The sequence below is a fragment of the Momordica charantia genome (assembly GCF_013281855.1).
Source record: "Momordica charantia cultivar OHB3-1 chromosome 8 unlocalized genomic scaffold, Mcharantia_2.0 BLBB01000008.1, whole genome shotgun sequence".
In the NCBI taxonomy this organism is placed as follows: domain Eukaryota; kingdom Viridiplantae; phylum Streptophyta; class Magnoliopsida; order Cucurbitales; family Cucurbitaceae; genus Momordica; species Momordica charantia.
Genome location: NW_028275166.1, coordinates 17639131 through 17711219, shown reverse-complemented (window position 1 = coordinate 17711219; position 72089 = coordinate 17639131). Strand labels below are relative to the sequence as shown.

Genomic DNA, 72089 nt, shown 5'->3' with positions numbered 1-72089 from the left:
AATAGCCTTGACGATGCAAGCTCATTTGGGGAAGGACCAGTCAAAATAATATCGTCAACATAGACCAATAAAGCAATAAAAGCATAACCATGCCCACGAGTAAAAAGTGAGTAATCTGCCTTGGACTGTTGAAAACCACTGGAAATAGAAGCATGAGAAAACTTCGTAAACCACTGACGAGATGCCTGTTTTAAACCATAAATCGACCGGTTCAACTTATAAGAAAGAGACTCCCCCTGACGAATAGAAGGTTTATAATCAAGTGGTAAGGACATATAAACATCCTCAAATAAAGCTCCATTGAGAAAGGCATTGTTGACATCCATTTGGACCAGAGGCCAATTAAAAGAAGCAAATAAGGTCAACAAAACTTTAACAGTTACAATTTTGGCAACTGGAGAAAAAGTATTTATAAAGTGTATACCTTCTTGTTGGTTATAACCTTTAGCCACAAGACGTGCCTTGTAACGATCCACCGTGCCATAACCTTATATTGAACCCGATACACCTATTTGCAGCCAATAGCATGTTGTCCAAAAGGAAGCGGAACAAGAGACCAAGTGTTGGTTCGTTCCAGGGCAGCAAGTTCGTCATCCATAGCCTTCCGCCACTGTGGGTACTGAACAGCCTAATGAAAATAAACTGGTTCAAATTCATAGAGACGTTAAGAATAAACCGACAATGATCAAGAGACAAATAAGCATAGGAGAGAGAATTCGTAAAAAAAAGGTGCAGAGGACGAAGCATATGTTTATGCAAGGATATGCACAACAATGTATTTCCGATTGCAGCTCGAACTCGGCCCCCGGACCGATCTGAATACTTGGGCGGACCTGCACAAAAAGGTGAGCACTCCGACGATCAAGTCAGTACAGGTCGGATTCTTAGTTTAGTTCGAGGTCAGAAATCATCGTACCTGATCGTGGAGTGAGGTCCTCTACTTATGGGTGGTAGTCCCGCTAATCTCGCGACGGTTACACCCGGTAATCTCGGGACCGTCGGTTACACCCGATAATCTCGGGACCGTTGGTTACACCCGATAATCACGCCGCTGACAGCAGCTCACATCGGCCCCTACCGAGCTTCCCGGTAGGTCGGACCTTGGCCAGGTTCACCTCGGCCCTCAACTTTGCATCCATCAACGCTAACGGTGGTGATCTCGGCAGTCCGAGCTGGGCATGACTCATAAGTCATCTTGGAGAACCAATAGGGGTCCTCCACGTGTCCAGGGTATTCTTTCCCCAAACAGCATAAATATCTTGTAAGAGATTGCAATTATAATCTCTCAAGTAAGAAGGAGGGTGTTGGGATCGCTGAAGTCGAGAAGGCATAGCAACATGAACAGCCGATACAACAGCATGTATAATAGCAGAATCTGGTGTAATATTAGATAGAGTTGGATCAACATTAGGCACGACTGGGTCAGTAACAGGAACAGGTGGTACAATTCAGTAGGGACAGTTGTAGCAAGATTAGAATCTGAAACAACAATGGTACGAGACTCACAGCCAACAACATCAGCAACAATGGGAGCAGGCGTAACATCAAAAGGTTCAGTAATAGTAGGAGTGGGCAAAGTAGCATATGAAGGATGAATAGAAGGCACTTCGGATATAACAGTAGGCAGTACAAATTCAGCCAAAAAATCAGCAATAGAAGTACTATAAATTTGAACCACAGTATGAAAATGGAACAAATCTTCAAAAAATAGGACATCACGTGAAACAAAAAATTGTTTCCTGGTAATATCATAAAGTCTATACCCTTTAATACCAGCTGGATATCCCATAAAAAAAAGGGGCGAGCTCTCGGATCAAATTTCGTGCGGTGTAATGGCAAAGTGGAAAAATAAGCAAGACATCCAAATGTGCGTAAAGAAGCATAATCAAAGTCTTTTTTAATCAAAACATTATAATGTGATGCATTGGAGAGCAATGACATAGGTGTACGATTAATCAATTAAGTAGCAGTAAGAACACAATCACCCCAAAAATGGAAAGGGACCCGAGATTGAAAAAAGAGAGCCCAAGCAACATTAAACAGATGTTGGTGTTTCCGTTCGACAACCGAGTTCCGCTGAGGCCAATCAACACAAGAAAATTGATGTAACGTCTCTTTAGAAGCAAAGAAATCAGTGAATCGAAGCTCAAGAGCATTGTCAGAACGAGATATCTTGATAACCTTAGAAAATTGTGTCTCAATCATCTTAAAAAATCGAGCGACTATTGTTAATGCATCATATTTACGCCGCATGAGATACACCCAAGTAAAACGAGAGCAATCATCCACAAATGTTAAAAATATGTATAACCATCCGAAGTAGGAGTATTAAAATGACCCCAAATCACAATGTAATATATCAAAAACAGAATCAGTAACATGGTTATTTGCAGAAAAAGAAAATCGACGTTGCTTAGCCAATGGACATATATGGCAAACAGAAGAAGAACAACCACCAGTAACAGGTAGAGATTGTTTTAACAAAGCAAGTCGAGGAGGAAAGGGATGTCCCAACCGTTTATGCCAAGTATCTATAGAAGCATGACAAGCAAAAATTGAAACATCCTTATGAGCAGAAATTGAAAGCAAAGGAAGCGAAAGAGTGTTAAGTCCATCCACGCAATCAACCTTGCCAATCGTTTTCAATAGTGACTTGTCATGAATAAAACAAGAAGCACCAGAGAATTCAATCGAAATACCATCATGTCGAAGCAGGGCACTTGCAGACAGAAGATTATAAGTGAATTGAGGAACAAATAGCACGTTATTGAGGATAAAGTCGCCTGATAACTGAACAAGTCCAATAAGTTCCACAAAAATTCGAGATAATGTAGGCAAGACAACAGTAATATTAGTAGCAAGGCGCAGATCCAGAAAAATAGACCTGTAATGCCCCAAGTTTTCGAGTTAGTTTTATCTTAAGGTTTAAATTCGGCCTTTGGATTTTTCCCTAAACTGGTAACTAAATCTTTAGATTTCTAAGTTGGAGTTCTAATTTTGGGTAAATTAGAATTAGGTTTAATTTCGTTGGATTAAGATAAATTAAGTTTTCGAATTTCGAACGAGATTTTTAATTAAATCTTAAGTCCAAGGTTTTTGGAAATTTAATTTTTCTTTACTCTTGGGTTTTATTATTGGATTTTAAAATTAAGTTATTCTTCCCAAGTCGTTTTAAGAACGAGATTTCTTTTAACAAAAAGGATTAGAATCTATTTCTCTTATTTTAGGTCTTTAACCATTTACTTTTGTTTATTTGGATTTATTTTGTTAGAAAAAAGGGGAAAAAGAAAAAGGAAAAGGAAAAAGAAATCAAATAAAACCCTAGCCCCCTTCTTCATCTTCCTCCCTTCTCCCTCTTGTGTAGCAGCCACCCACCCTCCCCCCCTCCCCCCCTTCTTCTTCGTCTCTGGTAGCTCTCACCGGTAACACCACTGATGACCTGAACCAGCGGCAGTCAGCGACCTTGACAGCAGCAACGACGCCCAACATTCACGTTACCAAATTTGCGCGTGGCTCAGTACGATTTTGTCCTTACAGCAGCGGGCTTTGTCCTTTCTAGCCCAGATCCGGCGAGTCTCTAGCATTCCACGACGGCCCGAGCTCAGATCCACGACGACCACGACCTAAGACGACTTTCAGTAGCGGCGGCCCATCAGTTCGAGTGTTCCGGTGGCGTACAACACTAATTTGTGTCAGTTAGGGTGTTTCCGGTGCGTTTTGTTGCTGTAAAAACGCAAAAACAGCATAGTTCTTGGTGTTCAGCAATTACCCACTTCCGTTCGAGGCCCTATCCGGGCTATGTCTTTTCGAACTAGATCTAAATTACCCACACATAAACGAAGTTGATTTTGAGGTAACGAGCCCTTTTAACCCCCTTAGGATTGATTGTGGAGGCTGGAACGTTTAATTAACTTGCTGTTTTTATGTCTTTAATGCTTATGTGTGGAATCAATGCAAGAATTAGGAGTGTAGTTGTGAGTAAGTAGCACCAAGGGGCGGGTGCGTGCGTTATTAACTGTTATTGGAATGGTTTCGTGCTGAATTTTATTATGTTAATGTATCTCATGCATTTAGAAATGGTTAGGTGTGGTTTTTGAACTACTACTAGATATTGTTGGGTTGCATATTGTTGTTCTTTTTGATATACATTATGAAAATGTATCGCTTTTGATTGTTGGATATGACTGTAAAGTTTTTGATTAGTATAGTTGGAAGTGATTAATCTATGACGTTTGAAACCATGTTTGAGATGAAATGCATGTGTTAGCTTTTATGTTTGCTTAGTTGGAAGTTGTTGGGTTATCGCTTTTGTTCTGTACGATGAAAAGCTGGAAAATTGTGTGGTGATTAGAAGTGTGAATGGCTTGTAGATGCCTTGGAGAGATTAATTGGAGTTGTCTGAAGTGGTGGAACGGACTAGTTGTTTGTTATTCTGTGATTTGTTTGATGTGAAAATGCAGACTAGTTGTTTGGTTATTCGTAGTCTTTACTGTGGGTGACTTGGGAATTATGTGATAGAATCCTAGCACAGTCCTATGATTCGAATGTGTGGTCTGTCGTGTAATAAAAAGTTGATAGACAAGTTTCATTGTCTCATGGGCAATGGTCGAGGCGGTTACTTCACTACTAGGTGTCGAGGCTCCGAGAGCAAAAGGTCGGAGGTCGGCAGACCAGTCTTGGTAGAGATGAGTGTCGAGGCTCCGGGTACAAAAGGTCAGAGGTCGGCATGATGAGTCTTTTTGATGATGAGTATTGAGTCTTGACGTGGTGACGGTCAATGACCAATACGCTGAGTAATCATCGAGACCTTGGGGATAAATGGCAAGGTCGAACACCGAGCTTCTGTATATGAGTGTTGGGGTCTTGGGGATAAATTTCAAGGACCGATACGATTCGAAGAGTTAGGCTTGAGGAGTTAGAGTTCAACGGGCCTTGTGGCTGATGTTACGTGAGTCTTGATATTTTGGAAACAAGTCTGCGGTAGTTCAAAACTGAATTGGCACAATATCGCAAAGTGACCGCCTTTGCTCAATTTGGGTCAGACCTTGATGTTGCGCACTAGTCTTCGGCCGAAGGGGTTTATTGCACAAAAACGCGGAGGAAAATCACTTTGATCTCTTTTTACAGAGAAATAAGTGGCTCACGAGGTCTCGAAAGAAATATATTCTATTTGATCTCGAAATCCTCATATAGCACTTCTTCCAATCCGGGATGGGGGATCGCTTGTAGGAATGACATAATGCTAATCCATGTTCTACGCGACCAAGGAAGCATCGTTTTTTAATCTCAATGCTTGTGTATGTTTTGATATGACCTAGCGATGCATGATTTCTAGTTATCGCATTTTGATGATTCGTGTGATTACGAGCATGCTGTTTTGTGTATAGTTAGTGAGGGCTACTAGCGGGCCTTGTGGTCGGGGTTACTTTGATTGGATGTGTGGATTAATGGGTGTTCAGATTAATTGATGTATGAATGCCAGTTTAATACTTTGTAACGCATGTCGTGTGCTGAGTGTGTTGTTTGTGTGTAGTTAGAGAGGGCTACTTACGGATTATTCTTAGTACTCACCCCCTCTGTAATTATTGTTTTAGATCAAAATCAGGTTCATGTGATGGTGATGGTGATGGTGCAGAGGAGACTCGAGAATAAGGACCATAGCTAGCTTTTGTTTAGTTTTAACTTGTCTAAAATATGTTTGTGAGGAGTTCTTGTTGAATTAGTTTATGTCCTCTGATTTGAGCATTGTCTTGTGTAAACTTCAGGGAGTTATTAGAATGTTTTAGATGACTTTTCATTTAAGTCTGGACTCTTGTAAATATTATGTCTTTGGTTTCATTGAGAAGCTTAGGGAGTATGTTAATATTATTGGATTTGCTAAGTTGGATATCAGCCTCATCATCGGGCCCGAGGCCTAAAGGTCGGCCCAGGCCCAGCCCAAGCCCGATCCAAGCTCGATCCAAGGTCAACTTTTGACTGGCCCGACCCAATCCAACCCTTTTATTAATTGGATTGGATATGGATATTCATTTTTTAATTTGGGCCAGCCCGTTTGAGCCGTATTTGGATTGGCCCGTAGGGCCGGCCGAAAAGCCCAATCCAATATTTATTAATATTTATATTATATAATATTAATATATTCTTTTATTATTTATTTATTATAAAAAATAAATTATATATGGTAGGCTATAGGATCTTTTGTTTCCCCTTACTAAATAGGTACATACGACTCTACCACTTCCCAATATCTCATTTAAATCATTGTTTTGAAACATATTACGAGGAAACTCTCCAACTTCCCAAATTCAAAATTTAAAATTATTTTAAATATATCTAATATTAGGTTGTAATTTTTAAAATTTTTTAATACAAAATTTTCTTATAAATATCAACCTTCTTTTCTTTTTCTTCACTCAAATTCTAACTATAATTCTCAATCTCAAATCCTCTCAAGTTCCAATTCAGAGTGTTTAAATTTTCAATTAAATAAGACAACTTGAATTTATAAAATATGACATAATAAAATTTATTAGTAAGATTATAAAAATAACAAAAAAATGTACCAAAAATTATATAAAAACACATATTCTATAATTTAAAAATAAAAGACTTAGTTTGGAAATTATTTAAATTTTAAAATTTAATAATTAAAAATATATTAATATATGGGCCGATCTAAGCCCGATCCAAGGGGCCGATCCAAGCCCAATCCAACTTTGGCTCATCACCTTAGGCCCATGGATTGGGCTATGAGCCTAGATTTGAATGCTTGGATCGGCCCAAGCCCGACCCAAACAATAGTTGAGGCCCGTAGGGCTTGGGCTTGGGCCAAGCTTGGACCATTACTTCTTTGGGCTGGACCGGCCCAGCCCAGCCCAATGATGAGGCTGAGTTGGATAGATTGAAGCATGGATTAACTGTTTTGGGTTTGGTGTTATTATCAGAGTAGCGCAGTGGAAGTGTGGTGATTTTTATTTGCTTAGTTGGTTCGTTATTATCTTGTAGGGTTATGTTCCTGTCGAGTAGGTTGTTTGTCTATCGTCGTTTACTTGATTTGACTTGCTTGACTTAAACAAGAGAGTTAGGTGTCACTTGTCCATGGAGGACAAGTTGTTTCGTCCATTTGACAAGTGAGGTGTTTAGAGGTTTGGGTTGAGGAAATGAAAAGCTGGATTATCTAGGTTTGTTTAGTTGCCTTTATGCCTTGAGAGGAAGTTTGGAGCACGTACGTTTAGTAATGTTCGTCGTGTAAGTTATCAAAATTCGGGGGTGTTACAGTTGGTATCAGAGTAGAGTTGGTCATCTAGAGCGTACCTAGAGCGTAGGTCATCTAGGGTTATGGTTTTTCTTGGTCTCCTCTCCATCACTAGGTACGTGGACTTGTTACCTTGTATTCATTGACTCATTGACTCATGGACCTAGTATCCTCTTATGTTGAATTTATCTGCGTATGTTTGACATATTTGTTTTATGTTAGAATACTTAGGTTTCTACCTCTGATTAAGAGCTAGTATTTTTAGTCCTCAGTGGTTAGTTGCTTAGTTAAGTAATCCTAGTATACTTCTTCCAGTCGATGACATGTCATAGAGTTAAGAATCGATCAAGCACGCAAGTTATTCCTGAAGATGATGGTAGAGCACCATGTGTAGCTTTCTATTCGTTCAAGCATACCTCAAGGGTCGATCTCAGTGAAAGGTTTACTAGCATCGATCGCTATGACACGTCCAGGCGACACTCAGGCTCGAGTCGATAGTCAATCTTTCGCTCTCTACTTCAATCAACGTTTTAACAAGGAAGCATGACAGTGACACAATATGAAAGGAAATTTGCTGAATTTTCAAACTTTGTTCCGGACTTGGTTGGGAATGAAGCTAAAAGGATAAAACGTTTCATCAAAGGTCTTCATGGGGAGATTAGAGGACTAGTTACAGTTATAGAACCAATCACTTACACTGCAGCTCTCGGGAGTACCTTAGTTCTGAATGAGAGTATTCTAAGGGATAACCAAGTTTACTAAGGGATAGGCACATCGCGTGAAGTTAAAAAAAAAAGTTCTCACTATCTTCTTCAAACCAAACTTTGGGGCCCCTCAACAGCAGATACAGACACGAGACACTCCTTCATTGTGTTCCCTCTGTCATACACTTCATACTGCGCTATGTTGGAAGAAGAAGAGGATCTGCTTTGAATGCAAGAAGGCGAGCCATTATGTCAGAGAATGCCCGATGACTGGAGTAAGTACCTGTTAAGAAACCCTTGATAGTTGGATCTAAGAACCTTGTTAACGAACAAGACCCATAGAACATAATCCCAAAAACCCCGAAACCGATTAAGGAATCAACCCAAGGAAAGTAAAAACCGGATTACCTTGATGATCAAATATCTTAAGGCAAGAAAACTCGCTCCTTGTTTGAGATCTGAATCACTCCACAAGAGGTATGATCAACACCGCTTGAATGATCCTAACATGCAAATTCTAAAGGCGCAAGAAATTGCACAAGAAATGGGAGATAAAGCTCTCAACCAAGCTAATGAAAAAACTCACTTTTCATTAAACTTCAAATTGTGTTACAACAAGATATCTCAACGCTATATATAGTCATCCTAGCAAGCCATATGAAAAGTCTTAAGCAAATGAAAAGACTTGAACTTACAAGAAATGAAAAGACTTGTAAATGAAAAGACATAACTTACAAGAAATGAAAAGACAAGCAAATGAAAAGGTTAAGAACATGGAAAGCCAACCAAAATAATTGCAATCCTGTCCATAATGAGGGTTGTGAGTGTTTGACCTGGTTTTTGAATTGAATGAGTTGACTTTGACTTGTCTTGATGGAGTTGACTTTGACCTTGACCAAGTGGACTTTAACTTGCCTTAAAAACACTTAAAAATGCATAACTTGCACCAAATTGAAGTGAATTGTTCCAACATCTTGCACATCTTCCTTTTAATTTTCGTGTCGAGTTCACGAACGCTTGGACACGAAGTAGTAAGGCTTGTTGAAGTTTCCGAGCTCTTGTTCTTGTAATTGGTCCATGAGGCATGACAAAGGGAGCTCCTTGGATCATATCAGTACCCCAAAGGATAACCAAGAAGGCAACACTATCTCATAAAAGACTTTGATGTTGTTGCTACAGGTACTTGTTTCGACCTTATTCTCGTTTGTTTTGCTCTCTCTTAGTAGTGATAATATTGAAATTATCATAGCTTTGAGTATTCTTGAGTTCGTGATTTATTTATTGATACTCTCTACTTTTGTGTGTTAAGTGAGCTTTAAGTTGGAACCATTGGGTTGTTCGTTGTAGGTCCTCACACCGACAGGCTCGGTGTTAGTTGTCATTTAATTAGTGAAGTGGGGGAACGCTCTCTATAAATGCAGTTTATCAAGAGTCAAGCAACTCTTTTAAAGGCAAAAGAGGAGCAAGGCAACTAGTTAGCTTAGGAAGGTAAAAACTCTACTACCTAGAGAGAGACCGGTGAAGATCTTGGTTAGAGAAACTAAAATCTTAAGGAGGCAAGAAATTTTCCTTAGTAAAGTTGTTGCAAGGAAGCAACTAAGCAGTCTAAGAAGATTTTGGACAAGCACCAAGGATCACTAACTAGTGAACTTTCAAGGACGAAAGTTCTTAAGGTGGGTAGTCTGTAACACCCCAGTGTTTAGTGTGGTGCGACCAGACGACTTTTGAGGACGAAAGTATTTTTAAGTTGGGTAGTCTGTAACGCCCCAAGTTTTTGAGTTATTTTTATCTTAACATTTAAATTCGACCTTTGGATTTTTCCCCTAAGTTGGTAATTAAATTTTTAGATTTCTAAGTTGGAGTTCTAATTTTTGGTAAATTAGAATTAGGTTTAATTTTGTCGGATTAAGATAAATTAAGTTTTCGAATTTCGAACGAGATTTTTAATTAAATCTTAAATCAAAGGTTTTTCGAAATTTAATTTTCTTTACTCTTGAGTTTTATTCTTGGGTTTTAAAATTAAGTTATTCTTCCCAAATCCTTTTAAGAACGAAATTTCTTTTAACAAAAAGGATTATAATCTATTCCTCTTATTTAGGTCTTTAACCATTTGTTTTTGTTTATTTGGATTTATTTTGTTAGAAAAAAGGGGAAAAAGGAAAAGAAAAGGGAAAAACAAAACAAACAAAACCCTAGCCCCTTTATTCATCTTCCTCCCTTCTCCTTCTTGTGTAGCAGCCCCCCTCCCCCCCCCCCCCCCCTCCTTCTTCGTCTCCGGCAGCCAGTGGTGTGGCTCAACACGATTTTGTCCTTACAACAGCGGGCTTTGTCCTTTTTAGCCCAGATCCGGCAAGTCTCTGGCATTCCACGGTGGCCCGAGCTCGGATCCACGACGACCACGACCTAAGACGACTTTCAGTAGCGGCGGCCCATCAGTTCGGGTGTTTCGGTGGCGTACAACACTAATTTGTGTCAGTTAGGGTGTTTTCAGTGCGTTTTGTTGTTGTAAAAATGCAAAAACAACATAGTTCTTGGTGTTCAGCAATTACCCACTTCCGTTCGAGGCCCTATCCGGGCTACGTCTTTTCGAACTAGATCTAAATTACCCACACATAAACGAAGTTGATTTTGAGGTAACGAGCCCTTTAACCCCCTTAGAATTGATTGTGGAGGCTGGAGCGTTTAATTAACTTGCTGTTTTTATGTCTTTCATGCTTATGTGTGGAATCGATGCAAGAATTAGGAGTGTAGTTGTGAGTAAGTAGCACCAAGGGACGGGTGCGTGCGTTATTAAGTGTTATCGGAATGGTTTCGTGCTGAATTTTATTATGTTAATGTATCTCAGGCATTTAGAAATCGTTAGGTGTGGTTTTTGAACTACTACTGGATATTGTTGGGTTGCATATTGTTGTTCTTTTTGATATACATTATGAAAATGTATCGCTTTTGATTGTTGGATATGACTGTAAAGTTTTTGATTAGTATAGTTGGAAGTGATTAATCTTTGACGTTTGAATCCATGTTTGAGATGAAATGCATGTGTTAGTTTTATGTTTGCTTAGTTGGAAGTTTTTGGGTTATTGCTTTTGTTCTGTACGATGAAAAGTATGCTGGAAAATTGTGTTGTCATTAGAAGTGTGAATGGCTTGTAGATGCCTTGGAGAGATTAGTTGGAATTGTCTGAAGTGGTGGAACGGACTAGTTGTTTTTTATTCTGTGATTTGTCTGAAGTGAAAATACAGACTAGTTGTTTGGTTATTCCTCCTTACTGTGGGTGACTTGGGAATTATGTGATAGAATCCTAGCAGAAGGCTATGATTTGAATGTGTGGTCTATCATGTAATAAAAAGTGGATAGACAAGTTTCATTGCCTCATGTGCAATGGTCGAGGCGGTTACGTCACTACTGGGTGTCGAGGCTCCGGGAGCAAAAGGTCGGGGGGTCGGCAGACCAGTCTTGGTAGAGATGAGTGTCGAGGCTCCAGGTAAAAGAGGTCGGGGTCGGCATGATGAGTCTTTTTATGATGAGTATTTGGTCTTGACGTAGTGGCGGTCAAGGACCAATACGCTGAGTAGTCGTCGAGACCTTGGGGATAAATGTCAATGGTCGATGCATAGTTCAAGGCCTTACGGGTAAATGGCAAGGTCGAACACCAAGCTTCTGTAGATGAGTGTCGAGGTCTTGGGGATAAATGTCAAGGGCCGATAAGATTCGAAGAGTTAGACTTGGAGGACTAACAGGGTGCTGGGTTAGAAGTTACAGTTCAAGGCCTTAGGGATAAATGGCAAGGTCGAACACCAAGCTTCTGCAGAGGAGTGTGGTCGGGGTTACTTTGATTGCATGTGTGGATTAATGGGTGTTATGATTAATTGATGTATGGATGCCAGTTTAATACTTTGTAACGCATGTCGTGTGCTGAGTATGTTGTTTGTGTGTAGTTAGAGAGTGCTACTTACGGAGTATTCTTAATTATTGTTTTAGGTCAAAATCAGGTTCATGGTGATGGTGATGGTGCGGAGGAGACTCGAGAAGAAGGACCATAGCTAGCTTCCATTTAGTTTTAACTTGTCTTAAATAGGTTGTGAGGAGTTCTTGTTGAATTAGTTTATGTCCTCTGTTTTGAGCATTGTCTTGTGTAAAGTTCAGGGAGTTATTAGAATGTTTTAGATGACTTTTCTTTTAAGTTTGGACTCTTGTAAATATTATGTCTTTGGTTTCATTGAGAAGCTTAGGGAGTATGTTAATATTATTGGATTTGCTAACTTTGATAGAATGAAGCATGGATTAACTGTTTTGGGTTTGGTGTTATTATCAGAGTGGTGCAGTGGAAGTGTGGTGGTTTTTTATTTGCTTAGTTGGTTCATTATTATCTTGTAGGGTTATGTTTCTATCAAGTAGGTTGTTTGTCTATCGTCGTTTACTTGATTTGACTTGCTCGACTTAAACAGGAGAGTTAGGTGTTGCTTGTCCATGGAGGACAAGTTGTTTCGTTCATTTGACAAGTGAGGTGTTCAGAGGTTTGAGTTGAGTACATGAAAAGCTGGATTATCTAGGTTCGTTTAGTGGCTTTTACGCCTTGAGAGGAAGTTTGGAGCATGTACGTTTAGTAATGTTCCCCGTGTAAGTTATCAATATTCGGGGGCGTTACAAGACTTTTGATGGCAAATATGACTAGAAGCCACCGAATCAATTATCCAAGAATTGGAGCCAATATAAGCAATTGAAGATAACACCGAAAAAGATGTACCTACAACGTGAGACATATTTGGCGGTGCAGTCTCTGGTTTTGATACCGTAAGATGAGATTGCAGCATCTCCATCAATTGAGAGCACTGATTAGTACTCAAGCTAGCAAAAAATGCTGGCTGAATATTAGATGAAGGAGAATTTTAGGAGGATGGGGCAACAAAATTTTCGCTGGAGCTTGATTAAACATGCTTGTAGCAGCAGGATTAGAATATGTTGTATTCGACCGAGCAGCACTGAAATTATTGCGGTATCCAGGTGGATATCCATGTAATTTGTAGCATTTATCTATTACATGGCCCCGAAGTCCACAGTGTGTGCAATAAGAACGATTATCCCTTTTTCAAAATTGATTAGTGTTATTCTTGTTTGAAACTTCGGCAGCAGCCACGGCCATGGATTCAAGAGAAAAATTACTCGTGCCAACATTATGTTGACGTTCTTCTTGAATAAGTAAGGAAAATACCTTGTTTATCGGAGGAATGGGATCCATGAGGAGAATTTGAGCCCGAACAGTGGCATATGATTCGTTAAGGCCCATGAGAAAGATCATGACGTACTCTGAACGAAGAAACCCTAATAGTGACTTGGATCCGTCACATTGGCAGTCAAGTGATGGTCGATACTCCATGAGTTCTTGCTAGATCGTCTTCAATTTTGTGTAGTAAAGCTCAATCGACATCGTACCTTGTACGGTGGTAACCAATTCCTTACGAAGTTGAAAGATCTGTGGGCCATTGCTTTGCTGAAATCGCTCCTTGAGTTCATCCCAAATGTCTTTGGCAGAACTAGTGTATACGATGCTTGCGGCTATTTCTTTGGAAACGGAATTTATAATCCATGATGTCACAATATCATTGTTACATTTCCATGCTACAAGTAGATTTCCTTCGGATTTCTTGATGGTGCCATCAACAAAACCTACTTTGTTCTTTCCAGAAAACGCAATGAACATAGATCTGCGCCAGAAATTGTAATTACTTGCCCCTATCAGTTGTTGAATGACCAAGACAGTGGTAGGTGCAGTGAATGATGAATTAGATAGGGATTAAGCTGAGATTCTATAAGTTGTTGAGAAAAATCTATGACCTGTATCTGTTCCAACTGCACTTGTTTCCTTTGCCATAGCAAAAATAAAAGAAAATGTATGTACTATTATCTTCTCACAGATTAACAAATAAAATTGATCAAGAAAAGAAAATTGTAATCATGAGCGATTAAACGGAGAAGAAGCAATTGTGCGAGAGTTTTGCCTTGATACCATATTACACGATACAGGCAATAGAGAGAAGGATTGTATTATTGAATAATTAAAATATACAGTTGTACAATGTGTTAATACTGCTATGTATATAAGTCATGATTAGTTTGTTAATAACAAACTACCTAACTACCAAAATTACAGTAACAAATTAGATTACACTAACAAATTATAGTTAGTTGTAATAATCGATTTTTCAAGAGGACTCTTACTTTTTTCACGGCAATTTTGAAATTTCAGTGTACGCAACAAATTTTTATCTTAAACAACAATTTCCGCGTTTTCTTTTGATAGCCTATTTTAGAAAAGGCTATATCAAAAAGCTATAAAAAGTGGTATTTCCTCTAATGATAAGTTATTCCCAAGAAAAATTTTCAAATCTATCATCAAACTAATAAGGGATTTACTTACCCATGCCCATTCCCACCCAATAAAACCCCCAACCAAATGACCCCTTTAGGTTATTACTAGAACATTATATACATGTATATCGAATATATACTGTATATATATACACTGTATAACAAATATATATACTGTATATTAAATATATACTGTATATATGTTATATACGAAACCAATTACATTACATAACCTCGAATGTTAGTTTATTGAATCTGGGTTCATACAATTCTAAAACATACATTAATAACAACTTTAGGGCATAAAACCCAACAGCAAGCTCGTCCCGGGTCAAGGTTGCTTATTTTTTGTTTTCCAATGGTTCGTGGTTGACCTTGGGCAGTTGGTCTCTGAGATTTCATTCGTGCAAGTTTTTCTTGGGAGAGTTGATGTGCCCATTTTGATTCTGGTTTCTCGGGTCCCTTCTTGGTGTCGAGTGCATGAGGTGTGTTGCGGCCGACCCAACCTTCTGTTCCTTAGTTCTTTTTGGTTTGGTTTGGTGAGATTATTCCAAAGCATTCTTTTATTGCTTGGTTGATGATGTGTGATCGGCTTGCTACGAGAGATCACTTATGTCGTTGGGACTCTTCCATTCCTGCTTCCTGTGTGTTTTGTGCTGGCATGGAGTCCCGGGATCATCTATTCTCTCAGGGCCCCATTAGTTGTGAGGTTTGGTCTGACATGATTGCTTAGGCTGGTTTTTCTCACTTGGTTTCATATTGGTCACCCGAGCTTGCTTGAGTTCGTCACATTAAAGTTGGGAAGTCTGTTCGTCGTCGTGTGTGACGCTTGGCGTAGACTTTGGCTATTTCTTTTATCTAGAGGAAGAGTAATGATATAGTTCATGCAGGTGGGGTGGATCGGTCGCCTTTTGCCTTCTTGCGTGCCTTGAAAGCTGAGGTCTATTATTGTTGTACCACCTGACCTAGGAGCTGCTATTTGACTTATGATCCTATGGTTATCTCGGCCTGACATTTGTTTTATTAATTTACTTTTCTTTCTTTTTGTCTTGTGTTTGCCCTTTGGATGTTGTGCCTTGATTTCGGGCTGTGAGATCCTCATTTTTTTGTTTAATATATTTAACTTTGTAAAAAAAAAAAAAACCCATCATCTACAAACTTTTCTCGACTATAGTTTCATTCAACGCAATTGTAACACAAGAGAATGTCTCATTCAGCACAATTGTGACACAAAAGAATGTCAGAGTTAATAGGTGCATGATGGCTATAAAATGTGATTTATCAAAATTTTATTGAATTCTAAAAATTATCAATACATAATTTTTCAGGTTGGTTATAATCTATCGTTATTAAAATTTGTTTGACCTACGTTTATAAAGTATCACTATAAAATTTTTGTGACCGTTATACACTGTTGTTATCAAATTTTTTTTCCTTATGGATGTACAAAATTTTCTATTGTTGTTAACAATTATAAACTCAAAAACTCATTTTATGAAATTGTTTAACCATTATTATTAACATATTAATGACAGTTTTTTTTTGTTAACTTTCATGTTTGCTCGTTTATTGAGGAGCGATGATTGTTAAAATCTATTACAAATTCTTTTTCCACTTGTTTTTTTAGTATAAATATGGAGGTGGAGATCGAACTTACAACCTCTTGATTTGACATATATGTTAATTACCGTTGAACTATGTTTACTTCGAGAATATCAACGACTCTCGTTTTTCAACAACCTATCGGTTCTTGTATTCAAATTTCCTTCAACCAAAATGGAGTAAAGAAAAGGTACGTTCCCCAAGAATTTCCTCATTTCAGCCCTTCCAAATTTCAAACAGTTGTTTTTTTCTTTTTAATAATATATTTTTTTTCTATTGGACAATGTTTAGGAAAATGCATAAAAGGAGAGAAAAAGACTAACAATTAAAGTAATATACTTGCCCACGGAAAAACAAATGCCTCATTTCCAAGAAACTTCTTTCATTTGGAAATTTCTGTGTTAGTGCCAAAAGCGACAGATTCCCACCAAAAACTAACTTTATCATCCAATTCTTACGATTATTAATTAAAATTTTTTAACACTTCCCTGTGCCCCATTAATTCCCTACAAACTAAGAAACTCTATAAAGTTCAATGATTGAATTGTTCATCTAATTAAACTATTCAAATTATTTTGTTAATTACTTAATTTAAGAAATCTGACTCCTTTATTTTATTTTAGCAAATTTGACTAAGTCTCCCATTATTTAAATCGAATCAAAATACGTGATTCACATTTTGTGTCTTTCGTGTCTCAAAGTCTTACTACAATGATAAAAATATTAAAATTTGTAATTAAAATCTCTAATATTTTGCACATGAAGTCCCTAAGGAAAAGAAAGTTAATTTTGTATACCGAATAATACATACCTCATTCTTAGATCTATCTTTTCTCTTTTTTTTTCACAGCTCTTTTTTTTTCTTGGAAAAAGAAAGAGAAAAAATCTATCTTTTCTCTCTCCCTCTCTCTTTCTTAATTCGTCTCTTATACTCGTTAGAAACATAACACATGAAATTATAGAAAGTAAGTGTGTAAGACGAGTTTTAAAAAAATAAAAAGATGTAGCCCTGGAATTAACAAATCAAGCAGCAAAGTCATCTAGTTAAACATTGACTCCAACTCTATTGAATGTTCCATGTGAACTAACATTCTTATCCCACCTTAGTTGGTAACCCAAATAAGAAGAAATCCAAAAAAAAAAAAAAAAAAAAGGGCTAAGTGGGACCCACTTCCTTTTTTTTTTCTTTAAGAAAAATGTAGTGAAGTTTCCTTACAACATCTTCTCACGTTGAACATTATTCTACCTTAAGTGCACATCTTCTCTGCATTGCCCACTTGCTTCCCATATAAAATCATCTTCCATTCTCCAATTTCTCTTCTCAAAAACAAGTAACAACAATCTTTATCCATGTTCTTTAGCTTAGAGTACCCAATTACAATGGAGAAGATCAGGCCGCTAACCGGCATTAGTGTGGCGCAGCTCCTCTTCCCGACCCTCGTCTTCGCCGACTCGTTATCGTCCTGCCCCATCTTACTCGGTTTCGCAGCCCAAATACGTAGCCTCATTGCCATGCCTCTCTCACTCTTCCAACCACGCCCTAACAAAAAGCCTTCCCCACAGACAACTCTCTTGAGCAGAGAAGATATCAGAACAGTGATGGAAAAATTTGAGTTATTTTGCAGCCAAGAGGGAGAGGAAGAAGAAGTTGGTGAGCTGAGTGCCTTGTTTGAGGAGATTGAGCCAAGCTTGGAAGAGCTCAAAGAAACATTCAATGTGTTTGATAAGAACAAAGATGGGTTCATTGATGTTGAGGAATTGCAGAGAGTGCTGCTTTTGATTGGGTTATGGGATAAAGGGAAATTAGGCATTGAGGAATGCACCCAAATGATTGCTACATTTGATCACAACAAAGATGGCAAAATTGATTTCATTGAGTTTGTAAAGTTAATGGAAATTGCCTTGTGCTGAAACTTATCATTTTTCTTTTGTTTCTACAAAGCTTAGTCCTAAGAGTTGTTTGTCACAATTTTTTCTCGGAATGGGAGATTTTTAAATGGGAAATTTTACTCGATAGCATAAAATTAATTTGTAATTTAAAAATTTAAACGTTTTTCAAATATAGCATAATTTTTACTTTTCTTACTATATTTAAATTTGACTTTAATTGAAATATCCTGTTTTTGTAAAATTTCAAATGTTATATTTGAAAATACATATTTATTTTATGGTACTTATCTCATTGCCTCGATTTTAAATTACTTGTAATCAAATTGGAGAAATATTTGTAATCAATGGATGGTTTTTTCTTTTTTCTAAATCTAAAAAAAAAAATACTCCTAAACTTTGTTGTTTGTTTAAAAAATACTCCTTACTTTTCAAATTTTTCAATATAACATGGACTTTTTATAAACCTTTCAAAAAATACCATTAAAGTAAATATGCGTCACTATTTTGAATGAAATGTTAATGTAGTAGAATCTAAAACTAAATGACAATTAATGAAAAGCTTATTTGCAATAAATTTAATATTTAACTGTACCAACAAATGAAAGTGTGACATGTAACTATGTTGGAAAATAAAAAATAAGAAAAAAAAGATGAAAATAACAAATAATCAAAATACGCCAATGTCCCTCCTAACGCACGCGCGCGCACATGTGGTACTTCGCACGAGTTTCTAGCGTTTTCTAGCTTCACGTGTCAGTTTCGTTTCTCGGCCATTCCAGTTTTTCATTCATTTTTTTTTTTTACCTTTTTTTGTTTCCTTATTTCTCCTTTAATTCCCACACCCTTCATTCCCAAAAAACGAAGATCTATTAATAAATTTAAATTCGATTCAAACTCTATTTTAAGAAATTTATTCTTCTTTTGTTTAGTCATATTCTTCCCCAAAAATACATATACTCCATTGCTAAAATTCTCTCCTAAGCCTCCCCCATTACAATCCTTTCCTAAGCTCGATTTTGATCTATTTTTCACGAGAGGGAAAATCATATTTTGAATGATTCGACTTTGTTTTAGTGCAAAAATTGTAATTTTACTCCTAGGAGGGTTAGTTTACTTCGTGGGAATTTATTTTACATTTTTGAGACCATTTTGTATTATGGTGTAGGAGCACCTAAGTATTGAGTGATTGATTTAGTCATGAACCAAAAGAATGATTTCTAATGGTTTAATCTTTAATTAGTGAAAATGATCGGTATAGGCGGGATCCTTGAACTTTCAAAAGGCTCCGTAGAGGGTGTTGATGCATAACTTAGGCCTATTGGAATATCAAATTTGTACCAATCTTCAATAGTAAAAGATATCTCACGAAATCTGTAAAATAGAAAAATTACACACAAGTGTGGTGTTAGACACACACTGCTTAAGTCAGAATCCAAATTTTATACTTAAGTTAGAATCTGATTATTCAATCTTCTCCTAAATATAAAGAAAATCATAAAAAACATCAAGATATCTTTTCCTAAATATAAGGGAGATCCTAAGGTTATGAGGATATCTTTTCCATTTGAATTGGTTTGATAAAATGAAATCATATTAGAGAAAATAGGGTTTTTCCTTCGCTAAACAAAGGTCCACACTCACAAATTAGAAGATAATGAGTTGGCATAAATCTATTGTTTGAATTGTCTCGAAAAAATGTGTCGCTTGCTAATCGGTCATTCATGGTCGGCTGTTCTTGGTTGATCATTCTTGGTTCGCGTTCATTGTCAGTCGTATTTGGTCAGCCAATTCCGGTCCGCCATTCTTCCTTCTCCATCATCTGTCCACCATTATTGGCTCGCCATTTTTGGTTTGACATTATTGGTCCATTATCCATTGTCAGTCATTATTGTCGGTCTTTTTGCTCGTTGATCTTGATTGGCCTTTTAGCTTACGGATCTTGATTGGCCTTATGACTCATTGATCTTGATCGACCTTATGACTCGTTTATCTTGATTAGTCTACTAGGTCATTGATCTTGATCGGCTTTATGGCTTCTTGACTCGTTTCATCTTGATTGGTCTTATGGTTCGTTGATTTTCACTCGATCTCCTGGCTCGTTGATCTTACTCGTCCTTCTAGCTCATTGATATTGATAAATTTTCTGGCTTGTTGATCTTGATTAACCTTCTAGTTTGTTGACTTTAATTTACTTTGCCTTTAACGATGACCTCTACTCTTTTGATGAAATTTTGTTGAGTTGAATGTAGTCACGTGGCAATCAATTTCTATCTTAAAAGTAGTAAGATTTTGTGCTAGGTCTAGTATGGAATCAACGATATGTTCAATTTGGTGGAATTTTTCGTAGTTAGAATGATGTCTCGTTTAATTCAACGTTTGGGTAGAGGTTAGAATGATGACTAATATCATAGATCCACTATGTAAAAGAAGTGCTGACGAAGAAATGCATATGCTTGGATTTTGCAATGTATGAGATCATTATTACCATTTGGGTAGAGGCGGTAATATTTAGACCTACCGATTTGTCCTAAGATAAAGACTCTATTAGTAAGTTAGTTTTTGCTCTATTTATTCAGGGAAGACCAAAAGAGCAAATTTATTAATCTCATTTATTGCAGAGAGATGAGAAGGAACTCGATGTTATGTTGTTTGACTATGTATGTCGAATTTGCTTGCCCACCTCTTATCGCCTTTAGAAGGAGGCAATTATCTTCGAAGTATATGTTTTCCTCTTTGAAGGAACCATATAAATAAGTCAACTTTTTAACTTGTTGATTTGCGGAGGAGAAAAAAAATTGACTATTCATTCTAAGTGACGGTAGATTGCAACGGTTGCTCTGATTGGTTCTCCTGAATCACTGCAGGTCTATAAAATTTTCTGGTCCTAGGTTGGACCGGTATGGTAACCCTAGAATGGTTGAATATGGTTTAATTAAAGTTTTTAGTACAGTGAATCCAATTTAAACAATTAGGTAAACTTTTTACAAATAAATAATTATAAAACAAAATTAATCAATAAATTAGAAATAACATTTCAAGCGCCATTAGCAATTAATTTCATGCAATTTATGATAATATAAAATTAATTGCAAAAATTAAATAGAAGAGAGTTAGAGAAAACAGCACCGAAATTTTATAATGGTTCAGCAACACCGACCTACTCCACCTCCGAAGTTGCTCTTTGATGTTCGATTAAGAAACTTGACTATTTTCACGGTAGGAGTCAAACCAGTACAAAACCTTCTTTTTTCAGAGCAAAAAGAAACCAGATCCTTTCCACGGTTAAGGATCAAACCATTACAATGCTCTTTTTTGAGCTGAAGAGTAACCCTTACAAGATTTGGAAATTTGACGAATAATGTTACAACAATCTCAAATGGTGGATGTACAAATTTACGCTAACAAATTTGTAAGAGAAATTCTTACAAATAAAAGCCCTCAAGTGACTAAGGAAGATCAAAATTATATGCTCGAGAATCTCTTAAGATAAAATCTGTCTCACAAAAAATTAGAACAAAAATTAAAGTTTTGAAGAGAGATGAACAATGGAGCTTGGGAGAGAAAAATGTTGTAAATAAATACGAGGGGGAAGAAGTTTGAAATTAGTTTGAAATCAAATTTAATTTGGATATATGGTAGAATAAGATGAACGGTTGAGATTAATTGAAAAAATTAATAATAATAATAATATATAAATTTAAAAAAATAATACAAATTACAGCACATGTCGCTTTCTCAATAGTCCACTCCAATGACTTAGCCGTTTTGTCATCCACTTTATGTATTTTTCCTTTGAGCTTGTTTTGTCAATAATTTCTTCATTTGAGCTCCAGTTTGGGTAATTCAAAGGACGTTGGAATCATTGTCTCGAGTTGTACGCTATGAACATTTCAAAACACTAAAATTATCAATAAACAATAAAATTAGGTTTGTTATAATCAAAACATTAATTAATTAAGTACTTTATTTATTTGAGATTAAGGACCAAGAGTCGACTGTCCTTATTATGTTTACTTGTTCAGCTTGATCTGCAAGACTCTAGCTGGACTAAGCGACTATTTGGTGTTGAATTTTGTGAGAATCTTTCTTAACTTAGTTCTCGTTCTTTGTTCTCAACCTCAGGCTCACTTTCAACTTCATATTTGTTCTCAGTCAGTATCTAGATTGTTTTCTCGGATCTGAGTTCATTCTTTGCCTCAGGTTCATTTCGGGCATTCGAGCTCGTTCTTGACATTGGTATTGTTCTCCCACTCTTGATTTTGTGGCTTTTAAATATGTAGTTGGTTCAATTGAGCTTTTAGGAGTTTGTTAACCATCTTGGCTTTTGCCTGCTTTCAGTTTTAATACTCTTGAAGTTCTTTAATTGACACGACTGGCTTTTAATCAAGTCTCTTAGATTTATTTACTAGCTGGATTCACTCACCTACTTTCAGTTTTACTACCCTTGGGTTTTAATTGGTTGGTTTCGTTCTTTTGCCTTTAGTTTTAATACCTTTGAATTTCATAAATCGGTTGGGCTCATTTGCCTATTTTTGGTTTTTTTCGTTTACTAATTGGTTTGACTTGTTTGACTGCTTTTGGTTTTATACTTTATCTAGTTTCTTGATTAGCATTGTTGAAACTTGTTGACTTACTTGACCCCCACTTGAGGAGGTCTTTTTGGGGGGGGGGGGGGGGGGGGGGTGGTGGGTGGGTGTGTCAAACAAAAATTTACTCAAGTATGCAACATAGAAAACAATTTATTCAAATCTAAATATTACTTACACTGGTCACTTTGCTACTTTGAGAACTGCTAGCGCCTGGAACAAAATGGTTTGTCGTACGAAAAAAGGGGGTGGGCCCCATAATAAGAGTGATCACTCACTCTTTTGAGGAGAACCGCATCGAGACAAAATAAATGTTTCGGCTTGCAGGAGAGGCATCTTACTTTCCTACTGACTGAATCACTTGAATCAGTTGAAGGAGGTTTCTACAGGAAGAGTTGCGACTCCACGTCGAGGCGGACAGGGGTTCATGACGAGTGGGCATGCGGAAGTAGCATATCTTTCAAGAAAAAAATTATATTACTTACAAGCATGGTATTCGCCCCCCTGAATAAAATAAAAGCTATATTGAATAAAAGAAGGGTCCCCTTCCGGGGGGCCCGAGCCATCAGTGAGATACCACTCTAGAAGAGCTGGTTTCAACTGTAGAAAATGTTTTGTATTTGGAGAGCAACCTTATTCAATCATCTACTATTGTTAAACCGTCCTACAATGTCAAGTTTTTCAGTAACTAATATATCTTCTTATTTAATATTAAATTTTCAAGTGAAGAATTTAAAAAAGTAAAAAAAAAGAAACATAAGATAATCTGGTGCTTATTTCAAGGAAAATAAAGTGCTTCCTTAAAGTTATATGTTTTAAATGATTTTATTTACTGAAGACATGTTTGATAACCATTATCTTTTTCATTTCATGTTTTTGAAAATGAAGTTTCTAAACCGTTCAGCCGATTTTGTAACTACTTTTTAAAAACGTTTTTTTATTGCATGCCTCATTTGTGACGTCACAAATGTCAAAACATCCATAAATCTCCACTTTTTCCATAAAATAATGACCATAACTATTTGTGGTATTTTTAAAGTGTCATGCAATCCCAAAATGGTTTGCCTGTAGATATTATTAATGTTTGAAAAAAATCCCTAAAACTTCATTTTTTTACACCAAAAATAAATCAATAACTATTTTTGACATTTTTTAAGTGTCATGGAATCCCAAATTTTGTTGAATTTTTCCGACGTTAAAAAAAAAAAACCATCATAAATAACAAAAATATCTGTAAATTTTTATTTTTTCTGCCAAAATTGTACGTCCAAAATTTTATTACATTTTTTAACTATCATTGAATCCAAATATTTATTGACTTTTTGCAACGTTTAAAAACTATCATAAATAATGAAAATAATTTGTAGATCACCATTTTTTCATGTCAAAATCGCACCTCCAACCTTTTATGATATTTTTTTACTGTCGTTGAATCCCAATATTTATTGACTTTTCTTGAGATTTAGAAAATGTCATAAATAATGAAAAAATATGTAAATCTCCACTTTTTCTTGCCAAAATCGTGACTCCAATTTTTTAGGACATTTTATAATTGTGACTGAATCAATATTTTTTCCACTTTTTGTGCAAGTTTTTAAATACCATAACTTTATATAAATTCTAAAACCACTGTTGCTGGTCAAATTCAGAATTGACACGTGTACACATCAATTCAGTTTGGAGTCACCAGAAGGCATAAAACGGACCCTCCATACCTGACCTAATCCATACCGAGTTGAGACGAAGAAACAATACTAGAAAACTGGTCTTCCATGACAGTTATGAACAGTAAAACATATTGGGAAAAAAAATTGTCACAAATTGTGGGGGAACGTTTTCGACGGGAAAAATGCTGATTTTCGGATTTTTATGAAAATTGTCACAAAACTGATTTTTTTTTTGTTTGGATTCAATGACAGTCAATAACTATCACCAAAGGGTTGAAGCGCGATTTTGAAAAAAAAAACGGTTATTTACGAATTTTTATATATTTTATGACATTTCATAAATGTTACGAAAAATTAATAAAAAATAGTATTACAGTTAATTTGACCATTTTAAGAAGTTATGACAATTAAAAAATGTTCAGAAACGGTTCCAAACATTTTTTTTGTGTGTGATTATTTATTTGTGTTTTTTAGTGGAAAAAGAAAACTTCAATTTATTTTGGGTAAAAAAAAAATTGTCATAAAAGGGTAAAGTGCGCGTTTTTTTGTGATAAAAAACGAAGTTTTCTAGATTTTTTGGCAGGAAAAAAATATTAGTTCCGGCTATATCCCACTTTTGTCAAAACCGCACGGAGACTTCCACAATCACAAGGTTTTTTTTACATATTTTTTATTTTTCAAATTCTCTATTTGTTTATTTAGTTTGAATTTTGTGACTTTTTTTGAGTTTTTCTTGTCTTGTTTTGTTATTATGATAACAACCGTAACCGTCGGTCGGAGCGACTCCAATGACCTTGTCTCCCACACCTGTCTATAAAAGGGACACTCCACCTCACGAATTAGCTACGTAATTTTGTTCAATAATAACTTATTACAGCTTGAGCTCACTTTAACTTGGACGTCAAAGTGTTTGTTCCCTATGTAGGTTTCTCTATCATGTGGGGTCGCACATGGGCCGCTCGCTCCAGTTAGCATGTGACCGACTTGTAGAGTTCCGAGAAAAATTGCATCAACAACTACCTTTCTTTTTCCTCTAAAATCGCACCTCCGATAACTTGGGAAAGTTTTTTCTTCTCTTGTCAACATTTTTTTATTGTTCGTAACAATCATAAGCCCATACTAAAGTTAGTTTTTATTGTTTAAATTTTACTAGGAGTCCAACTGTGTTTTTTTAAGGGCTCTAAAAAAAATTGTGAACAAACAATCCTAATTAAAAAAAAAACGATAAAAAGAAGACACCTGCAAATGAAGTAGTCACCGAATAGTGCCCTAAATCATCGTGGAAATTTACATAAGTGGTCAAAGTAGTTTTTATCATTTTAGAGATTATACTGAACTCATTGCCTTAGTATAGTATAACGGTTCTCCTTTTGCTTTCTCAATCGTCTATAAGTACTCAGTATGATATGTACTGTATAATATATAGGTAATTTTTAAATAAATATATTAATAAATTGTCTCAAATGTCTTTTCAATCTACAAGTACTCGATGGTATTATTATATGACATAGTTAAGTTCTATTAATATCTATTAAATTTATTAATTATTAATATAAAACTAATGTGTCATCGTCGTTCCAACCTAAATATTCCATGAATATGATATCAATTATCTTCTTTAAAATTGAAGGTTGGACCATCACCCATAATTATTTAACTAAATAGAAGAAGAAAAAGAAAGAACTAATATACCTAAAAAAACATGGATCTTTTAGAGGGACGAGTTGAGTTTCATGAGTTAACTTTCAAACATGCGTGTCAATATGCAAATATAAATAAGTTTAGGCATGAGAGAGAAGCTAATGATTTTGGTATAAATAAGTTTGGGCACATAACTAGCAAGCTGAGTAGACAACTTGATAAAATCTTTATTTTTTTTGTTTATCTTTATCTTTATTATTATTTCTTTTTTATCAAAGGATCGGCTCCTAAATTTTGCTAGGAAAGAGAAAAACCCAAATATTATTTGACTAGGACCAGTAATGTTCGTTTAATCTATAAGAATTTTGATAATTTTTTGTTTCATGTTTCTCAATTTTAAGAAAGGTTTTAAAGTTGTCTAGAAATTTTGAAAAATAATAAAATAAAAGTTCTTTTTTTCATGTCAATTTTTTCCCAAACATAATAAAAATATTATTTTCTTGTTCTTAATTTATAAAATATATAATAAATAGTTTAAAAAATAAATATAACATAACAAAAAAACCTTGAAAATTTAATTTGAAAATTTATTTTTCATATAAAGTTTACACTCGCTTTTATGTAAAATTTTGAAAAACAAAAAACAAAAATGTTTGTTAAAGCCGCTTGTGATTCTTTTCCAATAGAAAACAAAGAACAAAAAAATAGGAAAAGTAACACACTTATCTTTTTCTTTATTAAATAACAAGAAACGAGAAACAACCAACAAGAAACCAAAATTTTAGGACCTGTTTGGTCCCGTTCCAAGTTTCTTGTTTATATTTTCATAATTTTTAATAAACAAAAATCCCACTCATAAATTCCACTATAATGAAATAATATTTATATATATATATATATATATATATATATATATATGTTCGACGAGAAATTCAACAAGAGAACACTCGAATTAATGAACTTGTATTTGTATTTATGTATGTGACTGTTACGATCTCTAATGTATAATCCTCTGATTAATTCTCTCTGACGTAAACTTGCTTCGAGGGTTAATGAACTTGTTCTCGAATCAAGGAGGTTGTCACTTTCAGTCTCGAGCGTATTGAAGAATCTTTACAATCTTCGGCTGTGAAACTGGATGTTTGATGAAATCTTCGGCTTTGCAGCTTGTGAGGTGCTTCTGCTTTGCAACTTGTTGAAGTTCTCCGGCCAATTTGATGAAGACTTTGCAGTTTGATGGAGTCTTCAAGTGCTCTGAATCTCCAATTCTTCTATGTCCCCCTTCAATGAGAGTGATCCCCTCTATTTATAGAGTCTTGGTGAGTCTTATATGGGCCATGGGCTTAATGGGCCATGGACTTGGGTCCAGTCTCTTTATGAGTTTTGATCCAATTAGTTGATTTCATCGGACAACCATAAGAGAGACACGTGACATAATTAGATTCGTCGATATTAAAATTAATTTAGGACACGTGTAATTTTATCATTGGTCCTAAATGTAATTTTAATTTTGTGACGTGGCGTTTAGTGATTAGCCGAAATTTCTCTTTCAACAAATGCCCCTTTTCGAGATTTATGCATGTATATGTGTGGATCTCGAAAAAGAGTAATAGGTGACATCTCACCAAAATATGAAGTATGGTTCATAATTTTGATTTAACGTGCATATCAATTTTGGCATCAAATTTTGATTTTGATTTTGATTTTGATTTTGATTTTTTTTTTCACTCTGGTGCCCTTTTTTTTTTGACAATTTTTTATTCTCAACCAAATTTCTACTCGCCTTTCAAATTTTGGATTAGAGAATTCTAATAAGGTGTGATATTTAGAATTTGAAATATGTCATCCTTATTTAACTTGTACTGTCTACGGCGTCTCTCATCATTTAGAGAATTTTTATCTCTGATAAGGATTTTGGGAGGCGTTAAGATTCGATACTTACTTAATTTGGACCCTCCATAAATATTATAACCAAATGTTCAACTTGGATAAATTTAGAGGCATCCAAATTTGATTTGTTCCATTTCATCTGGACTCTTCATCAATATTTATGCCAAAATTTCTTTCTCATTTGGATTGAATTTGGCATAATGCATATTTCATGATTACAGAAACATTTAATTTTGATTGAGCACCTTGATTGATTTGGTCCAATTTACCAACGTCATTGCGTGGCCAAAATTTTGGCTTCAATTTAGCCCACAATGTATCCAAACTCGAAATTACCACAAAATTTGGCAAGCTTTCAATTTGGGAGATATTCTGATTTTGGAGTAAATCTTTCAAATTTAATTTTGAACCAAACTCATATCGTCTACCAAAATATTTTCTTCCACAAACATATTTGATTCTAATCAATTGTATTTATTTTCCCTCCCACAGACATTCTCTACTCCAAACTCTATAAATATGTGTAATGTAAAGCTCGAGTAGAATATGTAGAATTTTTGTGGGTGTGACGAGTCTTCGCAGATTGAGGCGCTCGCTGAGGAGGAGACGACACCGGTCTGGGATTGAGGCGTCACTTGGCAGAAGAAGAAGCGTGATGGCATGGGTACTGTTTATGCAAAGATGTGCACAACAGTGTGTTCCTGATTGTAGCTCGAACTCGGCCTCCGTACCGACTTGAACCTTTGGGCGGACCTGCACAAAAGGTGAGCACTCCGACGATCAAGTCAGTATAGGTCGGATTCCAAGTTTAGTTCGAAGCCAGAAATCATCGTACCTGATCGGGGAGTGAGGTCCTCTACTTATGGGTGGTAGTCCCGCTAATCTCGCGATGGTTACACCCGGTAATCTCGAGACAGTCGGTTACACCCGGTAATCTCGGGACCAACGGTTACACCCGGTAATCACGCCGCAGACAGTTGCTCACATCGGCCCCTACCGAGCTCCCTGGTAGGTCAGACCTGGGCCAGGTTCACCTCGGCCCTCATACTTAGCTTTCGCCGGCGTTGGTGGCAGCCATCTCGGCTATCCGAGCTGGGCATGACTCATGGGCCATCTTGGAGCACCAATAGGGGTCCTCCATGTGTCCAGGGTATTTTCATCCCCAAACATTGGCCCCCTCTCTGTCTGGTCCGATCTCGACCTGGCAGAGAAGTTCATTCGACTTGCTTTGGACACGTGGCGACTTCCTATTCGTGGGAAAATACAACCGTCGCGGAAGATTTATCGTCGGAATATTCAAATATTCCGACGCTTCAGATCTCAGAGAGGATCCTAGCCGCTCGCTGATTACACGTGTACGGTGGAGAAATTCTTCCGACGGACTATAAATGCCCCCAATCCTTCAGTTCATACCTTACGTTCCTTGAATTCTTGGAGTTCGATCTGAAGGCAGCTCGAACCCTTGGTAGGTCGGTCTCTTCCCTCTCTCTTTCGAACGTAATTGCCATGTCGTCCTCTATTAGCAGCAACCTAGGATCCGATTTAGCTCGTAGGCTAGAGTCCGAGCTCGAGGAGATAGAAAACTTTAGAATCTCCGATGACGGGGAGGATAGTGACGCCTCCACTTCAGGTCAGGGCTTGGAATACCCTTCTAGGATACCTGACCACTACCTCGGATCCTTTCGCAGGGGGTTCGCTATCCCTGAGAACATCCTCCTCAGGCTTCCGGAGGAGGGGGAGAGAGCTGACAATCCTCCAGAGGGATGAGTCACTCTCTACTTCAAAATGTTTGAGTACGGCCTCAGACTTCCCCTTCACCCTTTTGTCCAAGAATTTCTCTTCCGGACTGGGTTGGCACCGGCTCAAGTGGCCCCCAATGGGTGGGGTGTCATTTTCGCTTTGGCCATCCTCTTTTGGCTACGAGCTCGGGATAGTGAGGAGGCCGAGATGTTGGACGTAGACCAGCTCCTCGCGTGCTTCGAGGCGAAGAGGATAGCTAAGAAGCCTGGTCGGTTCTATATGTGCGCAAGGAAAGGCGCAGGCGGTATAGTTAAGGGGCCGACCTCCATCAGGGATGGGTGAGGAAGTGGTTCTACGCTTCCGGGGATGGCTCGCAAAGGACGAGTCAGGTCGTTCCTTCTTTGACGTCCCCACTAGTTTGGGAACCTAGGTACGGAATAGTTCTTATTTTCGTAATTTTCTTGTCATTCAGGTCTAACTCGGATCTTGTCCTCGTGCAGTTTCAATCCGACCAGTTTCTGAGCTTACGTAAGCCCCTTCGATCGCTGATGAAATACTACAAGGAGCGCTTTCCGAGGGGTAGGAAGGTCGGAACCCTGGTGACTGACGAACTGCTGCTTGAGTCCGGGCTGCTAGATTACAACCCTGCAGTTCGTCCATTGAATCCTCAAGGCCGAACTCGAACTTGGTATGCCGAGCTTGCCTCCCCTCTTTTTTTCTCTAACCTTGTGTTGACCCTTGGTTTTATTTCGCAGCCATGGTTTCCGGATTTGCAAGCGGCGTGAAGCGCAAGTCTAAGGGCCGAGCCCATGCTTGAGGCTGCCCAGAGTTCGAAAAACCTGCCACCCCTGCCGTGGTAGGGCCTGCTCGAAAGATCCAGCCCTGGTGATCGAGCTGGAGTCTTCTGGGGTCCTCGAGGGAAGCGCGCCCCAGGGATCAGACCGAGGCGGTGGACGCCCAGACCCAGGCGGCGGACGTCCCGCCTTTGGGCGAGGAGGCAAGGGAGGAAGCCCCTCCGAAGCGCAGGAAGAAGAAGAAGGCGATCTCCTCCTCGGAGGTCGGAGCTTGCAGGGTCTTGCCTGCAGGTTTTGCAGATCGGGTGGACGATCCTACGACCAGGATGGGCGGGACGTCCGACGTGACGGCACGGTTCAGAATTGAGCCGTCAAGTTCCGGGGTGAGGGACCAGGTGTCCCGCATCTCAGCTGCAAGTTTGGACCGCTGCCTGAGGAGGGCGTCCAAATTTGTGAGCGCCCCGGGTCCGTTCTGCAGAGGAACATCGACTACGCCGCCGAGGTCAGACTAGTGCCCCATTTTGCTTGATTTCGCCCAACAGGCATTCGATCTAACTTTTCCTTTGTACCCATTTCGCAGGCGTTCGTGCTTCCATTCAATCGCTCTGGCTGTCAAGGCCGAGCTGGATGGTTGGGAAGTTCTGGCAGCGAGGAGAAGAGAAAGAGGAGTTCTCCGCTGCCTTGGAGGCTGCTTCTTCCACCATGAAGGATGAGCTGCTGAAGGCTCACTCTGAGGTGGAGACTTTGAAGGCCGAGGTGGAGTCTCAGGCCGAGCTGCTGAAGAAGAGGAAGAGGACAGGCGCAAGGCCCAACTCCGAGCTGCCAACGCTATTACCAGGGGCCTGGAGAGGGAGAAGTTCAGCTCCTGAAGGAAAAGGACGACATGCTCCAGGCGCTCGAAGTGAAAGATAAGGAGCTGGAGCATGCGACTGCCGAGCTGGAGACGGCGAAGGAGCGCCTCAGCAATGGAGTCCTACTGGAGGAATCGTTTAGGCAACATCCTGACTTCGATGGATTTGCCAAAGATTTTTTCGACGCGGGCTTCAAGTTCTCATGAGGGCATTGCTTCCGACATGCCCGACCTTCAGATCGATCTCAGCGGTCTGAAAAGGAGGTATGCTGAGAAGTGGGCGTCTGGTCCTGGCGGCACCCCTGGCCCCCAAGCATTGGTGGATCAATATGTCAGGGATCTGGACTCTGACTACTCCGATCCCGAAGAGGACCAGGTCGGCTCTCCTCAGGAGGGCGCTCCCCCAGCAGGCTCTAGGCGACCACCCTTTTCTTTTGTTTGTAAGTGTTAGGGCAGAGCTGCAAGGTCTATACGCCTTGGCTCTGCTCTTTATTCAATAAAGAGACTCCCATTTGCTTCCACTTTGTTGTTGGCAACCACTTTTCTTTGCTTCTTCTTTGAACTGCAGCTAACGTCACCTCGCACTCCTACTTCCTTTAACTAACATAATTTGGAAAGTTTTGAGTTGAATCTCTTAATGTTCAATACATTGCACCACTCTGGATTTTTAACATTTCACCCCTAATTTAAAAAGGTAAAAAGGCTAAAATCCTAAGTTCGTAGCTATTCTTCAGTGGTTTTGGCATCGCACCTCGTACCCTTAGGCTTCGAAGGATTGAATTTGAACCAACTGCTGGAATGCGATCGCGTGGGAGTCCGTGTCCCCATTTAATTTCTTGTCGAACTCGGAAGCATGAAATTAAATCATCACATTTATTCCGATCATAACTCCTTTGGAACAGCCTTTACAGGTGCATTGAAAATCCTTTTGTCATGTCAAGGATAATAACGCTTCAGGTGCTCCACGTTCCACGGGTGCGCGAGGACGTCTCCTTTCAGATCGGCCAATATGTACGTCCCAGGTCGGACTATGCCCTTGATCTCAAACCGGCCCTCCCAGGCCGGGTCAAGGGCACCCACATGCGTTTTGACCCTCCTTAAGACCAGATGTCCGACCTGAAAGGCCCGAGGTCGGACACGGGCATTGTAATGTCTGGCCATTCTGCCCTGATATTCCGCCAGGCGTAGCTGGGCCATTGCTCTTCTTTCTTCCAACAAGTCGAGGTTGAGGAGCAGCCCATCCTCATTCGTCGTAGGCTCGTAATGCTCTACTCTGTCAGATGGCATGCCGACCTCAACCGGGACTACAGCTTCGGAGCCGAAGGCCAGGGAGAACGGGGTCTCACCCGTCGACTCTCGTTGGGTGGTCCAGTACGACCATAGAACCTCTGGTAGCTCCTCGGCCCACCTGCCTTTCTTGGAGTCCAGTCTAAGTTTGATGCCTCGCTTGATGATCTTGTTGACCGCCTTCACCTGTCCATTTGCTTGCGGATGTGCGGGGGACGAGCTGAGATGACTTATGCCAAGTTTGCTGCAAAAGTCTTTGAACTTGGCGTTGTCAAACTGCTTCCCATTGTCTGTCACTATGGCCTGCGGTATACCAAAGCGACATATGATATTCGTCCACACGAAGGACGTGACCCTGGATTCCGTTATGTGGGAGAGCACCTCGCCTCGGCCCACTTGGTGAAGTAATCCACAGCAACCACAGCGAACTTGGTCTGGCCCTTGCCCAAAGGGAAAGGACCAATGATATCTACCCCCCACTGCGCGAATGGCCATGGGGCCGAGATGGGGGTGAGCAGCTCGGGAGGTTGGTGGATTAAGGCCCCGTAGCGTTGGCAATTGTCGCAAGTTCTAACGAACTTCTTGGCGTCCTAGCTGAGGGTCGGCCAATAGTATCCTTGTCGGATCACTTTGGCTGACAGCGACCGGGCGCCTGAGTGATTGCCGCACACTCCTTCGTGATCTCTCTGAGGACGTACAGGCCCTCTTCAGGGTTAGGCATTTCAACAGAGGCAGGGAAAAGCCGCGTCGGTACAATGCACATCTCGGACCACGAACCGAGCTGCCCGCCTTGCCAACTTTCTTCTGCGCTCCTTGGGATCTTGTGGGGAGTTACCCCTAATGAAGTCCATGATCGGGTCCATCCATGAGGATTCTGGAGCGCCGATCTCCATCAGATCTGGCTCTAAGATCGAGGGATTATCTAGGATCTCGACGGGGACCGACCTGGCGAGGTCGGTCTCGTACGCCGATGCTAACTTGGCCAAGGCGTCAGCATTAGAATTTTTTCTCGCGGAATCCGGCTTACCTCGTAAGTTCGAAACTGGGCGAAGTATGATCTGACCTTGCCCAAATACTTCTCCATTCGGGTGTCTTTGGCTTGGTACTCATCCTTGATCTGGCTCACAACCAGCTGGGAGCCACTGAAGACCTTAACACAAGAGGCCCCCAATGCTCGAGCGATTCGCAGGCCGGCAATAAATGCTTCATACTCTGCCTCGTTGTTAGAAGTCCGGAAGCTGAACCGCAAGGTATACTCAAATCGCTCACCCCCTGGTCCGAGCAAGAGGATCCCGGCTCCGCACCCCTTCTCATTGGAGGATCCGTCGACATATACTGTCCACGGTAGGTCGGACTTGCTCAGCTCGGAAGGTGGTGTGAGCTCGGCTATGAAATCTGCCGCTGCTTGTCCTTTCAACGCAGTTCTGGGTTCGAACTGGATGTCGTACTCACTTAGCTCCATTGCCCACTTCATTAGGCGACCAGAAGCTTCTGGCTTATGGAAGATGCTTTTTAGGGGCAAGTTAGTGAGCACCACCACCGTATGGGCTTGGAAGTATGGTCTAAGTCGTCGGGCCGAGGTGACCAAAGCGAGAGCCAACTTCTCCATCTGAGGGTATCTAGTCTCGGATTCGGTCATAGCCTTGCTTGTGTAGTAGACCGGGTTTTGCCGCGCTTCCTCTTGCCTGATTAGGGCCGAGCTGACGGCACTGTCAGACACTGTTAGGTACAATTGGAGCTTGTCCCCCGGCATGGGCTTGGTAAGCAAGGGTGCCGAACAGAGGTAGCTTTTCAATTGCTGAAACGCTTGCTCGCACTCCGCTGTCCATTCAAACGACCCTTTCTTTCGTAAGACCTTGAAGAAAGGGAGGCACTTATCTGTCGACCTTGAAACAAACCGGTTCAGGGCCGCAATCCTGCCATTGAGGCACTGAAGCTGCTTCAGCGTTTTAGGTGCCTCCATCTTGATCACGGCTTTAATCTTTTCGGGGTTGGCCTCGATTCCCCGGTTGTTTACCATGAAGCCAAGGAATTTTCCCGAGGTGACTCCAAAGGCACATTTAGCAGGGTTGAGCTTCATTTGATACGCCCTCAGAACCTCGAAGGCTTCGACCAGGTCGGAGAGATGCGACTTAGACTGCTTGCTCTTGACAAGCATGTCGTCCACATACACTTCCATATTCCGGCCGATCTGCTTGGCGAACATTTTGTTCACCATTCTCTGGTAGGTCGCTCCTGCGTTCTTTAACCCGAAGGGCATGACCTTGTAGCAGTACAGACCTTGGTCTGTTATGAAAGCGGTATGACCCTCATCCGGGACATGCATCTTGATTTGGTTGTACCCAGAGTAGGCGTCCATGAAGATGAGCAGTTCGTGCCCGGTTGTGGCGTCCACGAGCTGATCAATCCTCGGCAGTGGGAAGCAATCTTTCGGACATGCCTTATTTAAGTTCGTAAAATCTACGCACATTCTCCACTTGCCGTTAGATTTTTTAACTAATACAACATTGGAGAGCCACTCGGGATACGCAATTTCTCTTATGTATTCAGCTTTCAAAAGTTTGTTAACTTCCTCAACAATTACATCACTTCTCTCCTTGTTTATAGGTCTTGTCCTTTGTTTCACAGGTCGGAATGATGGATCTATGCTGAGGCGATGCGTCATAATTCGCGGGTCAATGCCAGGCATGTCCTCATGGGACCACGCAAAGACGTCCGAGTTGGATCTGAGGAAGTGGATTAGCTCCTCTCTGTTGGTGGCCCCCAGCTTGGTTCCTATGCTTACCTGCTTCTCTTCTCGGGACTAAGCAGAGGAACAAGCTCGAGCTCCTCAGTGGTGCGGCAAACTCCTTCCTCGGCAGGTCGGCCTCGAACTCGAGCGTCCTGTCCCTGAGAGTTTCGAGGGCGCAGACCGATGAGCCTTTGAGTGCGGCGGCATAGCACTCCCTCGAAGCGGTCTGTTCTCCTCGGACCGTGCCCACGCCATTGGGGGTGGAATACTTCAAAACTTGATGAAGTGTTGAGGGGATGGCCCGAAATGAGTGGATGATGGGTCTCCCAAAGATGGCGTTATAGGTCGATCTACCGTCAACTACCACGAACTCGGCCATTTGAGTGACCCGAGTTTGGTCCTGCCCCAGCGTGACCGGCAAGTCGATGCAACCCTCTGGGATGACCGAATCTCCAGAGAACCCAACCAGCGGCGTCGGGCTTCTCTTCAATTGCGACCTCGTCCAGCCCAAGGCGAGGTAGGTCGGTAAGGACAGGATGTTAGCGGATGTGCCCCCGTCTACCAGCACTCTCCTGACCACCACATGATCAATCAAGGGAGCAATCACAAGGGCATCATTGTGGGGCAGGTGGACCTCCTCCAAGTTTGCACCGTCGAAGGTGATTGGGCGTCGGCCCCTGCTCCCTGATGATGCACACCTCGCGCCTGGCTGCACGGGCTAACTCCTTCTTTTATGTCCGGATTGACCTCCGCTTGGCCCTCCAAAAATGGTATTGATGACCGCAGGTCGGTCGGCGCGCCTGGGTGGCATCCTTGAACGCTTCCGCTCTTCCTTTTTTCTGCTGAGCTGGTCCTGGGCTTTCCCACGAACTTCATGAAGTAGCCGTCTTGAATTAGATCCTCAATTTGGCGCTTCAATTCCCAGCAGTCCGACGTGTTGTGGCCGTGCTCCCGATGGAAGCGGCAATACCTGCCCTTGCTGCTCCTCTCCGGGGCTCCCCGAAGTTTCTTCGGACGCTTGAGTAGTTTTTCCATTCCAGAATCCTCGATGTTCGTTAGGATCTCGGAAATTGGAATCGTGGTTGGGGTGAAGCGCTCGTAAGGTCGGCTCCTGCTAGGTCCGTTCTCCACCCTTCGATACTCAGGTCGGCCACTGGAGAAGGATCCCTTGTCCTTGGACTTGGGATCTGTCCTTTCATCTTTTCCACTTCTGCCCCGGCCGATCTTTCGTTCAGGTCGGCCGGTTTTGGTTCGGAGGAGCTCCCGTCCGTCGATGACTTTCTTCGCCTTCTGGAGTACCTCGGCGAAGGTGGCCGGGGCCTCTTCTCCAAGCTTCACCGTGAGGGCTTCGTCGGCTAGACCGGTGAGGAAATAGCACATGGCCGAATCATCGGAGCAGTGTGCAACCTTCAACTGTTCCTCCTGGAATCTGGTGACATACTCCCGCAGCGTCTCACCCTCATTCTGCCTGATGGTGGCGAGATGGGTCGCTGTCTTTTTGTCATAGTGCCGAGAAGAGAACTGGGCGAGGAACTCCCTTCTCAGCTGAGAGTAGGTCGAGATCGACCTGGCTGGCAGTCTCCGGTACCACAATCGCGCGCTGCCAGTAAGCGCAATCTGGAAGGCGCGGCGCTTGATTGCGTCTGACGCCGCTTGGAAGTCCATGAGGCCTTCAAAGACCTCAACATAGTCCTTGGGATCCTTCGTCACGTCATAAGACTTCACGGTAGGAGCTTTGAACTTCGGAGGGATTGGTGCTTCCAAAACGTCCGAGGTGAAAGGAGATTCTCCGAAGTCGCCGTCGTTCAGTGAATCGTCTTTCTGCTCACATTTGGCCTTTAAGGCCTCCACCTGAGCATCGAGCTCCCCCCTCAGCTGGTCGAACTCCTCCCTTGTGATTATCTCTGCGGGATTGTGAGAGGATTCAGCCTGCTGGTTGGAGCTCCTGTGGGAGCGGGATGGTGACTGCCCTTTTCTGAGAGACAAGCCTCTCTTTCTGTTGAGATGCTCACGGAGGTCTCCCCTCTGGCGAGTGTACCCCTTACTCTCGTTGTCTTCGGGACGTTCCTCCCTCCTCGCTGGGCGAGGTGGGAACCCCTTTGCTCGCGTACGTCCATGCGCGTCACTCGATTTTCAGATCGGGACCCTACGCCTGCAGCCAGCACCATTTCGTTATACATTGCCTCCATGGAGCGCATTTGTGTGCGCATTGCCTCCATCTCTCTCTGGAGCGCGTCAAAGTTCTCGCTTGTTGGAGCCGGGGCTGGACCCCGGGCGCCCTTCTTAGAGGTCCCACCTCGGCCACGGGTGGTCCTGGACGTCTTCGGGTGCGCAGGCGGTAGGGTAGGCGCGGTGATCCGTGCCGACCTGCGGAGATGTTCCGTTGCTAGGCCGTCGTGACCTTGCCTCTCTAACCGCGCTGCTCCCGACCTCCCTCTGGTGGGCATCGCTGGCAGCTAGAGTCCTTCGATCCGCCGTATTGGTCGAATTCGCTGGTTGAACCATGTTCACTCGCGTGTTGTTTAAAGGAATTGGGATGACGTAGATTGTCAGTCGTTCCCACAGACGGCGCCAAATGTTTATGCAAAGATGTGGCACAACAGTGTGTTCCTGATTGTAGCTCGAACTCGGCCTCCGTACCGACCTGAACCTTTGGGCGGACCTGCCACAAAGGTGAGCACTCCGACGATCAAGTCAGTATAGGTCGGATTCCAAGTTTAGTTCGAAGCCAGAAATCATCGTACCTGATCGGGGAGTGAGGTCCTCTACTTATGGGTGGTAGTCCCCTAATCTCGCGATGGTTACACCCGGTAATCTCGGGACCGTCGGTTACACCCGGTAATCTTGGGACCAACAGTTACACCCGGTAATCACGCCGCAGACAGTTGCTCACATCGGCCCCTACCGAGCTCCCTGGTAGGTCAGACCTGGGCCAGGTTCACCTCGGTCCTCATACTTAGCTTTCGCCGGCGTTGGTGGCAGCATCCGAGCTGGGCATGACTCATGGGCCATCTTGGAGCACCAATAGGGGTCCTCCACGTGTCCAGGGTATTTTCATCCCCAAACAGGTACCGACCGTTCGTTGCCCAAGAAAGAGACATGATGGGTCTGGTTGCCGGTGTGCGGGGATCGTGATAAACAGTGAGCCGACGAGATCTATTTGGCAGAAGCCATAGAAGTCTTCCATTGAAGAGTGTGAACACGACGAAGACTTTCGCCCGCGGAATCAGTTTGTATTCGCAGCGATCGATCCATCGGAGCTTTGTAGAATCATCGATGATCAAAGCAATATATATTATATAGTTTCAGATCTGGAATCATGAAGGATTTGTTGGGGAAGAAGAAAATGGGGGAGAGAAGCAACTTCTCTCCTCTTCTTTTGTTATTTTCATTTTTTTTTCATTATTTGGATGGCAGCTGTCGCGTCATGCGACAGCCTTAACCTTTTTTTTTTTTTTTTTACATTTTTTAGTTGCCAGCAATTTTTTCCCTTTTTTTTTACTCTTTATTTATTTATTTTGTTTTTTTTATGCTGGTCTTTTTTTTTCCTACTTTGACCCTCCATTTTTTTTTTCAATTTTTACTTTTTCTTTAACTTTTTTTTTTAAATGTACTACAATTTTTATAATCTATTGTCATAATTTCTTCTCTTGATTTTATCTCTCCAACAACATTTTTTTCCACTTGCAGCGGTCGATTATCTTCGAGACCCACCATATTGCTGTAGCATCTTTGCGAAACACCATTCGACTCTAATATCTTCGTCAACTACCAAGGCAGTTGGGTTCATCTCTTTGCTGAGTAGGTTAACACTTCTTCCACTGATTGAGGTGTTCCTACGTCAGTAGTGATCACCTTTCTTGCAGTGATTTCATTGTTGAGTAGGTTAGCATCTCTTCTGCTGGTTGAAGCGTTCCTAGGTCAGTAGTGGTCATCTTTCCTACAGTGATTTTTTCATTGCTGTGTAGGTTAACGCCTCTTCCGCTAGTTGAGGTGTTCCTAGGTCAGCGGTGGTCACCTTCCATACAGTGATTTCATTGCTGAGTAGGTTAACGCTTCTTCCACTGGTTGAGGTGTTCCTAGGTCAGCGATGGTCACCTCCTATCTGCCCTGCAGTGACTTCATTGCTGAGTAGGTTAACGCCTCTTCCGCTGGTTGAGGTGTTTCTAGGTCAGTGGTGGTCACCTTTCTTGCAGTGATTTCATTGTTGAGTAGATTAGCATCTCTTCCGCTGGTTGAGGTGTTCCTAGGTCAGCGGTGGTCACCTCCTATCTGCCCTGCAGTGACTTCATTGCTGAGTAGGTTAACGCCTCTTCCGCTGGTTGAGGTGTTCCTAGGTCAGTGGTGGTCACCTCCTGTCTGCCTTTGCAGTGACTTTATTGCCAACGATCGAGCGGGTGAAACTTTTTCGCCAACGATCGAGCGACTGCAGCTTCTTCGCCGACGATCCAATGGGTGCAGCTTCTTTCCCAACGATCGAGCGAGTGCGACCTCTTCACCAATGATCGAGCGAGTGCAACTTTTTCGCCAACGATCGAGCGCAAGGTCTTTGCCAACGATCCAGCGAGTGCAACTTCTTCGCCAACGATCGAGCGGGTGCAACTTCTTCGCCAACGATCGAGCGGGTGCAGTGTCTTCGCCAACGATCAAGCGGGTGCAGCTTTTTCGCCAAAGATCGAGCAGGTACAACTTCTTCGCCAACGATCAAGCGGGTGCAACTTCTTCGCCAAGGATCGAGCGAGTGCATCTTCCTTACCAAGGAACAAGTGAATGAAACGTCTTCGCTAACGATCGAGCGAGTGCAATTTCTTCGCCAAGGATCAAGCGAGTGCAACTTCTTCGCCAAGGATCGAGCGAGTGCATCTTCTTTACCAAGGAACAAGTGAATGCAACGTCTTCGCCAACGATCGAGCGAGTGCAATTTCTTCGCCAAGGATCAAGCGAGTGCAACTTCTTCGCCAATGATCGAGCAAGTGCAACGTCTTCGCCAATGATCCAGCGGGTGCAACTTCTTCGCCAAGGATCGAGCGAGTGCATCTTCTTTACCAAGGAACAAGTGAATGCAACGTGTTCGCCAACGATCGAGCGAGTGCAATTTCTTTGCCAAGGATCAAGCGAGTGCAACTTCTTCGCCAATGATCGAGCAAGTGCAACGTCTTCGCCAATGATCCAACGGGTGCAGCGCCAACGATCAAACGGGTGCAACTTTTTCGCCAACGTTTGAGCGAGTGCAACGTCTTCGCCAACGATCCAGCAGGTGCAGTGCCAACGATCGAACGGGTGCAACTTCTTCGCCAATGATCGAGCGGGTGTAACTTCTTCGCCAAGGATCGAGCGAGTACAACTTCTTCGCCAATGATCAAGGAGGTTCAAGTTTGCGGGATGATACCTATCATGAGGAGCAAAAACTACTTTGATGGTGTATGCCCTCAGTGATCATTCTTCATTCTACTACAAAACTAGCCTACAATAGAGCTGAATACCGTATTTGTCCTGTAGCGTCACTGTAGCGTCGCCCTTTTTTTTTAGAACGTAAATTTTTTTTTAATGAACTTGGACTGAACTTAGAATTTTCTTTAAGTTGCCTACGTACCCTTTTAAAGAGAGGGATCAAGTCATAACGTAGTTCATTTGCAAATTTTTTTTTTTGACCGTTCACCTTTTAAACTCATGTGGGCTAGGAGTATCGTGCAGTTTAGGCTCTTGCGATAAGGAGCGTTACATTTCAAATGTCATGATTTTGACCATATCCTTCATTTGTAGGATTGACTGAAATGACAAGACTTTGCTTCACCTTCAAGCAACTTTCCGTACTTATGACGAGATAATTTTCTCTTCATACGTGAAAGAACAAGGCTGTGAATCCTTTTGCCATCAAATTTTTTCGTCTCCAAGATCTTCATCCTTCCTTTGTTTCGATCATTTGCCCCCACTTTAAGACGATCCAAAGTATATGTTGAAGCTTGATTTTTTCTTGATGTGGAGACACTTAACCTTTGGAAGACTGAAGGTCGAGTCAAACATTGATTTTCTTCTTTCATCGCGGCCATACTCATTCTTTGGAAGACTGAAACTCGAGTAGTTGAAGGCTTGATGCGATCAAAGATAGAAGTCTTTTGTTTGATTTCTTTTGAATCATTGACTTCTTTCACATTTATGTAATGTGTAGTTGCAAATTCTTCCACATTTTGACCATGAAATGACTTTGAGCATATTTGATTGCATGTGTTTGTCGCTACTCCAATATGATTTGCTTGAGCTAATTCATCAATGTCCAGCTCGATTTTTCCTTCTTGAGCTAACTTTAGAATTAGTTCCTTTAAGACGAAGCATTTCCCCACTGGATGGCCAACAACTCTATGGTATTTGCAGTAGTTTGGATCGTTTACTTTTCCCGTGTCTTCTGGTCGTTTGCATTCAGGGAGTTCGATCAATTGCATTTTTAGTAGTTGTTCTAACATGTCAGAGATGTCAGAATCAGGAAAAGGATAAACTTTTTCTTGTCTATCCTTTAGAGTTAGACGACGCCTTTCATTCTCTTGTTGTTTTCCGACCTTCTTATCCTTTCTTTTTGAATAAGACTCGAGAGAAGTTGTGTTGATAACCATTGATTCTTCAAGAGTCGTCTCAGAATTCTTGTTTATTCTCTTTAAGTTAGGGACTAAAAGATCTTTATCTCCTCGATTAGCAATACTTAGCTCCATGTCGTGGGCGCGGCTTGCTAATTCTTCAAACGTGCGGGGTTTTATTCCTTGAAGGATGTAGAGAAGTCCCAATGCATACCTTGAATGCACGACTCGATAGCAGATAATTCCATTAGTTGATCTTTGCAGTCGACACTCAAAGCTCTCCACCGGTTGATGTAATCAACAACAGATTCATCTTTTTGTTGCTTAGTGTTGGTGAGTTCCATCATGCTTACGGTTCGCCTTGTGCTGTAGAAGCGATTTAAGAACTCTCCTTCCAATTGCTCCCAACCGTTGATGGATTCAGGCTCTAGATCTGTGTACCAGTCAAAAGCATTGCCCTTTAGTGTTCGGACGAATTGTTTGACGAGTAGATCTCCTCGAGTGCCAGCATTTTCACATGTCTCAACGAAATGAGCAATATGTTGCTTAGGATTGCCCTTTCCGTCAAATTGTTGGAACTTTGGAGGCTGATATCCCATAGGCATTATCAAGTTATCGATCCTCTTGGTATACGGTTTGGAGTACGTGAGGGAGTTTTGAGAAGGTCAGCCATATTGAGCTCTGATCGAATTTGTGATCATATCTTGGAGCTGCTGGACAGATAGTGAAGTAACTGAAACAGAGTGTTCATGTTGTTTTTTCTTGCATGATGTTCTTTCTTTTGTCGCTGACTTTCACAGCGTGATTTTGGCTTGACTCAGCGACATTTGCAACATCTTGAATTTCGATCTGGTTCATAAGGGAAGCAATCTTATGGTCCCTCTCTTCGACCATTTTTGTCAGCATGTCAAGTTTCTTCTCCATTTCTACCAACTTTTCTTCCATGGTGGATGGAGCTTCCTTGGATGCTATTACTTTGGTTTGAGAGAAAGAGATGAGAGGTAGAGAGGTCCCACTGGGCGTGCCAATTTGTTCGACGAGAAATTCAACAAGAGAACACTCGAATTAATGAACTTGTATTTGTATTTATGTATGTGACTGTTACGATCTTTAATGTATAATCCTCTGATTAATTCTCTCTGACGTAAACTTGCTTCAAGGGTTAATGAACTTGTTCTCGAATCAAGGAGGTTGTCACTTTCAGTCTTGAGCGTATTGAAGAATCTTTACAATCTTCGGCTGTGAAACTGGATGTTTGATGAAATCTTCGGCTTTGCAACTTGTGAGGTGCTTCGGCTTTGCAGCTTGTTGAAGTTCTCCGGCCAATTTGATGAAGACTTTGCAGTTTGATGGAGTCTTCAAGTATTGTTGCTTGGGAAGATAATATCCAATGTTCTTGAAGTCTCGTACTCTTCAAGTCTCCAATTCTTCAAGTCTTGTTGGCTTTGGATGCTTCACTTGACTATGAACGATTGTAGATAATTCTAAGTGCTCTGAATCTCCAATTCTTCTATCTCCCCCCTCAATGAGGGTGATCCCCTCTATTTATAGAGTCTTGGTGAGTTTTATATGGGCCATGGGCTTAATGGGCCATGGACTTGGGCCCAGTCTCTTTATGAGTTTTGATCCAATTAGTTGATTTCATCGGACAGCCATAAGAGAGACACGTGGCATAATTAGATTCGTCAATATTAAAATTAATTTAGGACACGTGTAATTTTATCATTGGTCCTAAATGTATTTTGTGACGTGACGTTTAGTGATTAGCCGGAATTTCTCTTTCAACAATATATATATATATATAACAAATTGGAAATAGGAACCATGAAACAAGAAACTTGTTTTGGTCCTAAAATTTTGAGAATGTTTCAAAGAATGAGAAACAAGAAAACATAATTCATAGCAGAATACTCAAGTTTCTTTATAAAATTTGAAATGAGAAACAAATAAACGTAAATGTTACCCAACAGACATTTAACATAAATAATCAAATAAATAAATAAATAAATATATATATATATGGAATCTGTAATCAAACAAGGAAAGTAATATATAGAAAATAAAATCAGTACTCTTATCTCAATATGGAAATTAGAGATTTGACAAATGATCATGGATATGAAATCTTGGAAGTTATTGAGCGGAGTAGTAGTTGCGATACAAATGGAATGAAATTACAGAGAGAAATGAGGAAACAAATAAAATTGAAATTAAAATATACAAATTAGAAAGGCTAAAGAGAGATGAGACCTTCATTGACAAGAAGACCAAAAATGAGAACCAGAAGACCCACTGTGATGCACTCTGTTGGAGAAATCCATGTCTGAGAATAAGCAGATAACGTGATGGCTGCACCCACCAGCCCTATCAGGAGAGAGCTCAAGTTCCGATTCATTTTCTGATCTCTCTCTTTTTCTTCTTCTTCTCTCTCGAATTGGGAGGATTCAATTGAAATGAAGACTTTTATGGAATCATTACCACCCACTTGCTTGTCTCTTCACAACTTCAAAATCCAAAAGTCAACTTTCTAGAGAGATTAGTTGCACTCTAGGAATATATTTTTATATTATTAATTGGACGGCTGGATTTTTATGTAAATTTGTCAAAGAAAGTGATCATTTGAATTTAAAAAATGATGGAAGACCAGAGAGTAATTACAAATTTAATATCGGAAAATTAAATTTGTAACTATTATTAAACTTGAATAGTTTTGACTATTTTATTCTGAAACCGGTGTATTTATTCTCTGTTGTGAATGTTATTTTATTTATGTCTGGAACCACTGTATTCATGATTGTTACCGTTTAACGATTTTTTATATGTTGTCTTTGAACCGGTTAAAGCAATTACATTTACAGTGTAATTGTTGACATTAACGGTCCTCTCTATAATTTATCCTTCCACAAAAATATCCAAACACAACAAAAAATATACAAATGGAAGAAAACTATAAAAGCACAAGAATAACGATACAATAAATTATACAAGTTCACTACTAAGGGTTACGTCCAGTCTTCCACTCAGATGTGGGTAATTCACTAATAATTGTTTAAGGATTGGATACAAAACTTTCCGAAAAAATATCCCATAGAGGTCTCAACAAAACCCCTAACTTCTAAGTATTTTACACAAATAATACTTAGGTACAAGAATGAAAAACTCACAAGAATCAAGATTTAATTACCACAAATATGTTGATCTTGATTAGCCCCAATGTCTCTGTCAAGACCCGAGCCGCTGCCACTAATATGCTGCAAAAACCCTCTCAAAGTCGGCTGCAAATAACCCTTCTTTCGATAGGAAAACCCTAAAACCCGAGTGTAGTATTTATAATCATTCAAATAGCACCATGACGCTGTCCCCAGCACCATGGTGCTACGAATGCAAAAGCGCCCACGCGCGCGCATGGCAGGACAACGCTGCGGTGCTGCCTCCTCGGCCTCTATGGCTTGCAGCACCCCGGAACCATCTACAGTATAACACCGAGAGTTTTCAGGATATTTTTATTTTAAGGTTTAAATCGAGCCTTTAGATTTTCCCTTAAGCTGTTAATTTAAATTCTTCGATCTTCTAATTTTGAAGTCCTATTTTTGGGTAAATTAGAATTTAAGTTTAATTCCAGAAAAATTAACTTTTCAAATTTTGGGAAGAGATTTTTTTTTAATCCAAAATTTTGGAAATTTAATTCTCTCTTTTGGATTTTTTTTATTGGATTTTAAAATCAAGTTAATCTCTCAATAAATTCCAAAATATTTTTAAAATGAGTTTCATTTTAATAAAAGGATTAGGAGAAGAAAATCGTATTCATTGGATCATAAAATCTTTTGGTGACATCATATTTAGTTCTAGTAAAAAAAAAGGAGAGTTAACGAAAAGGAAAACAAACAAATAACCCTAGCCCCATCTTCTTCTTCTTCCCCTTCCTTTGTTCCCCTAGCTGCCACTCCCTTCTTTGAGATTTCTTCTCCGGTGATCACGACAGTAGCAACAACGGCGGTTCGATTTTTTGGCAACACCCACGAAGATCCAGTAGCAAGCAGCGACGTGTGCCACGACTTCCAGCGAGGCAGCGGAGGCGTCTCCTTGAACCAGTAGCGGCGGTGCATATTCCACCTCCTCCGATGTTCCTTCAACGACCCTTGGTGCTGTTCTCACTGCAGCTTGGGCGGTAGCGGGCGGTGAACGACAGACCTGTAGCAAGAATCGAGCAGACCTGACGCTCCCACGACATTTCAGTGGCTGCGCTTTCCTCTGGTGGCTGTTCTGCGATGATAAGCGTGCGTCTGCAGTGTTTCCGATTATTGTCGACGTGATTCTGACAAGTTCTACAGCAACCCACGACCAGCAGCAATTAAATAGGATTTCGGCAAGTTTTGACACTTACCCACTCCTACTCGAAGCTCAATTCATGATACCCACCATCTTTGTCATTGGTTCGGCGTTTACCCACCACAAATCTGACCCAAACCAGCATTACCCATCGCTTTTTGACATCGGAACAGCAAACTTAAGGCCATTCGAAGTCGATGTTGGGAGCCCGAACCTACTCGGCGTCTACACACTCCTAACCTAAGTTGTTGTAGTGTGAGTTACTAGGTAACAACTCACCTAAACTTGGTTTGAATTATATTTAAATGTTTCTAATTGGCTACTAACCTCGAGATCGTACTCTCTTTCTTTTAGGAACTGTTCAACAAGCTTAGGAGCTTTAGGACATTTGTTTGTAAGTAGTTCTTACTTGTGGGGATGTTTTTTGTTTGAATATGCATGAATTGTTTGGCGTGTTCTGTGTGTTTTATTATCCAATAATATGTATGTTGATTATCTACTTGTGAATGTTAGTGATTATGAGTATTTTGGACGAAATCATGTTGGTACTGATTGGATGTGATTGATTAACTTTGTGTTGTTGGTCTCAATGCTTAATTGTAGTTATAAAAGCATACTGAAATAATTTTAGAGAAATTTGTTGAACATATCGTTTAGTTATTAGCTTGTTGTTTTTGGTTATGGAAGCATACTGAACTTGGCTGTGAGTTGAATGTTGCATGGGTCATGGCTTAGTAAGCAAGTAGTAGGACTCTAATGAAAGTGTTTCGTTATGATAAGAAAACAATAGCCAATTGGATCTAAGAACCCTTATGGTTATGCAAACCCCTATATCACAAATGCTAAAACCCCCAAATCAAGATGATGTCAACCCAAGGAAGAAGTTAGAACGGATTTATCTTAATGATCAATATCAAGAGTAGAGAAAACTTGTTTCTAAACTCAAGATTCGAACCACTCCACAAAATAGCTTGATCAAGGCTACTTGAATGATTCTAGTATGCAAATCTAACACTCAAGAATTGCAAAGAAAAACAAGCTCTAGGCTTTTTGAAGCAAAATCGCAACTTTCATTCCATCATCAAAATCTGTATTTCAAAGGAAACAAACTAGGCTATTTATAGCCTCCAAAACAACCCTAAAAGTAACCTAAAGGCATTTGAAAGGTTGTAAAACTCCCAATTACATGATGGCCATAACATCCACTAGCTAAAGTGTAACTTAAAACACATAAATGAAATGTTGAAAACTGAAAATATAATAAAAATAGGTTTAAATCCGAGAATTGAAGTCTTGGTCACCCTTCAAAGTCTTTGTAACCTCCAAATTGTAAATGAAGCTTCACTTGAAGTAGTTTGAAGTGTAGTTCCATTAATTGATGTATGACTTGCAATAAATGAAGCTTGAGATGTACTTAAGTTCATTGGATGCATCTTGAGGTCACTTTGACTTCCATGAATGCAACTTGAGTTGGCCATAAATGAAACTAGAGTGCATTTAATGCAACTCCGATTTGTTGTCAACTTGGACATAGGATTCTCCAACATCTTCCTTTAAATCCTTGAGCACTAAGATACTTTGGTTCATATCATCCTCCCCTTCTTCAAAAGGATTCGTCCTCGAATCAAAAGGATCTCCTACATCAAATGGACGGAAATCAGCAGCATTGAATATGTAATCTTCATCAAACTCGCCGTCTAGAGCACTCTTAAAATCATCAAAAGTCAAATGTATATCTCTACATGTTGACTGTAGTGTCTCCAAACCCAATTACAAGCGATCCTTCCAAAAGAAAAGCGATCCTTCCAATAGTGTCTCCAAATCCAATCACCCGGCTTGAACATTGTATACTTCCTTCAATGAATGAATTTAGAAGCAAATTGGGACTTTTGCTTCTCACGAGATGCTTCAGCCTTGTAAACCACATATTGACTGTCATTTTGTACTTTGGAAGCAATCTTTGGTTCAATCTTCTCAATGAGTGTTCTATCCTCCTGTAAAAACTCAAGGGAAACACTAGACCAACATGGTTTAAGCTCTCCCGTTAGATAACAAACGCCTTTGTACAAAAGATCAAGAATGTTTTGTTTGGAAAATAAAACATAGTTGACATCACAAACTTTTTCAAACAAGCTTACATTCTTGGCTTTTCTCTCATTTTTCTCTTTAGGCCATAGACTAATCTCATGCTTTTCTCTCACACAAGATTCTTTTTCAAACAATTCACATGCTTTTGTCTTGACCTTATGCGCCTTTTTCCCTAACTCACACACAACATCATATACGTCTTGAGGAGTAGGTGTTACAATAGTAGAAGTGTTACAATCAAACAATTCATTGCAATCTAGTTGCCTACTAAATAAAACACTATCAGCATGTGGCACTAGGTCACAAACTATGTTGATACGAATCCATTTGTGACCAATTACATATATCAAAGGAGCAATTATTACAAGAAAGGCAAGGAAGATTCAAGAGGCTTTCACACTGCACCTTCAAAAGCTTGTTAATGCACAAGAACCAACAAAGTGTTTTGAGCCCGAATTTATTCATAATGTTACTTCAATGAGTCAAGAAGAGAATGGAGCAAAGATGGCACGGGAAAAGTTGTCTATTTTGAGAGATGGCACGGAGGACAAAAAAAGTGTGCAGATTCGTGAACAGGTGCCTTTGCAGATTGCACCTCTTTGGAGTTTGTGAAGTCAAAAGTTGTCAAACCATATCCAAATGTGAAGCGCCTCTTACAGCACATAGATAAGACCATTTGAAGCATGACTACGTTTTCTGATTCGCATTTAAGTGTCTAGAATGATGTGCAATCAAGTTTTAATTTGCATGTCTTATTTTCTACAATTTCATTAAGTAGTATTTTGAAAAACTTTTGGTGTTATTATGTTGAACGACCATTTGGCCTATTTAAAGGCTTGTAATGCTCTTGTTATGGATAACTTAAGATTAAAACATATTGAAATTCAAGAACTTTTGTTCCTTAACACTTTTGGTGTTGCTTCTTTCAAATCTTGCTTTAGGTTTGATGTTAAACCGATTCATTGGATTAGTCTCGATCAAGCTAATTCTGGAGTGAGTCGTCTTAGGATCTAGGAGTGACCATCGTAGATTCTAAGTCCGATCTAAGAGTGATTCATCTTCTAACCTTACTCTTGGTTGGAATCATTCGGTAAGTTAGTCGTTTTTGTGAATGTTTGCAAGGATCCTAGAAGGACCTCTAGCTTTGTAAACACGAGCAACCTTGGCGCTTATCATATGTCTTCTTGAATTTGATCACATTCTACCTCAACAATAGGCTTAATGTTAGTTGGTAAACTAAAATTCTCTAAAGATAAATGAATCTTAGAAAATGGTTTAGGTTTAGTATACCTTGTAGACTTCCTTTGGAGATGTTTCACAATCTTTATGGCTATTTGCACCATCCCTTCTAAATCCTCATAAAATTGAAGATCAAGTCGTTCGGCAATTTCCTTCTTGAGTCCTCTTAAGAAACGAGCCGTTGTAACTTCCTCATCCTCATAAAGATCAAGCTCCTCAAGCAACATTTGCATCTCCATGTAGTAAGCCTCCACGCTATTGCTACCTTGTCTGAAAGATCTCAACTTATAGAAACATTTGGGAACAAAATTGATAAGAATCATGGTGTTCCGCACTTCTCCACTGGACCTATTACACGAGCCAAGGCCAAGAAGCTTTAACAAGCATTTTTTATTCACGTACAAAATTGGATAGGCTCAGTTCAACCTTTATTTCAGATGCTGCAAAATAATCCAAGAGAGGACGATGTTGTGAAGGTCAACGTTTGCAAGATTGACGTTGTGCCAACATTTTAAAGATTCATTTGTTGTTTCTAAGTCATCAAATTTTGCTTGTAATTTTTGAGTTTTTGGTCTTCCAAATTATGGTTTCAACTTTAGAGTTCAATTCTAGGAAGTTATTAAGTAGACCAATTGTGGTCATTACTACTTATGGGTTTTATTTTGGAAAGTGAAGGGTTGGGGGTTTCACTCATATAATGGCTATAAAAAGCCCCATCCAAGCTATGTAAAAGGGAGATTTTAGAGGAATGAAATTTGATCTCTCAAGGACATTTTCTTTAGAAATCCCATTGCCAGTTCTAAGGTTTCTTGCAATTCTTGTGATAGATTGCATTTTGAGCCATTCAATCCAGCCTTGATCAAGTTTGATTGTGGAATGACTCATTCTAGAACAAGATTTCCATTCTTGCTTCTAAATCTTTGATCATAGAGGTAATCAATTTCTAGCCTTTCTCTTGGTTGATTCTAACTTGTTTAAGGAGGTGTTAATTTCTTTAATTCAAGGGTTCTCTTGCTCAACAAAAGCTTGGATCATTGGGCTGAGAATTAGGATTGCCTTATCAAAAATGCTCTCTCATTAAATGCTTGAGAACATACCATGAGTTTATTGGACGCTCAAGGTTCCTCCGCCTATTCAAAATTAATTTATCCCACCAAGTCATTGCATAATCTCGAAGTTGAGCAACAATGAGTTTTACCTTTCTTTCATCACTTAAAGGATAATAATCAAAGACACGTTCAACTTGCCTTTCCCATTGAATTTATTCCTCCGGGTTTGTCCTACCATAGAACATAGGAAGTTTAGGCTTGATGCTTTCTGATACGAATCCATTTGTGACCAATTACATATATCAAAGGAGCAATTATTACAAGAAAGGCAAGGAAGATTAAAGAGGCGTTCACACTGCACCTTCAAAAGCTTGTTAATGCACAAGAACCAACAAAGAGTTTTGAGCCCGAATTTATTCATAATGTTACTTCAATGAGTCAAGAAGAGAATGGAGCAAAGATGGCACGGGAAAAGTTGTCTATTTTGAGAGATGGCACGGAGGACAAAAAAAGTGTGCAGATTCGTGAACAGGTGCCTTTGCAGATTGCACCTCTTTGGAGTTTGTGAAGTCAAAAGTTGTCAAACCATATCCAAATGTGAAGCGCCTCCTACAGCACATAGATAAGACCATTGAAGCATGACTACGTTTTCTGATCCGCATTTAAGTGTCTAGAATGATGTGCAATCAAGTTTTAATTTGCATGTCTTATTTTCTACAATTTGCATTAAGTAGTATTTTGAAAAACTTTTTGGTGTCTTATGTTGAACGACCATTTGGCCTATTTAAAGGCTTGTAATGCTCTTGTTATGGAGAACTTAAGATCAAAACATATTGAAATTCAAGAACTTTTGTTCCTTAACACTTTTGGTGTTGCTTCTTTCAAATCTTGCTTTAGGTTTGATGTTAAACCGATTCATTGGATTAGTCTCGATCAAGCTAATTCTGGAGTGAGTCGTCTTAGGATCTAGGAGTGACCATCGTAGATTCTAAGTCCGATCTAAGAGTGATTCATCTTCTAACCTTACTCTTGGTTGGAATCATTCGGTAAGTTAGTCGTTTTTGTGAATGTTTGCAAGGATCCTAGAAGGACCTCTAGCTTTGTAAACCCGAGCAACCTTGGCGCTTATCATTTGGTATCAGAGCATTGGTCGACATCCTTTGGCCTGCTCTAGAGGTGAAATATCTTTACTTTGTCTAATTTTATATTCTGTCATTTTTTCTTTTTTCGAAAGTAATTCTTACAAAGTGTAACAAGACATACTACAACTTGTCTTGAAATTCTTGTATTTTTGCTCTCGGATTATTAGCAAAGAAAAAAAAATAGAAGCAAAAGAGAAAAAAAAAACAGAAGCAAAAGAAACAAAAATCAGTAGCAAAAGAAAGAAAACAGTAGCACAAAAAAAAAGCATTCGAAGATCCGAGGCACATGAAAAGTTCTTTTCATTATGTTGTGTTTTGTTTAAATTATCAAGTTGTTTATCCTAAGATTGAGTTTCTGTAGTCTTAGTTTGTGAGAGTTGATCATTGAATTAGTTATATCAAGCTTTAAGCAAGATTGCACCAAAATTTAAGCCAACCCTTACATCTTTGACCTAGTACCAAAAGCCTACCATCGAGTGATAAACACGAGTGTCCTTGAGTGAAATCCTAGTGAGAGGAGTGGAAAGGTCCTTTTTTTGTTATTTTATTTTTCTAACAAAATGTCACAGGGAGTACCGCAAGATCCTACTATGGCCATTCTTCAATCAATTCAAGGTATGGTGGAAATGATGAGGGAAGATAGGCAGGAAAGAAGGGTGCAACAACGAGAGAAGAACGAGTCTTACAGGAAGATGAAGGTATGTTTGACTTCGATGTCCGAAAGACAAGTTGGGGAAGAGGAAGGAATAACTTTGCCAACATTATGCAACCGAGGAGATTGGAAAGAGTTCATGAAATAGAGATGGCAGAGTTAAACTCAAAATTCCAGCGTTTCGTGGAACAGCGGACCCTGAGGCTTACTTACAATGGGAAAGGAAGATAGAGCACGTGTTTGATGGCTATACATATAGTGAGAATAAGAAGATGAGACTTGTCATTGCCGAATTCATTAATCATGCTAATGCATGGTATCAACATCTCAAATCCGAGAAAAGAAGGAAAGAGGAGTTTCCAATAGAAACTTGGGAAGAACTCAAAGAAGCCATGAGAAAGATATGCTCCCAAACATTATAAAAATGATTTGAAAACTAAACTGCAAGCTTTGAGGCAGGGAACAAAAAGTGTTGATGAGTATTATCAAGAGATGGTGATTTTAATGGAAAAAGCACACATTCGAGAAGAAGAGGAAGAAACCATGTCTAGATTCCTTGGAGGTTTGAATCTGGAAATTGTTCATCATATTGATAGAAATCCACCACCTTACTTGGAAGATATGTATCGCCATGCTATCAAAATTGAAGATCAATTGAGGAAGGAAGAGGAGCATTCCAAATGGAATGAATTCATGCAACCAAAAGGGAAGTTTGGTGCTGTCAAAAGAGTGAAGGCCGAGAGCTCCAATGCCAAAAACAATGAAGTTCCAAAGGAGGTAAGGGAGAAGACTAATTCTCTTACATGTTGGAAGTGCAAAGGTTTGGACACATGAGCAAAGAATGTGTCAATAAAGAAGTCATGGTGATAAGAAATGGTGTTGTTGATTCAAATGATGCTTGTGAGAAATATGATGCAAAATTTGAGGAAGATTCTAAAGCACATTTGATGAATTTATTGAACAAGATCGCAAGATTCTGATTTTGATAAAAGTGAGTTGAAGAAAAGAGAGAAAGAGAAGAGTTAAGAGAAAGGAATTCAAAGGAGAAAGAAGAGGACAAGCAAGATCCAATCCATTTGCCAATATAAGCGAAATCTTATGACATTGTTGCATAAGGACCCTTACTATCAAGCTAACATACTTTATCCTAGTGTTTCTACTTTTCTAAGATTTTCAGGAAGTTCCAACTCTTCAAATCAAGTGTGGTCGAACACAAGTAACGATGGAAGCTATGATGGAGCCAACGAGAGTTATCCTATCATCTATTCATGATCTAAAGATTGTATTACAAGGTAAGTATAAAATAGATCTTGATTTTGAAGATACTAACTTGCTTCCTTATTGTGTAGGTAACCATGAACAAAAGAACCTAAAGTGAAAGGCATTGTGGAAAAGTATTTGTCTAAGAAGTCGCATAAAGAATTCCATGGCCGAGAACGCAGAATTGTATGTTGGAGAATGCAAATGCAAAGTACCAAGTGGAGGAAAAATAAATCCGAGCACAATTTCAACAAACAAGTGATTGGGTTTGGAAGCACTTTTGGAAGGAACGAAGAATTTGTCCAAGTCCAAACATAAGAAGACTAAGAAGGATGATATTACATGAAGACTTCAAGATTGCACTTCAAGGAAGTCAAAAAGTGGTGTTAACTCAAAGAAGGCAAACAAGAAAGGGCCATAGAAATTTTCAAGAAGAAAGAAGTGACATGTCCAACGAAGAAAATCATAAATCTTCAAGCTCCAATATACAACTCACAAGGTAAGGAACAAGTTGTTAAGGCTTATCATTGGACTAACTTGATTCGTTTTGATGAAGGAAATGAAAACCTTGATTTGAGGACAAATCCTTTTAAAGAAAGGGGGGATGATACGAATCCATTTGTGACCAATTACATATATCAAAGGAGCAATTATTACAAGAAAGGCAAGGAAGATTAAAGAGGCTTTCACACTGCCCTTCAAAAGCTTGTTAATGCACAAGAACCAACAAAGAGTTTTGAGCCCGAATTTATTCATAATGTTACTTCAATGAGTCAAGAAGAGAATGGAGCAAAGATGGCACGGAAAAGTTGTCTATTTTGAGAGATGGCACGGAGGACAAAAAAGTGTGCAGATTCGTGAACAGGTGCCTTTGCAGATTGCACCTCTTTGGAGTTTGTGAAGTCAAAAGTTGTCAAACCATATCCAAATGTGAAGCGCCTCCTACAGCACATAGATAAGACCATTTGAAGCATGACTACGTTTTCTGATCCGCATTTAAGTGTCTAGAATGATGTGCAATCAAGTTTTAATTTGCATGTCTTATTTTCTACAATTTGCATTAAGTAGTATCAGGGCCAGAGGCTGGTACGTCACTAGTTGGGTATCGAGGCGTCGGGTACAAAGGTCGGGGATCGATACGTCAACTTTGGACAAAGATGAGTGCGGGGCTTCGAATAAATGGTCGGGGGTCGATGCGATGAATCTCAAAGGGAAGGCAAGTATTGAGGCCTTGAGGGAAAATGACAAGACCAAGATGTTGCAAAGTCATTGAAACCTTGATTAGATGGTCAAAGGTCGATGCAACTGTTTGAAGCCTCGGGTAAAGGTCGGGGATCGATAGCCAAGCGTCGTAGAGAAGTGTCGAGGCTCTGAATAGATGGCATGGGTCGGTGCGACTCAAAGGAGTAAGTCTTGAAGGAACAAGAGAGAGAATGAGTGAGTCGTGATGTTAGAATTGGGTTTTGGCATGTAGAATGCATGTTTAGTCAATCTTATGTATAAATTGTTCATTTTTATTTAAAGGATGATGTTAACATACATGACATTTTGTTGATGTGTAAGCATGCTGTTTGTGAGTGACCTCTTCAGGTAAGGGTTGCTTACTAAGTACTAGTTTTTGTACTCACCCCCTCCGTTTTCCCCTCAGATTTTGCAGGTAACGAGGTCAATCACGGGAACGGTGGTGGCGAGGAGGAGAATTGATGAAGAGTGACCATAGTGCTACGTTATTAATTTTCATGTTGGATAGGATATTTGTAGTTGTTCCTTTTGGCTTGAGTTTGATGTTTGGTTAACTGTTTAGTTTTGTTTAGTCTCATATTTAAAGAATGATTTAAAGTTGTAAATTTACTATTCTTTCGCGAACTATAGTTTCAGTTATTTATTCGGATGGTGGAATTTAAATTTATTGAAGTTAGCTATCATTGTGTTGTTCTAAGGTGAAATAAATATAGTGTTGACTTCGTTGGTAAAAGTTGTTTAGTTGATAATTTATGAAACATCGTAAAGTTGCTTGGTTGAGGTCGTGGAATAAAATGTAGTTATTCTCTTGATTCTATTGAGTTGGATAAGATGTTTTTTTTTTAGTTGTGGTAAAAAAAATAATAAATGAGAGTTAAGGAAAAGGAAAACAAACAAAATAACCATAGCCACATCTTCTTCTTCTTCCCTTTCCTTTGTTGCCTTAGCCACCACACCCACCTTGAGATTTCTTCTCCGACGACCACGACGGTAGAAGCAGCGGCGGTTCAATTCTCTGGCAACACCCACAAAGACCCAACAGCAAGCGGTAACATCTGCCACGACTTCCGGTGCGGCAGTGGCAGCATCTCCTCGAACCAGTAGCGGCGACGCAGATTCCACCTCCTCCGGTGTTTGCTCAACAACCATCGGCACTGTTCGCACTACAGCTTGGGCGGCAACTTCCACGGGCAGCGAACGACAGACTTATAGCGGTAATAATTGAGCAGACACGATGCTCCCAGGGCGTTTCAGTGGTGGCACTTTCCTCTGGTGGCTGTTATGCGGTGATAAGCACGCATATGCAGCGTTTCTGACGATTGTCGACGTGATTTTGACGAGTTCTACATCAACCCACGACCAGCAGCACTTCAATAGGATTTTGAAAAGCTTCAACGCTTACCCACTCCTATTCGAAGCTTTATTCATGATACCCACCCTCTTTGGCATTGGTTTGACGTTTACCCACCACTAATCGGACCCGAAGCAGCATTACCCATCATTTTTTGACATCGGAACAACAAGCTTAAGGCCATTTGAACTCGATTTTGGGAGCCCGAACCTCCTTGGCGTCTACCCACTCCTAACCCAAGTTGTTGTAGTATGAGTTAGTAGGTAACGACTTACCTAAACTCGGTTTCAATTATATTTAAGTGTTTCTAATTGGCTACTAACCTCGATATCGTACTCCTTTTGTTTTAGGAAGTCTTCGACAAGCTTAGGAGCTTTAGGACATTTGTTTGTTCAAATCATCCTTTTGGAGATTTGGATGTTCTCTCTCATTTTGAATTGATTTCTCATCCTCTTGAGGCTCGGGAAAATCTTCCTCCCTTTGAACGAATTGTGCAGCTTGTCTTTCCTTGGCTTGGTCCCTCAATTTCAATTCTTGATTTAACTTTGAAATGTACTTCATGGATTTGCGCGTTTCAGCAAAATTATCTCTCATAGACTTCCAAAACGGGTCCTCACTAACGTGATTCTCACGACGTCTTCGCCTTTGGTGAAACATTCCAACTTCTAATATCTCAAACTTTAGCAAGTCTTTATAGTATTCTTATGAGAATCATGCAAGAACACTTCAATATAGCATAGAATGTGAAAAGTCACAAAATCAAAAATTTAGGAAACAAATAGAGAAATGTTTTCTAATAAGCAAAATGGAATGGAAAGAAAGAGATATGAGTGAAATTGTGTGAATCAAAAGAAGATGAAGAGTCACTTTTTTTCCCTTGAAAACAAACTTTTTTTTTCCAGCAAGTATGATAAAAGATGAATCAAATATGAGAAGATGAAGAGTCACACGTAGTGGATTTAGATATGGTTGAAAATAGAAAGAAAGATGAAGAAGAATGGAAAGCGGATAAAGATATAATCTGTTTAGAGCCTAAGCTCTGATACCAAATGATAAAGGAACTAACTCAATTATGCATGAGAACTCCCTTATACAAGGTGAACCCCCACAACAATAATAAGAATAACCCCAATAACAAGATGATGAATCAACCCCAAAAAAGCTAAACAGATTTGTGCTTGGAAAAGATGATCAATGATCAAGAATAAAGGAGAACTTGTTTCTATATTCAAGATTTCGAACTCTCCACAACCTAATGGATCAAACTAGATTGAAAGTTCTAAAACATGCATTCTAACACAAGAATACAAAGAAAGCTTAAAAGCTTGAGAGAGACTAAACTCAATTTGAATTTTTCATTCATCAAAATGTTGTGTTTGAAAAGCAAAATGTACATCCCTATTTATAGTAATTCAAAAGACATAATGAAAAGACACAAACCTTGGATGAAAAGACACAACCCTTGAAAAATACATAATAAATTAAATATGTGGATGAATCTGGATTTTTAGATTCATGAAGTTTCTCGGAGGACAAGATGTCTTTTCAAGCTTGAAGTGATGCAACTCTTCACCAAGTGTGAACACCTTAGCTTGGAAGTGACCATTCAACCTTTCTTGTAGTCTTTTAGCTCTAGCTCTTGTGATTGGACCTTGTGGCATAATGATTGGCTCATGATTGGGTTGACTTTGAGCATAAGCTTCATTTGAGCTTCCTCTTCTTGTAGGCTTTCCCCGTGCACTTCGTGATCACTCGTTTCTATATCACCGGACCGCGAAATAGCCAATCTTTAGATGTAACACCGTTAACTAACAGATTGCTATTTCTTAGGATGACCAGGCAACTCATTCTCAATCTTGAGTGCGTTCTGGAGAGCCCATGAGGGCTCGACCTTTGATCTGTATGGGTGAGAGTGGCCCGAGTCGTCGACTCAATATTCCTACCATTTTGGGGGACGAGACCGAGTGGGGAGATGGGAACATAACTTCACAAGATGGAATTCATTCCTCCTCGACTTTAGAGTGTAGATGAGTTGATACGAATCCATCAACAAAGAGTTTTGAGCCCAAATTTGTTCATAATGTTACTTCAATGAGTCAAGAAGAGAATGGAGCAAAGATGGCACGGGAAAAGTTGTCTATTTTGAGAGATGGCACGAAGGACAAAAAATGTGTGCATAATTGTGAACAGGTGTCTTGGCAGATTGCACCCCTCGGGAGTTTGTGAAGTCAAAGCTTGTCAAATGTCATCCAAATGATAAGCGCCAAGGTTGCTCGGGTTTACAAAGCTAGAGGTCCTTCTAGCATCCTTGCAAACATTCACAAAAACGACTAACTTACCGAATGATTCCAACCAAGAGTAAGGTTAGAAGATGAATCACTCTTAGATCGGACTTAGAATCTACGATGGTCACTCCTAGATCCTAAGACGACTCACTCCAGAATTGGCTTGATCGAGACTAATCCAATGAATCGGTTTAACATCAAACCTAAAGCAAGATTTGAAAGAAGCAACACCAAATGTGTTAAGGAACAAAAGTTCTTGAATTCCAATATGTTTAATCTTAAGTTCTCCCCATAACAAGAGCATTCCAAGCCTTTAAATAGGCCAAATGGTCGTTCAACATAAGAACACCAAAAGTTTTTCAAAATACTACTTAATGCAAATTGTAGAAAATAAGAAATGCAAATTAAAACTTGATTGCACATCATTTTAGACACTTAAATGCGGATCAGAAAACGTAGTCACGCTTCAAATGGTCTTATCTATGTGCTGTAGGAGGCGCTTCACATTTGGATATGGTTTGACAACTTTTGACTTCACAAACTCCAAAGAGGTGCAATCTGCAAAGGCACCTGTTCACGAATCTGCACACTTTTTTTGTCCTCCGTGCAATCTCTCAAAATAGACAACTTTTCCCGTGCCATCTTTGCTCCATTCTCTTCTTGACTCATTAAGTAACATTATGAACAAATTTGGGCTCAAAACTCTTTGTTGATTATTGTGCATCAACAAGCTTTTGAAGGTGCAGTGTGAAAGCCTCTTGAATCTTCTTGTTAAGAAACCCTTGAGAGTTGGATCTAAGAACCATGCTAACGAACAAGACCCATAGAACTCAATCCCAAAAACCCCGAAAACAAGTATGGAATCAACCCAAGGAAAAGTTTTAGAATGGATTACCTTGATGATCAATATCAAGAGTAGAGAAAACTTGTTTCTAAACTCGTGATTCGAATCACTCCACAAGAGGTATGATCAACACCGCTTGAATGATCCTAACATGCAAATTCTAAAGACACAAGAAATTGCACAAGAAATGGGAGATAAAGCTCTCAACCAAGCTAATGAGAAAACTCACTTTTCATTCAACTTCAAATTGTTTACAACAAGACATCTCAAGGTTATATATAGCCATCCTAGCAAGCCATATGAAAAGTCTTAAGCAAATGAAAAGACTTGTAACTTACAAGAAATGAAAAGACTTGTAAATGAAAAGACATAACTTACAAGAAATAAAAAAGACAAGCAAATGAAAGGTTAAGAACATGGAAAGTCAACCAAAATAAGTGCAATCTCGTCCATAATGAGGGATGTGAGTGTTTGACTTGGTTTTTGAATTGAATGAGTTGACTTTGACTTGTCTTGATGGAGTTGACTTTGACCTTGACCAAGTAGACTTTGACTTGCCTTAAAAACACTTAAAAATGCATAACTTGCACCAAATTGAAGTGCATAGTTTCAACTTCTTGCACATCTTCCTTTTAATTCTCTTGTCGAGTTCACGAACGCTTGGACACGAAGTAGTAAGGCTTGTTGAAGTTTTCGAGCTCTTGATCTTGTAATTGGTCCATGAGGCATGACAAAGAGAGCTCCTTGGTTCATATCACTTCTTGTCTTGCTTCTTGTAATTGCTCCTTTGGTACATGTAATTGGTCACAAATGGATTCGTATCACTTGTGTTACATCTCCTATGTTTTCTATTTCTCTGAATGGTTCGCTTGAGGATTATTTTCCTGGTCGTTGTGGGCTCCGTCAGAGGGATCCTCTTTCCCCTTATCTTTTTGTTATGGCCATGGAAGTGTTGTCGCGTATGCTTAATCGTCCTCCGGCGGGGTTTCGATATCATCCGAAGTGTGATCGGATTGGTTTGACTCACCTGTGTTTTGCTGATGACTTAATGATTTTTTCGTGTTGGTTCTCTTTCCTTTATCCGGGATTCTTTGGTGGAGTTTGAGGCGTTGTCGGGTCTTGTTGCTAATACTCGTAAGAGCTCTTTTTTTGGGGTCGGTCTTCCTCTTGAGGAGGTGTAGGGGTTGGCTTCTTTCTTGGGGTTTTCGGTGACAACTCTCCCGGTGCAGTATCTTGGCGATCCGCTCCTTTCTCGTTGGTTGTCTTTTCGAGATTGTAAGCCTTTGTTGGAGAAGATTAGTGCTCGTATTCGGAGTTGGTCGGCTCGTGTGCTTTCTTTTGCTGGTCGCTTGCAGCTCATTCGCTCGGTGCTTCAGAGTTTCCAAGTTTACTGGGCCAGTTTTTTTGTTCTTCCGGCCCGGGTGGTGCATGAGGTGGAGCGTATTCTTCGCTCGTTTTTGTGGAAGGGTTGTGCGGGTGGGTCCTCTGGGGCGAAGGTGGCTTGGTCTGAGGTCTGTCTTCCTCTTAGGGAGAGGGGCTGGGTGTTCGCCACTTGGCCTCGTGGAATTGTGCTGCTATTATGAAGCTGCTCTTGCTTCTTCTCACGCGTGCTGGGTCGTTGTGGGTCGCTTGGGTGGAGGCTTATGCTTTACGGGGTTCTTGTATTTGGACTGTTTGGCCTTCGCCTCGGTTTTCCTTATGTTGGCGAGATATTCTGGGTGTCCGGGATTCACTCCGTCCTCTGGTGCGTACTGTTCTTGGGGATGGTCGGCTTTGTTTTGTGTGGCACGATCCAGTTGCCAGTGGGTCCGATTCACCCGAGGTGTGGGGATAGGGTCATCTATGATGCTGCTAGCTCTTCTATGGCTAAGGTTGTTGACTTTTTGCTTCCTTACGGTTCCTGGCGGTGGCCTCGTGTTTTGATGGATCTTATTGAGCTTCTCCCGGAGGTGTTGTCGGTGCGAGCCGTGGTTGGTCAGGAGGATCGCCTTGTCTGGACTCCTGCGGTGTCTGGCCTTTTTTCGGTCTCTAGTGCTTGGGGGATTCTTCGTCCTCATCATCCCCCAGTTCCTTATTTTTCCTTGTTATGGTTTGGTGGGAATATCCCTAAACATTCATTTATTCCTTGGTTGGCAATTCGTGATCGCCTTTCTACGCTTGATCGTCTTCGCCAGTGGAATGCGTTGGTGCCTGCTACTTGTGTTTTTTGTGCTAGTTTGGAGTCTAGGGATCATCTGTTTTTTGATTGCCCTTATAGTAGAGCGGTTTGGGCTGGTATGATTTCGTGGGCAGGTTCGTCTCATCGGGTTTCATATTGGTCTACAGAGCTTACTTGGATTTGTCATGTTAGTGTGGCGTCGTCTGTTCGGCGGCATGTGTGGCGGTTAGCTTGGACTTCGACTGTCTCTCTCCTTTGAAGGGAGCGAAACCTTCGTATTCATGGTGGTCAGGATCGCTCGTCGTCTGTGCTCCTTCGGGTCATTAAAGCTGTGGTGTATTTTCGTTGCACTACTTGGCCAGGGAGTTTTTGTAGGAGCTCTGAGCCCATGCTTGTCTCTGCTTGGGACTTATTTTTGTGATTTCTATTGTTCTCGTTACCTTTTTGTTTTGTTGCCTTGATCTCGGGCTGTGAGATCCTTCTTATGCTTTTCTTCTTTTAATATATTTTATTTACCTTTGCAAAAAATATATATATATATATCTACAGTGAGGAGAGTGCAGCTACGGGCTTTAGTGGAGTGACTCGGTAGTTAACGAATGTTGGTTAACTAAATTAAAGAGTTTAACCGGTTAATCTCGGATCGTTGGAGCTCATGATCTGTAGGTCCATAAGGTCCCCTGGCTAGCTCATATAGGAATAAACTTGGAATAATTTTGAAGGAATAATTCGAATCGTACGAATTAGGTTAATCATATGAGATATGATTAAGTAATTGATATATGATATCAATTTGAGAAATTTGGTCAAAATATTTAAATAGGATTTAAATATTAAAATTGTGAATGCGGATTCATAATCGGAGGCATGGATTTCGTCAAACAGTCGGATTTTGGAAAAGTCAAATAGTTGACTTTGACAAGAGAAAGTCAAAGGTTGACTAAGAAGATTAAAATAATGTTTTTAACCAAGTTGGTGGAAAATTCCACTAACTTGTTGAGTGCACATTTAAATAATCTCAAAAATCCACTTTTTGACACTTAGCCATGCATGCATGAGTAGAATGTGTGTTGTAAGCTTTTGGTAAACTTAAACATGCATTTTGACACTTAGTCATGCCATGCATGAGTGGAATGTGTGTTATAAGCTTTTTGTGAATTTTGACATGCAAGAGTTGCATGTAATTTGCCTATTTAAGAATGCCTTTGTTCAAACATTAAAAGGTCTTGGAACCTTTGGCCATTTGATGTTTTATTCAAAAAGCTCATATAACTCCTTTTAGCGCCACATTTCTCTAAATTTTTCCTTCTCTAAAAAGAGTCTCACCACTCTATTCCAAGCCTTGAGAATAGCTAGGAAGATCTCTTGGTGGTCCTCATTAGAGCTATTTGAAGAATTTTGAAAAGCTGCAAATGTATGTATTTTTCTCTAAGCATCATAATGTATGATCATACATGTTTAATCATAGATTGTATTATGCATCTAGATTGTTATTTCGATCCTTGCTCGCTTCCGCTGCGCATGTATGTATATTATTCATCAGAATCATATTCATATTAATTTTATTTGAATCTCATTCAAATAATTTCTCTCATAATATATAGTTTCAATTAGAATTAACTATATATTATAATGTATCAATATACATATAATCCCTTGAACAATTTGAACATTTCAATTTTTCCCAAAAAAAACTTGGTCCTCATTTTACCCATTATGAGCAATGCCTTGGGGAGTTCTATCAGAAGTTCCAATGATGCGAGATTAATCGGCCAAACTCATTGATCAAGTTAATCAACATTCGTTAACTACGAGTCACTCCACTAAAGACCCGCAGTTGCACTCTTCTCACTACATAATGTTTTCGTGTCCATGGATATACGACCATGAAGGGCAAGTCAATCCTTCACTAGTGCTCGTAACTCAAGCTTGGTCAAATTACCGTTTTACCCCTGAGTCACATCTTACTCCTTAAATACCACTGCTCCTCTAATGAACAACCCGGTTATGGTCCGAGCAGTAACCGGAAGTCCCTCTCGAGTTAGTGAGAGGGTGGGGCCCCTTGTTCAAGTCCCGGACTCAGCATTTAAGAGAACACTGATGATACGAATCCATTTGTGACCAATTACATGTACCAAAGGAGCAATTACAAGAAGCAAGACAAGAAGATTCAAGAGGCTTTCACACTGCACCTTCAAAAGCTTGTTGATGCACAATAATCAACAAAGAGTTTTGAGCCCAAATTTGTTTATAATGTTACTCCAATGAGTCAAGAAGAGAATGGAGCAAAGATGGCACGGGAAAAGTTGGCTATTTTGAGAGATGGCACGGAGGACAAAAAATGTGTGCATAATTGTGAACAGGTGCCTTGGCAGATTGCACCCTTTGGGAGTTTGTGAAGTCAAAGCTTGTCAAATGTCATCCAAATGTGAAGCGCCTACTACAGCACATAGATAAGACCATTTGAAGCGTGACTACGTTTTCTGATCCGCATTTAAGTGTCTAGAATGATGTGCAATCAAGTTTTAATTTGCATGTCTTATTTTTTACAATTTGCATTAAGTAGTATTTTGAAAAACTTTTGGTGTTCTTATGTTGAACGACCATTTGGCCTATTTAAAGGCTTGGAATGCTCTTGTTATGGGGAGAACTTAAGATTAAACATATTGGAATTCAAGAACTTTTGTTCCTTAACACATTTGGTGTTCCTTCTTTCAAATCTTGATTTAGGTTTGATGTTAAACCGATTCATTGGATTAGTCTCGATCAAGCTAATTCTGGAGTGAGTCGTCTTAGGATCAGAGTGATTCATCTTCTAACCTTACTCTTGGTTGGAATCATTCGGTAAGTTAGTCGTTTTTGTGAATGTTTGCAAGGATGCTAGAAAGACCTCTAGCTTTGTAAACCCGAGCAACCTTGGCGCATATCATTTGGTATCAGAGAATTTGTCGACATCCTTTGGCCGGCTCTAGAGGTGAAATATCTTTACTTTATGTAATTTTATTTTTCTGTTATTTTCCTTTTTCGGAAGTAGTTTCTTACAAAGTGTAACAAGAGATAACTTGTCTTGAAATTCTTGTATTTTGCTCTCGGATCATTAGCAAAGAAAAAAAATTAGAAGCAAAAAAAAAAAGGAAAAAAAAAATAGAAGCAAAAGAAAGAAAAAACAGTAGCAAAAAGAAAGAAAACCGTAGAAAAAAAAAGCATTCGAAGATCCGAGGCACACAAAAAGTTCTTTTCATTATGTTGTTTTGTTTAAATGATCAAGTTGTTTATCCTAAGATTGAGTTGCGGTATTATTAGTTTGTGAAAGTTAATCGTTTTATTAGTTATATCAAGCTTTAAGTAAGATTGCACCAAATTTTAAGCCAACCCTTACATCTTTGACCTAGTACCAAAAGCCTACCCTCGAGTGATAAACACGAGTGTCCTTGAGTGAAATCCTAGTGAGAGGAGTGGAAAGGTCCTTATTTTGTTATTTTATTTTTCTAACAAAATGTCACAGGGAGTACCGCAAGATCCTACTATGGCCATTCTTCAATCAATTCAAGGTATGGTTGAAATGATGAGGGAAGATAGGCAGGAAAGAAGGGTGCAACAACGAAGAGAAGAACGAGTCTTACAGGAAGATGAAGGTATGTTTGACTTCGATGTACAAAAAGAACAAGTTGGGAGTAGAGGAAGGAATAACTTTGCCAACATTATGCAACCGAGGAGATGAGAAAGAGTAAATGAAAATAGAGATGGCAGAGCTAAACTCAAAATTCCACCATTTAGTGGAACGACGGACCCCGATGCTTACTTGCGATGGAAAGGAAGATAGAACGTGTATTTCATTGCTCTACATATAGTGAAAATAAGAAGATGAGACTTGCCATTGCCGAATTCATTAATCATGCTAATCAATGGTATCAACATCTCAAATCCGAGAAAGAAGGAAAGATGAGGATCAAATAGAAACTTGGAAAAAACTCAAAGAAGCCATGAGAATGAGGTATGCTCCCATACATTATAAAAATGATTGAAAACTAAACTGCAAGCTTTGAGGCAGGGAACAAAAAGTGTTGATGAGTATTATCAAGAGATGTGATTTTAATGGAAAAAGCACACATTCGAGAAGAAGAGGAAGACACCATGTCTAGATTCCTTAGAGGTTTGATCTGGAAATTTTTCATCATATTGATAGAAATCCACCCACCTTACTTGGAAGATATGTATCACCATGCTATCAAAATTGAAGATCAATTGAGGAAAGAAGAGGAGAGCATTCCAAATGGAATGAATTCATGCACACAAAAAGGAAGTTTGGTGCTGTCAAAAGAGTGAAGGCCGAGAGCTCAATGCCCAAAAACAATGAAGTTCCAAAGGAGGTAGGGAGGGAGAAGACTAATTCTCTTAAATGTTGGAAGTGCAAAAGGTTTGGACACATGAGCAAAGAATATGTCAATAAAGAAGTCATGGTAATAAGAAATGGCGTCGTTGATTCAAATGATGGTTGTGAGAAATATGATGCAAAATTTGAGGAAGAATCTAAAGCACATGTTGATGAATTTATTAAACAAGATAGCAAACATCCTGATGTTGATGAAAGTGAGTTGAAAGAAAAGAGAGAAAGAGAAGAGTTAAAAGAATGGAATTCAAAGGAGAAAGAAGAGGACAAGAGCAAGATCCAATCCATTTGTCCATATAAGCCAAATCTTATGACATTGTTGCATAAGGACCCTTACTATCAAACTTTGCTCATTGGCTTATGTGAATGAGATTGTGAGTTCCTTGAGAGTGATGTTTTTGCGTGTAACCACGAGTGACTATACCTTTACGAGTGTAAACACGTGAGGGAGTGCTTGTGAGGTCCATTTTTCTTTGTTACTTTGCTTTCTTTTGCAGCCATGTCTCAGCAAGAGAATTATGCAAAATTTTTCCACCGCGAAAACACCTCCTCACCACTATCCCAAAAAGCGGCAAAATTTTTCAAGAGTTAAAGGAAGTTGTTGGAGAATCCTATGTTCAAGTTGACAACAAATTGGAGTTGCATTAAATGCACTCTAGTGTCATTTATGGCAACCTCAAGTTGCATTGAATTAAGTCAAGAACAAGTCCAACTTCATTTACTACAAACTCAAGTTGCATTAATGGAAGTCTAAGTTGAACTCAAGATGCATTAAATGAACAAGACTTCAAAGTACTTGAAAGTAGTTCAAACTCCAATTCATTCACTCTTGAAGGGTTACAAACTCTTGGTTTTATGGTGGAGGAGTTTCATTCTCGGATTTAAAGCATGTTTAATTGTATTTTCAGTTTTAAACATTTCATTTATGTGTTTTAAGTTTTATTTGTGTTAGTGGTGGTTATGGTATTGATGTAGTAGGGAGTTACAATCTTTACAATTCTTTTAGGTTACTTGAAGGGTTGTTTTGGAGGCTATAAATAGCCTAGCTTGTTCCCTTGGAAAAAACAGATTTGAGATTTGAGTTTTGAGATAATGAAATTTAAGCTAATTGAGCCAAGAGCTTTTCCTTTGCATTTCTTGTGTTTTAGAATTGCATGCTAGAATCATTCAAGTAGCCTTGATCAAGCTATCTTGTGGAGTGGTTCGAATCTTGAGTTTAGAAACAAGTTTTCTCTACTCTTGATATTGATCATCAAGGTAAATCCGTTCTAACTTCTTCCTTGGGTTGACATCATCTTGATTTGGGGGTTTTAGCACTTGTGATCTAGGGGTTTGCATAACCATAAGGGTTCTTAGATCCAATTGGCTATTGTTTTCTTATCAATCCCGACACAAAGGGCCAAGAAAAAGAACAGCCTTACCACTATCCCGACCTGAAGGACCAGAGTCATGATCAGTCGTAGCAGTCTCAGTAGGTAAAGACAAAGCCTCAAAACGGTTACCAGAAACAGCCCGCTCCACTGGACGAGCAGGAGCCACAACAGCAAGGGCCCGACCAGGCCCGGACACCACAACTGGGGAATGTCCATTTGATATAACCATGATCGGTAAGTCGACCCTTCACAGGTTGTTCGTAATTACAGCTGGGTCAAAATACCGCTTTACCCCTGTAATTACCTCTTGTTCCTTAAGTCCCACTGATCCTCTAATGAACAATGATTTGTAGTCCAACTATCAAATCAAAAATCCTCTCAAACCTTTTGATGAGGGTGACGCCTATTGTTCAAGACCTGCATTTAGCCCTTAAGAGAACAACCTCTCTATTATCCCAAAATTCGATAGAAGTGAATTCCTTTTTGCACCCTATGTTGATGCAAATCCAACCACGGATCCATTGAATGTACCCGAGGGACCAATTACAAGAAGCAAAGCAAAGAAGATTCAAGAGGTTTTCGTAATACATCTTCAAAGGCTAGCTAATGCACACGAGGAGACAAAGATTTCTGAGGCCAAAATTCTTTACAATGTTAATTTAATGAGTCAAGAAGAGAATGGAGCAAAGATGGCACGGGAAAAGTTGTCTATTTTGAGAGATGGCACGGAGGACAAAAAAAGTGTGCAGATTGGTGAATAGGTGCCTTTGCAGATTGCACCTCTTGGGAGTTTGTGATGTCAAAGCTTGTCAAATCTCATCCAAACGTAAAGCGCCTCCTACATGTGATTTCTAAGACAATTTAAAGCAATTCTACGTTTTTGGCTTCACATTTAGTTGTCTAGTTTGATGTGCAATCATGTTTTAATTTACATGTCTTATTTTCTACAATTTGCATTAAATAGGATTTGAAAGACTTTTGGTGTTCCTCATGTTGAACGACCCTTTGGCCTATTTAAAGGCTTGTAATCACCTTGTTTTGGCAGATTAAACATATTGAAATTCAAGAACTTTTGTTCCTTAACACTTTTGGTGTTGCTTCTTTCAAATCTTGCTTTAGGTTTGATGTTAAACCGATTCATTGGATTAGTCTCGATCAAACTAATTCTGGAGTGAGTCGTCTTAGGATCTAGGAGTGACCATCGTAGATTCTAAGTCCGATCTAAGAGTGATTCATCTTCTAACCTTACTCTTGGTTGGAATCATTCGGTAAGTTAGTCCTTTTTGTGAATGTTGCAAGGATCCTAGAAGGACCTCTAGCTTTGTAAACCGGAGCAACCTTGGCGCTTATCATATGTCCCTAGATATCTACCGGGTTTTACCCCTGAAGTGGGAGGCTTATTAAGCCAGCGCTGTTGAGTTGCTCTCACCAATGCAGATCTAAGGATAATCCCGAGTAAACAGAAATTCATAGTTAGCTCAGTATTAAGATCGAGTTACCTAGGCCATCAAAGTCGAGATAGTCAGTTTCAAACAGTAAACGATGTTATAAAGTAAAAGTGACTATCTCATGGTCCGGTCTTATGCAAACTCTTTGCATGGGACGCCCCCACTCGCATGTTTTCACATGAACGAATTAGGATGACATCGTTTGTACTAGCTACAAAGTGGGCCGCATCCATAGTGTCCCCAGAATAAGGCGCCCAACCTTATTCCGATACTATAGACCATTTAGACTGTTAACTCAAACTTGATCCATATTTATGTCTCTACATAAAGTTTGAGTCTTAGGTAACAGTCTAAAATACTTAGTTTATTGGATTTAGATCTAGTAAGAACATTTTATTGGATCAATAACTACTTATTGATTAAAACCTTCAATAACCTTTATTGAATGATAAAAGTATATCTGGAATTTTCAAACTATGAGTTTTAGGACATAAAACCCAACAAATTTATATTAAAACTATAGGTTAAAAATAATGTGCATAAGATGTACATTACAACTATAGGTTATAGGAGAGAAATGCTTTAAAATATGATTCTATTTTGATAATGAATAATTAAGTGTTAATTATTTATTTAGTTAATATAGATATATATGTATATATATTAATTATTATTAATTAATAATATTATTTTATATATATTATTATGATTTTAATAATAAAACACTCCCTTGCAAAAATACATGGGAGTGGGAAGTTGTTGATGACGTAGGAGTTACCCTATGTCATTCCCTCTCTTCTCTTTTTGCTGCGTTCTGCAAAAAACAGGAAAACACAACTCCCCAAGGCATTGCTCTCTCATGCTCTCTTAATCTCTTTGAATTCTCCCTCAAGTTCCAAAATTGAACGCTCTCACAAGAGGGATCTCGAGACCCAAGAAGATAGCACGAAAGACTCTTTTTGGTGGTGTTTGGGTGGTGATTAAACTTGAAGAGCGGTTGTTCAAAGGTAAAGATAACATTTCCCTTGTGTTTTAATTTTTGCAATTGTTTGATTTTGTTTCTAAAAAATTCATGAACGATGATCCCTTCCGCGTGGGATTCAATCCCTACATTGGTATCAGAGCCAAATAGTGATTCAATTTCGCTTTTGGATAAAACGGTATTGGTTTTGGTGGGTTAATTTGATGCATAAGATGTATGTTGTTTCCTAGTAGACAGTTTCACTTTTTGGTATTTAGATTTACAATTTTTTTTATACGATCAATGTAAGGGCCTGTTGTTTTGGGTATTTTGTTGTAAATCGAGTCTGTACAGTCCGAGTCGTTCGTGGAAAAGAGTTGTTGCGAAGAAAGGCCGGGTTTTTAAGGTTTTTGGTGCATTTTCGCTGCTGGAACAGTGAGCAGCGCTGTAGGTCCGTGATAGCAGCGCCATGGCGCCATCCTACAGCGTCGTGGCGCTGCAGCATTTTTCCAGCATGCGCCGCGACACTGCGTTATAGTGCTACGGTGCTGTGCTGTAGCGCCGTGGTGCTGCAGCTGCTGGAATTTGCTGCAGCAGTGCCACGACGCAGCCCTATGGTGTCGCGGCGCTGTCCCGGGTGTTTTTTTCGACTTCCCGTTCGTGTGTTCGAGGCTCTGCAGGCGTTTTGTTGTTTATTTAAATTAATATAAATTAGTTTATGTTAATTTAATTATAACTTAGGATGCAAAAAACCGGTCTACTTAGCTATTTATTTTATTGCATTATGAATGTGATTATTTTATGAACTATATGTTGCATTAAGTATGTCATATAGTTTTAAAATACCACCATAGGTTAAGTATAATCATGCATCATATGTATATAATAGTTATAATGTATGGTAGTATGTTTATTTTCATAATTGATTAATATAAGTGTTATATCAATGAGATGAAAATAAAGTTGCATTGAGCATGACATACTTTAGTTAATATAATTGTTCTATTAATGTATGCTTAAAATGCATGATTATAGTTTTAATTTCTTAAATTTTATAAGAGTTATAAAATTTGGTAGATAGAAATTAAAATCTATAATAAACAATTGCATGCAAACATAGGGTCTACGTTAATTAATTTTAAAGGGGTTTAAAATTAATTAGACCATAGGTTATATCTTCTAATATGATTAGGAGGTAGTCTTTTATTTTGTTTTAACTAGGTTTAAAATGTAATGATAAAAGACTAAATATAAAATATTGCTTATAAGGGAGCCTTGTCTAAGGAAAGTTCTGTTTAGGTTGAGGTATTTAAGCTGACCGTAAGGGAACACCTCTACCTGGGAACTGACCTAGGGGCTGAATTAGTCAATATTTTATGCATACAATAATGCCATTAGTTTATTAAAATATTTGATAAACTAAAACATTATTGTAAAACTTCCAATATAAATAGTTATATTGGGTCGACTAAAAATCACTTAGTTAATTTCACTTAGTCGGAATTTATCTAAGTAATATACCGTAGTCTTAGAATACTAAGTGGGAGCAAAAGAGAATATGTAATATACTACGTATATATTTGATATACAAAGTATATATAACATATTTCTCTCTCTCTCTCTCTCTCACGTTCTCTTTTATACTCACATTGTGAGTTTCATGCTTGGCCTTGTGTCGCCCTGGGCGCGACCTCCTTACGGAAGGTGTTTGCATGGTTCAATATCGAGGTGAATGGAGATAGTATTCATAGTAAGTGGGAGAAGGACATGTGACAACACATCCTGCGGTCTCCGCCATTGGTTTGCACCATGAGGTTTCATACATGACCTGCGTGTCGTCCTGGAGCGAGCATCCCTACGGAGGGTTCATTGTATGGAATCAAAACCAAGGCAAACTCCAATATTTTCCTTCCTTATGGTGGGATTATTGGGGCGGACCTTTGAGGTTTGAAAATGGTAGGTCACACTTACGGGGAGTTGATAAGCTAGTTAGCAATTCCCTGACCAAATGAACGATGACTAAAGATTATAAGAATAAGAGTTATTCTGGTGTAAAATTTAGTTGAGAACGTCTCAATTCAGTGAAGGAGTACCTGTCTGTCCTATGGTGGTTGTTGCTCTAAATCACTGAAGCGTCGTTGCAAAACAATTTTGTTAAGGTGCTTCATTACTTTTGCTAAAATTTGATTGGGTTTAAAGGCTAATGCATGAAACTAATATAGGTTTGTTTTTACTTTCAGCATGTCTACTTCTATTATTGCACTCCTAGCCGCGCAAAAACTTAACGGCGAGAATTACAAACAATGGAAATCGAATCTAAACACTATTCTCGTGATAGATGATCTTAGGTTTGTCTTGCAAGAGGATTGTCCTCAAGCTCCTGTGCCTAACGCCACTATGGCGGTACGCAACGTCTATGATAGATGGATGAAGGCCAATGACAAGGCCAAAGTCTACATCTTGGCGATCATATCTGATGTGCTTGCTAAGAAGCATGAGTCACTGCTAAGGAGATCATGAACTCGCTGTAACAACCTGTATTTTCCAATACGGTCATTCTGACAAAATGCGGAAGCGTAAACAACTAAACATTAAATTAACGGAAAACTTCTTTATTTAATTTGATACTATGACAAAAGATAAGGACAAGTCCAACTTTAAAAAAAAAACCTACACTATAATAAAGCCAAAGAATAACTACCA

General features: G+C 39.6%; 1 protein-coding gene and 1 pseudogene across 1 annotated transcript; both read right to left on the bottom strand.

Annotated features, from left to right (window-relative positions):
* Positions 1-37995: 37995 nt before the first annotated feature.
* Positions 37996-42369, bottom strand: LOC148209673 (uncharacterized; annotated as a pseudogene).
* A 1238-nt stretch (positions 42370-43607) lies between these two features.
* On the bottom strand, positions 43608-44066 carry LOC111025520 (uncharacterized). Its single transcript, XM_022303386.2, has one exon. The coding sequence runs from the start codon at positions 43968-43970 to the stop codon at positions 43809-43811; it is 162 nt and encodes a 53-aa protein (XP_022159078.2). The 5' UTR covers positions 43971-44066; the 3' UTR covers positions 43608-43808.
* Positions 44067-72089: the final 28023 nt, after the last annotated feature.

What these genes read in the sequence shown, in the direction of transcription:
- LOC111025520 (XM_022303386.2), bottom strand. Translation starts at nt 43,970, where the DNA reads ATGAATCGGAACTTGAGCTCTCTCCTGATAGGGCTGGTGGGTGCAGCC.